The sequence below is a fragment of the Haliotis asinina genome, chromosome 3, assembly GCF_037392515.1.
Source record: "Haliotis asinina isolate JCU_RB_2024 chromosome 3, JCU_Hal_asi_v2, whole genome shotgun sequence".
Lineage (NCBI taxonomy): Eukaryota > Metazoa > Mollusca > Gastropoda > Lepetellida > Haliotidae > Haliotis > Haliotis asinina.
In genome coordinates, this window is record NC_090282.1 from 43,507,475 (window position 1) to 43,579,563 (window position 72,089).

The 72,089-nt window shown below is 39.9% G+C and overlaps 2 protein-coding genes across 2 annotated transcripts in view; one reads left to right on the forward strand and one right to left on the reverse strand.

The window, feature by feature from the left end:
* LOC137276856 (uncharacterized) overlaps positions 1 to 11,232 on the reverse strand; it is a 12,550-nt gene extending 1,318 nt beyond the window's left edge. Inside the window, exons 1-3 of the mRNA XM_067808502.1 lie at positions 11,153 to 11,232; positions 4,325 to 4,432; positions 1 to 822 (exon numbers count right to left, since the gene is read on the reverse strand). The exon at positions 1 to 822 is cut by the window's left edge and continues 1,318 nt beyond it. Of these exons, the coding sequence (XP_067664603.1) occupies positions 647 to 822; positions 4,325 to 4,432; positions 11,153 to 11,213 (345 nt within the window). The 5' untranslated portion in view covers positions 11,214 to 11,232 and the 3' untranslated portion in view covers positions 1 to 646. The remainder of the gene's footprint in view (positions 823 to 4,324; positions 4,433 to 11,152) is intronic.
* Positions 11,233 to 31,610: 20,378 nt separating this feature from the next.
* LOC137276859 (keratinocyte-associated protein 2-like) lies at positions 31,611 to 37,652 on the forward strand. The gene is made up of 5 exons (XM_067808506.1): positions 31,611 to 31,689; positions 32,853 to 33,007; positions 33,903 to 33,966; positions 34,972 to 35,038; positions 37,468 to 37,652. The coding sequence occupies exons 1-5, from the start codon at positions 31,686 to 31,688 to the stop codon at positions 37,571 to 37,573; spliced, it is 396 nt and encodes a 131-aa protein (XP_067664607.1). The 5' UTR covers positions 31,611 to 31,685; the 3' UTR covers positions 37,574 to 37,652.
* Positions 37,653 to 72,089: the final 34,437 nt, after the last annotated feature.

A 72,089-nucleotide genomic window follows, 5' to 3' on the forward strand; every position in this document is an offset into this window, starting at 1 on the left:
CTTCAAACATGGAATATAATCTGACAAAGGACAGTGGCATATCGTATGTACAGAACTTCACTGGCTCATGTTATACTTTGACAATTTATCTCGAGCTGAACTTGTACAATCTGACCCGAGCTACACTTTGGCAATCGACTTCGAGCTACACTTTTACATTCGGTCTCGAGCTACACATTTTACATCTGTCTTCGAGTTTACATGGCGTTTTAACAGAATTAATGCCTTAAAAGTTTCAACCACAATCAGCTGGGTTATACTCTTTTTTTCTCGGAATATGTACATCAGTATTCTATTTTAAGAAACACTTACAACAGTTGCCTCTAAGGACCTCACGACTAGGCCTGTGGTTGCGGTGATACAGGACAATTTGATAGTGTTCTTATCAATTAACGACATGTTAAATACATTTGATTATATATTTACCACTTTCAAATATGTTATATTTACATTGCTAAACAAAGACAGTGTTCTAATATTGAGTTTTCGATCAAGATCGATCATATGTTGATAATCTCCACATCATGATATATATGTCGAGAAGCGACACGTCCTTACCCTGGAGGACAATTATTTCGTCGTGGATTTGTCATAATGCTCCACAATTAAACTAAACCTTCCTGTAATATAAACACTTCTATAGCCATTAATGAAGCAAACGTTGCAGGGTGGAGAAGAGGGCGACAGCAACAATGGTGATGACGTCACAGTTCAAGATGGTGGCTGTATTTTGCGGACATAACGTTTGGCACTGAAAGTCTGATAGATCGACTTTACAAATGGCCTTCCAACCCTTCTTGTAGTTAGCGCACATCTTTTTATCTGCAAGGAAATATAAATATAGTTTTCAACATTATTTCTCCAGCTGTCAGAGAAGAGAGCTGTCACTCAGGGGACACAAACAAACTGGATACCAATAGAGGGACCAACAGCAAGCAAACTGCCTTCTCGGAGTTTAGCTGCTGCTTTTTAGGGCCGACTAGTTACGGGTTGCTAGAGAGTGGTTACCAGCAAGGAGGCACCTAAAGGGGCTGTCAGTAAATGGGCCACCACAAGCCACCAACCAATAAAGGGAAAACCAGCATAGGACCAAAAATAAGAAACATCCAACAGGGTCAATGGGGGATTTCCCTAAAATGACCAATAGTAAGAAGACTACCAGTAAAAGGGCCACCAGTAAGGAAACTACCAATAAAGGAATCACCAGTAAGGGAACTACCAGTAAAAGGATCACCAGAAAGGAGTCTACCATTTAAGGGTCACCAGTAAGGATACTACCAATAAAAAGTTCCAATAAGAAGAGTGCCAGTAAAGGGGTCACCAGTAAGGAGACAAACACGAAAAGGGTCACCAGTAAGGGGACTACCAATTAGAGGGACACCAGTACCAACACTACACGGAAAGGATTCCTCAGTACAATGTCCAAGAAAAGGACCAAAAGTAACATGACTACCAGTAAAAGGGCCACCAGTAACGAGAGTAAAATATAGGGTTCACTAGTACGAATACTACCAGGAAAAGGGACAACGGGAAGACAGGAAGACAGGGTGAGCATAAAAAGGGGATCCAACGGTAAGGGGCAGTCAGCAAATGGACTATGAGTCTATGACTCCTGTAAGAGGACATCAGTAAAAGAGCACAAGGAAAGGTGCCATAGGTGAATATAAGATGGGTAACCAGTGAGAAGCAAGATATGCGAGTTAACTGTGAGGAGCCACCTGTGGTATGCCGACAGTGAGGAGCCACCTGGGGGGATTACTATAGTGAGGAGCCATCTGGGAGGGACTACTAGTGAGGAGCCACCTAGGAGGAACTACTAGTAAGGAGCCACCTAGGAGGGACTACTAGTGAGGAGCCACCTAGGAGGGACTACTAGTGACTTGCCACCTTGGAGGGACGACTAGTGAGGAGCCACCTAGGAGGGACTTTTTCTTTTAAACATATTTATTCCAGAGAATGGATTGGGTACAAGTTATCCCAACTTAGTGAAACCCTCTCCTATATACAATGCTTACATGCATGAAGTGAAACAAACTATGTACCGGAATAGAAAGATATATACAAAAGGAGAATAAGCCATATAAAACAAATAATTATAGGGAATACATCATTTCCTTACATGAGTAACATTATATCCAATCACTGAACCTTTTAGATTTTAATATATATTTTTTTAACTTCTTTAAAAATCTGGATATTATCACGGTACGGAAGATCTGCACTGCCATTTAATAATAACTGTAGGTTTGCTGGTACTCTATTGCTACAAATTCTGTTAATGTTTTGAAACAGTTGTTGTCTGATATTAGAATATAAAGTACATTTCATAAAATAATGATGAGGGTTTTCACAGGTAAATTTACACTTACATTCAGAGCTCTCTGTAAGACCATTTCTGCAAAGATCATCATTTAATCTACTTTTTGAGTATCTTAGCTGGGTCTGAATAACGTTGAGTTTCCTATTACCAAATGAGAAATATCCTGGTGCGTTTGACATATGTGAGCTTATATGCGATTTAAAACTTTTAAGTGAGTCTGTTTCTCTAACATATAAGGGGAGATTATTCCAAATTTGTGAAGATGATGGAAAAAACGATTGACTGTAGAGACTTGTGCGGGAATAAGACAGGGAAAGATCACGAATGTCTCTAAGATTATAATTTGTCTTAGATTCAACAGTTTGAGGCAAAAGATCATAAAGGTAGGCTGGAGCCTTCTTGTTGTAGATGTCATAGAATAAAGACAGTTTTCGAAATGTTCTTCTCTCTTTTAACAATTGCCAACCTGTTTCACGTAACAAAGATTCTCTAGTGGCATACTTTGATAAACCAGTAACTATCCTCGCGGCCTCAAACTGAACTTTTTCTATTTTATAAGTTAAATCTACCGAACAACCATCCCACAATTCACAAGCATATTCAAGATGTGGTCTTATAAATACAACATAAATTTTGTTTAGAGTGTCTCTGTTTAACGTGAACTTTAATTTTCTCATTGATGAAACCATCAAGGACGTTTTCCTCACAATATTTTCAATATGAGCATTCCATTTACAATCAGAAGAAAGTATTACTCCGAGATGTTTGTGAGAGTTTTCGAATCGAACACATTGATTTTGAAATTCTAAATTCAGAATTGCTTTGTTAGTCTTAAGACTGAAAAGTAAAGCTTCTGTTTTGTTGGGATTGTATGTCACAAGCCAACGTTTTGCCCAACACGATGCAATTTCTAGATTTCTATTGAGTGTATCTTGCATAAGCCTGTGATTGATAGATGAAAATCCCATCGATGTATCATCGGCGAACAAGCGTGCAGCACAGTCTAGTTCATCGGCAATATCATTTACGTATACTATAAACAGAAAGGGGCCGACTATTAGGAGGGACTACTACTGGGGAACCACCTAGGAGGGACTACTAGCGAGGAGCCACCTAAGAGGGACTGCTAGTGAGGAGCCACCTCGGAGGGACTACTACTGAGGAGACACCAAGGAGGGACTGCTGGCGAGGAGCCACCTAGGAGGGACTACTAGTGAGGAGTCAACTATGGGGGACTACTAATGAGGAGCCACCTGTCTACGTGTCAGTGAGGATCAAGGTAGGGACAACTTACAGTGAAGGGCTATATAAGAAGGGCTACCCGTGGGATTCCACCTACGAAGAGCTACAGGCGATGGAGGCGCTATCTGTAATAAACTGTCATTCATGACCCACCTATCGAGAGCCTATCGATACTAGGGAGCTCAACAGGAGCGACAACAAGTGAAGAAACATCAGGAAGAACAAGTATAACTAATAGTTGGGATCCAAGCGAGGAACTAACAATAAGGACGCGATGTTAGTACAGAAGCCACTCCGAAGTGACATCCAGTAAATGGACAACCAGAAGGGGACCACTATCAAAGAGATATGGGGACTTCAAGGGAGGGAACTGCCAATAAGGGGCCACTAGTGGGTTACTAGTGAGATCTAGGATAACTGGTAAAGGGGCCATCGGTAAAGTACAAGTACAAGTACAAGTAAGACGCCCGTCTGTAACAGGGCCGTACCCAGTGTGAGTCAGTGAGTTTAGTTCTACACCGTGTTTAGGCAACATTCCAGTTATATCAGGACAGGGGACACCAGAAATGGGCTGGGGAATGTGGGGAATCGAACCTGTGATGTTCGACGTGACGAGAGAACGCCTTAACCACGAAGCTACCCCACCGCCCCCGGACAGAACTATGGGATCATCTATGGTGCATTAAAGGAATGCATAGAAGGGGAATCAAAAGACCTTAAATTCCCCTTTCGAAGTCTAGTACAAGTAACCAACAGACTTACTGTTTTCTTTACTGGGTACGCAAGCTGTACCCTCATTTTTTGGCTGGTATTTGTCTTTACATTTTTCATCCGGGGTTCCATACGGACATGACCGACAGATGCAGGAAACTGAAAAATTAGATACAGTAGACATGGGTTATGAGAACATTTCGCTCATACAATGAACAATGTCCGAAATAGAACACACTATCTGATCTCTCTCAGTGAATCATGACAGAAAATACTTAGGTTCATAAGACATTCAGACGTCAACTTTTCAACACGATACAGTTGAACAACTTTACCATCTCGCGGTTTCTAAAAACTCCTTTTGGTACTGCCCCTGTTTATGTAGTTGATATCAAATCATAAAATATCTACAGTATTGCACGGCCTTGATGAACCACCGTTTGGAACTGCACGTTTGCTACTGTTTTCAAATCAGATGCTGTTCAGAACGTTTGTCCGTTCTGAGTCTTGAACAGCCTCAAGCTTACATACTTCCTATCAACGGTTTGTTAATTGTGGACGGAGGCAGTATCGAACTGGGGTGACAGATGGGATTATAAAGAAACTGAATACACGACAATGGCAACGTATTCACGACTGTGGTGTGGGAGTGTATCACCAGGCATCGTTACCTCAATCATGTTGTTTTCCGCCGGACTCAATTGTATATAGATATATCACGGCAGCTACCATGTTATCTACTTGAAGTCAGACAGGACTTTGGGATGGTTGGGTATAGTCAGACTAACAAGTGAGACTTATTGTATTGACATCAATAGAATTGCGTTTCCACTTCAGGAACAGAAACATCAACAAGCCTGCAATGGATTCGGTTCTCATAAAAAGATCCTCTATTGATAATGGTGTGAGTGCAACTTGAAAATGAGTTATTATGCACCGAAACCATCGCATGAAAAAGTCCTCATTTAACTGTGAATCTACTTAACGGACCACTAAACTCAATTTTTTGGTACTGTTTTTATCACTGTTTATGAAAGACTTTTGGTTAGTCATAAACGAAACACCCAAACTTGTGGTTAATTAATACCAAGCGCTTAAAAGTTGCTAAAAAGCCGTCTGCTTCTCTCTTGCCCGCAAACGAAACCGCAGACAGGTTACGTAACTCCAGTAACGATTTCCAGTTAAATCTATAGAAAATGTGTAGGAAGCTCGTCATTTTGCTGATTTCTCGACGTCAACAAAGACATGCCAAATTGTTGTGTTGCCGTCAATTGTTCTTTGGGGTCGGGTGATGGTGTCACTATGCACAGATTTCCACCAGATTCAGTAGTTTGTGCTTAAATTGGTTGTTAGCGTGTGCAAAGTGAGCTTTGTGGAAGCCTGTGGTATATACTAAATCGGATGGTTCGCCCCCTACCACGCTTCCAGGATAGAAAATGGGAGTTCAAGTTTCATCGAGTTTATAAAATCAAGACTGCTTACTACACATTGCTGACCAAAAGGATTTTGCATGGATATAACGCTTTCTTCCTCGCAAACGAGGTTGTGGTCGAAGTGACAATATTATCGTAAGTAATATTATGTTGACCCCTTATATTGACCGATTCCAAGAGTGAAGTTGTTATGTTATAAGCAATGTCATGTAAAATCCTAATGTCCATCCAAAAATACATATTTTACTACCAGTAGAAAGTAATTACCCTTTTTGTAAGACAGGGCGCCACCATTTTTTAAAATCGTGAAGTCACGTGCTAAAGTCCGTTAGAATTATTGAGATTATGATTTGTTCTCATCAAGTTAGAAAATCAAAACTACATTTTACTGGTAGTTAAATATGTATTTGAATCATGGCCAAAAGGAGTTTGCATGACACAACTTTTAACATAAGGACTTCTTCCAAGGAAGCAAGGAGGGGGTCGAAGTGACATTTATATTGCAAGCAATGTTATATTGACCTCCACCTCACTTCCAAGGGTGAAATTGTTATGTTATAAGCAATGTCATGCAAAATCCTATTGTCCATCAATAAAATACATATTTTACTACCAGTAGAAAGTAATTGTCCTTTTGTAAGTCGGTGAAAACAAACTTAAATAGCATTCATCCCAAGACAGGTTGCCGCCATTTTTTAAAATGAAGTCAAATCCATTTGAATTAATGAGATTATTTATGGTTTGTTCTCATCAAGTTAGAAAATCAAAACTACATAAATATGTATTTGAATCAGTACCAAAGGGAGTTTGCATGACACAACCTGTAACATAACCTAAGCGAGGTCGGGGTCGAAGTGAAAATACTGCGCGATAGATTTCTTCACTTGCTAAGTTTAATTGGTTTGTAACGTTCACTCACCAGTATGTAAACACTTGTCAATATACGTCTTTATACGTGGTCTCATAATCCTAATTACTTTATAATCATACTTGTATGCATTTTGAAACTTAATAAAAAGAAGCGATCTGCGAATGTATAACAGGAATGTAATATGTAGACATTTCATACATGAAATCATAATTCGCACGCACGCCCTATTGTATGTCGTCTGCATCATTACACTTAACGACGAAAACGATGATTCTGTTGAAAGCTACGACAACTTATTAAAAACAAAAATGCAAATATTAAAATCAAAGTTATAGGAGCAATGTCAGGCTATTACCTTCTTCGAGGAATGAATCCATCAATATCAACAAAAACGAGTGATATATAATTCATCTACAGATTTCCCAAGTGATGTGTCTTTTAAGAGTCCAATATACGAAAACATGATGTATCGTTTCAGGCTTATCACATTGCTGTATAGTCTCATTGGTTACCCAAGATAGCACACCTGGCAACTAATTGCATTCTTTTTAAAAATTTATTTAGTTAACCAATAATGAACAATCAATGTATTGGCGGTTAAAGAAGGGTTTTGTTTTACAAAGAAACAGACACGACAGAGTGTATTCAGTATAGATTAGTAAATGTACATACATAAACACTACCTTCTGACAAATCCCCCATTTAAATCCCCATCAGCGTGTTATCGTTTAATCCTTTGATCGATCCAGACAAAAGAAATGCCAAATGGGGCCTTTGTCGGCTAATCTAAGTGGCGTTACCACTAATTATACCTGTTATAAATTTATTAACTGAACATCAAGTGAATGATGACAAATAACGTGTAGGTTTATACAACCTAACACGGATTACAAACAAGCGACACCAAGCGATTTTGACAGAATCGTCTATGAAAAAGGGTTGTAATTCGAAAACTAGGCAAAGTAGGAGACAAAACTAAATGATAGTAGATTGTGAGAACATATAGCTTTCATTTTTCACAACAGCTTTCGCGATTTCAGGTTTGTACAAACCTGTAAACGAAATAGTTTAACCCCTGAAATGTAGATGAATACTGCACAGACCCTCATTTCTATACCCACTATTACGTCACGGAGACGCGCCGCTCTGATTGGTTGACATTTCGTTTGCGGCGGAGAGTTGTGCACTGTTGACAAAAAGGTCGATTTAAGGTAATTAAAGATCGAAATGAGCAGTTTTAATGACGGGGTTTCATTTATAACGATGTCAGCAAATGATTTTGCATTTGTACCCTATTAGAGTATATGTGACCTTTAAGAAACTTCCTTTCCCGTGATCTAGGGAGAACCTTACACCATGGCGCAAGCCTGAGAGTGTACTAAATCCATTTTCTAACAGTTATCTACGTTGAAAGTGGGGCTAACCATGGGTGGGTAATTCAGTACTGGGAAGTGAGCAGTGAGCGAGAGCGTAATTGGCTGTATGGGTTAGTTTGTTTTAACGTCGCTCTGCACAGTCTACCACGGTGCTCGATGTACACGTGGTTTGTTGTTGATGGCACTGTGCAATGTTCAAGTTATATGACGGTGGTATGTAAATAGTCGAGTCTAAACCAAACAACTCAGTTACTGACACCATGACATCGATCGTCGCAAAGGGGATACAACTGCTAGCATCAACCAAGTCCTCGAGGCTGATCCCGTTAATCTAACATGGATTACTGAGGACAACCCCAACCTGGGATGGCATGGGTGGCGTGATCTGGGAAGAACACCAAAAATTATGCAGATCTTAGCCGACTGAAAGCCGACTTATGACATGTCAAAACAGGATTTTAGAGGATATTATATAGGATGCTAATTCATACGTCAAACATCCCATGTGTTGCTGCCACGAAAATAAACATTGTGGGTGGTAACATGTCCAGAGGAAACATTATTTTCGTATAAATTTATGAATAATACTCAACATTCACACGCTATAAAAAGTGTTACGCAATATGTGTGTTATTCTAGGCAGGTTTAGATTGCGCACGTATCGTGCTGGGCGGACGATAGTCTGTCTCGCTGTGGTATTAGTCAAAATGAACGATTGTCGTCATTTGTGATTAACACTGTGGTATTAGTCAAGATTAAAGATTATCGACACCTTGATTTACACTGTGGTGTTAGTCAAGATGAGCCATTATCGACATTTGTGATTAGCACTGTGCGTGGTGTTGCCCAAATGAACCATTATCGACATTTATGACTGACATTGTGGTATTGGTCTAGATGAACGATTATCAACATTTGTCAATAACACCATGGTGTCCAAGAAAGCCCATGCAAGTCTAGAAAGAGTGGCAAGTCTCTTAAAATGAAGAATGTGCCACGGCTCCTATTCATGATGTGTATTGTTTTTGTAACCGCGAACATTTTCTTCAGTAAAATGTTCATTTTAGAGTCTAGTTGTTAGTCTAAGTTACTCCAGCAGTTTCCACTTTCACTTCACCCCCTGAAGTACACCATCCCTGCTGACGCAAGAAGCGCTAACAACAGTGCCAGTGTGAGGCGTGTAACATAGATTGGCGAACGCCATGGCGTGGCTCACATACTCATTTGACCCAGACAGTTTAGATATTCACCGGCATATCAGATCTCCACGTTTCATGTCAACATCAAGGGCAAATTGTCAAAGCGTCCAACGTCGGATATTAAATTCTGAGAGAAGAAAACTTCTCTATCGCATGTAATCCAGTCCTCAGACAGAAAAGTCGGTATGCTGGACTGTTATCCTTGGTTTTAAATTGCGCGTCTTAGGGTACGGCGTAACAAAAATTAAAACATTCCAGGTGGCGTTTGAGAAGTTATTTATTAAATCTAGGTGTGCTGACACTGTTACTTATAAAGTATACAGACATATCTTTAGCTGTTGGTTTGCTAAAACTGTCAATAAATTAGCTTTCTTTAATCACTTAAGTGAATATATGTAAATATATGTAAGCACGGGGGATAACTGCTGTACTGCCAGGCATGAATATACCAGATGGCCATCATTATCTCCCATAGTTTTTGTACCGCGTGGCGTGTTCGATTTGTTGATACAGCTTAGACCCGGTTAACCAGAGAGCCCTCATCTGACCTTCAGAACAGAGGACGGCCATTCCATAAAACAAACACGTATGATTTTGTCAGTCGACGAAATACTTATTAAATGTCTGCTTCAAGCTAGTAATTGATGCATTCCACCATTCCCCAGTTCCCCAGATCAGAGCTTGTGCACGCACGTTCGTTAGACAAGCACAATCTGCTCGTTCACAAGATGGAATACAGCGATTTATCTTCCAAGGCACTATTAAGTGTTATCGCTGCTGTCGATGGGTCAATATCTGAGTGATCATTGTTCCGCTATATTAGGATCCGGAAATTGTTCTACTTTTCGGCCCGGAATTTCCAGTTATCAAATTGTGTCTATTATAACATGAACATTAAAAGCACGCAAGCACGCCCGTTATTACAGTATTGGGTTTGTGAAGTGAACCGCTAAAAGCAAGATTCCTTGGAAATGAAACGTTTTCCGTATTACTTGCTGTTTAGATCTTTCTGAATGATGATTTTATGGGTACTTATTCCATTTTTCGTTTGATAAATCGATCAGTCTTCATGTATAAAGTAATCCCGTCTCATTATGCAAATCGCGATTCTTATGTAATATATATTGCTGACAACAGCGATATCAGATAGTACAAAATTCTTATTAATTCAAGGTTTTAAAATCGTTCAGAAACTAATTCAATTTGGCATTAACAGAGTCTCTGAACGTATTTCGATTATTCATCCATCACGATTATCCCTGGTAATACACAAAAGAAGGCTATCTTTCAACTCACGCTGCCAGCCTATATATTCTCTGAATGTAGTACCATTAGAAAGTTGGCCTCAGGCCAGATTCGGTAACTATATTTATATCATGCGCGCTTGTCAATATCACCCCGACCATCATGCTTGTTTCTCCCGTTATTCTAATTCAGCTGCGCGAGAATTTATATGGAATATTATGCAAATCAGAATTGTCAATTTCAAACAGTACAGAAAGATTTTCTCGCTGAGCAGACAGTGTAATTGAATTGATTGGTGTTAATTAGCTCGTGAAATGCATGCAACGTAGCGGATACCCCTGCGACATGCTGAAAGAGAAATGTGTTGCAATGTACATCGAACATGTCAGAAACTATTCTCGTGTTAGGCGAGCTGCACGAGCGTCTGTTAAGAACATCCCTCTGAGCGGCGGGCATGTAAACAAACCGGCTTTCTGCTTAAAGGATCGTCAGAATGTCGGCATTTTCAAGGTCGATTCTTTTAGATGAATGAAACAATTAGCATATTAAAACATTACAAAGTTTAATACGTATTCTGGCACTGTCAACGCTTTTAATAAGATGCGCAGTAGAAACGGTGTTATAGCTCAGTGGAAAGTAGCCAAAGTGAACTGATTGGCACCGGTTAGGGTAGAAGTAAACAGAAGAAATAATTTACTGCTCCCTCTGTCCCCTCCTATCCCAGGTACTACCCGATTATTCCTAATTTTACTCACCTTGGTAAATTAGGGTGAAACAAAGAATCCCTGTGAGAGCAATCCTGCAGATAACTGCCATTTTGGCAGATGTGTAGCTGGGATGCGTGTATGCGATAGGGCTAAACGTCCGCCTCGCTGTGGCGCTGGATATTTTTCATTGGCAGGCTGTGCCGGACGTTGTTCCTGTTTGATTGAGAACTTGCTTGCTTTGGAGTTATTGCAGTGTTTACTGCGGTATGATATATCATATAGACTGATAAGAACCTGGACTGATCATTCAGTTGAATTGTTTACGGAAAATACTGAATTAAGACACAGGTTTTTCTGAACGGTTGTGCTCTCGGGTGATTCGGATTCAGTGGTTTCACAGGTTTGCTGGTGCTTTTGTGAGTGAGTGAGTGACTTGGATTTTTACGTGTCTAAACGACAGCACTGTGACTATATGTCCCAGTTCACCCAGCTGTGAGTAGGTACCCTGTAAGGATGGGAAAAGCCACCTCAACTCGGTGCGTTTAGTGGCTGCAAGAGTTTTATGGTACCAAATGAGTTCAGATTGACAATAGGATGTACCGTTGGGAATTGACAGCCAGTGATCGAGGGAAAAACAAAGCTCATGTTAGCAGCCGAGCTTATACAAATATCAGCATGATAATATCATGGAAAAGCAACACAGGATTTATTAAGGTATGAATGAAAGCTGGATGCAATAAAAGCGTACATCTTAGTGAACTGGCTACACCATACCTCCTCTCTCCTGTTGTTGTGTAAAATATTTTGTGAGAATAACCAGCTAGTGATAGCGATGGACAGTATCAACCGTTAGGCAGCACTAGAGGAATTGGCAGCGTGAGTGAGGTGGGTGTGACAACTCTCTGAACAGTATTTCAGCTATGTCACAGTGAAAGCCCATACATTGGTTCATATTCAAGGAGAACAGAAATTCGAATCCCAGATCATTGGTGTCTGGTGCGCCAAAGGGACGTAACTCTCGCGCCAAAGACATAGACATTTCCTTGGGGCAACATAATTCTATGTGACTTTGTGATGCTGCTATTAGAACGTCGATAAAGGAATGCAAATATATATTTTTTTCTGAGGACATAGCCGGGACATACAGTCACAAAAGAAACGCGCTGCGTTGGGATTACATACTGACAGGTCCAAAGTAAAATGTGAGGGTGGAAGGGTAAACGCCTTCTCCGTCCTTCTGTGTACATAGCTACTTATATGCAAGAGGGATTATCAGTTATTTTATTGTGTCAAGACTGTAAATATGATAAATTATTTCATAACAAATCAGTTTATTTCATGTTGGTTTGGCATAACGAACAGTTGGAAGATTAGACACAATGTCTATATGTCAGAGGCAGCCTTCAAACACTGATGTTTACGTGAACTATGTCTTTGCGTACCACAACGCAATCCGGAAATAGTTGCGTTCTCATCTCGGAAACAAAGAATACAAGAATAGCCTTGTCCACGATGAAGACGTCGTGAAATGTTGGAGTGCAGATTATGTTGTTGACAAGAATTACAATTCACAACACGGCGGCGACAACAGTGTTGACAAAACGACATCTCGGTGTATGCACAAGTTTTGTTTTCTCTAAACTCCCTGTCATTATGTAGCATCCTTATATTGCCAAGTTATCTAGAAGAGAAAGATATTTTTTGGATGCATTTTGGCAGCAAAATAATATTTCTTTTAACTTGAATGTATGCTGTCAAATCCCCTTATTTCTGTTTAACTGGAGACTGGTGTGCAAGGAGTACATCACTGGTTGTCCCAAGACGATGGGAAATTTAGTGCGTTAGTTTCAACGCTGGCCTCCCTCAACAGTGCTTTAATTGGTGGTATTTAGACTGGTCGTTCATGTTGAACAGTGATGCATTTAATAGAATTTATTTAACAGAAATCTGATGAAATCTACGGACACGAGTAGACGACAAAGCAATATATGCTGCAGGATCTGGTGTATATTATCATCATATGAAGCGCACCTCGACGCCATTACGTAGTTTTGTGTGTGATTTAGGTAAAGTCAAAACGCTCTTCCAGATACGAAACGATTTGTTCGCATTATTTTGGCCTTCGTTAGACACCAAAGAGACGCTTGAGTGGTTCGAGATACCGGTGAACAGGATGTGTTAAACCTTTTTGCGACCATCTGGTGACCTCACTCATTTTCACTATTGATGGTTCGATTAATTGAAAAAATCAAAGATTTGTCGCACTGACTACCGACCAAGGAATTGATCATGTTTTCCCATTACCGAAGACAAATTTTGGAACACGTGTTTACATCAACAATATTCTTCACATGGTTGGTCTTGCCTGTGTCAATTTACATTTCTCTGTGCACTAATACCTCGTTCCAAGTCTTGCATGACGTTATCTTAAAGACTTCTGGAATGTGCTCCGAACACACTAGTAATCCTTTAAAGATGTGAATTTGCAAATGCATCTTGTGCAATTTGGAAAAAAAACCCAAGTGCCTTATTTTTTCCTTGCTTTTTGTGTGCATTAACAAACATACCATGAATATTTGATAAATGACGCTGACCAATTATTTTCGATGATTGATCGGTTGTGCTGAACGAATCATCAATTATGAGACTTTAACCAATTTCCAAAAATAATTTTCAGTAATCCATTAACAAAGAGTAATGTCTGGAGTTGAGAAAGCAAAATCCCACCTACGATTCTGTTACAGATTTGTCTGATACATACTGGGTTTCTCTCTATGGAACAAATAGAAGTGTCGTTTAGGATTTCAGAGCATTGTTTAGAACGAGAAATCAACTAGATTAGCACATTTACACATAATAATTGTATTATCATACCGATCTGGCATAAAAGATTATCTCATCGAAATCGAAATTATAACTGTATGTAACTACTTTTCCTTTGAAAGACATTTTTAATGTACAAACCGTTTGCCGTTTTTCATAGCACAACTGCAGTGGAACCATTCCACCCGTGATGTTTTCGGATAGGAATATAGGTTCTCAGCAACCTTTATCTATGACCATACAAATGGATCGGGCGGTCAGACTTTGATCTTTATATGTTGTAGGTGTGAATCACCACTTGACGTCCTGATTCACATTCGTCATAAACCTGAAACCCTGCTTAGTGCGGCATAGAAGTACAAAAAGGCACAATTTCCCCAGAAAATGATACTTCAACGAGTGATTTCATATTTGTTCCACTTATATGAATATATCATGCTTTTATATAAACAATCAGCAAAGTCCTAAATTGAAAACAAATCCTCCTGGTCAGTCAGTATGTTCTAGTAGCAGCTGTGTCGGACTTTCATGTGTCGATTGATACGATAACAGAATTATTCTGAATTCCTAATAGAATGACGCTGTTTGTTACCAGAGAGAGCGATAATGCAAAATCGGAGAACCATTGTGTAATTATTGAATAATTTGCCTTTATGACTAAAAATGAAACTGGAAGTTTCAAGTACACCACTATAAATCATTAGGTAGTGCTTGAGAGACATATCGCATCGTGTCTGCTGAACTGTAGAAGTGGGATTTTCTTGTACATAGGAAAAAGTAATATTTGGCCCCTTTAGATTAACGTTTGTTTATTTGTTGCATCAGGCTACACAACGCTATTCTGTGTCTGTATGGTATGTGGTGTCTGCATAATGTTGTGTTGACCAGATAATCAGGTGACTGAAACCACAAGTATCGATCTACGCATGGACAGGATGACAAGCATCAACCAATTCGGGGAACCTCACTTCGCGATCTCGTTAATCTTGCCTTTTGACAAGTATGGGTTTCCTGTAGGCAATCCGCATCTACATCTGGATCAATGACCAATGTGGTAAAAGGACACTTTGAGAGCACAAAAGTTCAAATGCCACGCGTGCTTCATTAGGCGTTCACCTCATTTTGTTTGTTTGGATGGATAACTGCGTCCAGCTGAGGTCACTCAAGAGAGGTCGTGTCAGAACTCCTGTTATTTTTACATATCCCAAAGAACACCACATTCCGAAGTAACCTCGACTTAACCAAGCCAACACACCGCACAGATATGAATGGATTCGCTAGTCTGTATCACAGTCACTGAAGCACATATTTTGCCTACTGCCAAGTCTTCTCTGCAACGCTAAAACCTTAAATGAAGCAAGTCTAGATTTCAGGTCTTCCTGGGGCTCCTTTTCATTTAAAATGGGTTTACTTGTTAAATGGGTTTGTTTGTTACTATCACAATTATGTATATTCACAGACTAAGCATCAGTCTAAAAGTCACCGTTTCGTGTACACTTTTGATACTTATCTTGCACTGACATGTTCAAACCAGCCACGGGGCCCGTTTCAGTGCATTGCCTTACAGGGCATTTCTCCTGTACCCGGCAGAGTAACGAACGAACGAACGAACGAACGAACGAACGAACGAACAACTTTAGTTCAAATGCTACGATCGAGGCCGACTGCATTTGGCAGCTTGACTCCTGAGGGTTCTGTCTTGCCCCATATCAAAGCACATATAATACATGAGGCGTCTCCTTAAACAGGTAACACTGTCTGAAATATGCATCTTTTAATCCATTGGAATATGGGTACCCGATAGGAATAGATGATGAACGTTAATCTTCTGGACCTTCGTAGACAGTATGGGATGTATACTCCCTAGCGAGATGAGAATGAGAGTACAGCTAAGACTAATCCACTGACCGGGGTAAAAATGGTGCTGACACTTTGAGCATGCGTCAGCGTAGATCCTGAACCGCAAAACATACATATATTTTTCTACATATTTATCTTCTCCGACATTGATTTTGATGCAAACGAACTGTTAAGTATATTTTGTTTGGCTCATTCATTATATGACACGTAACAGACCAAGCGGCATCTACAGGTTGGCAGAGGTCAATGACGTTTTGTAAGCAGCCATGAATTGAGAGATAAATATAAGCAGACAAGCCCTCTGACCCAATCCATTTATAGATTATTTGGAGGTACAGTCCATCCTTGTTCACGTCCAGCTTGATGCGGCACTTTCGTCCATAATGATGTGTTTGTACGTCTTCATCAGCAGTCTGGAACTGGGAGTTAGAGTGGGCGTGTGAATATTAAGCAGCAGAGGAATCAGTCCTCTGGGATCAAAACAGCAGAGGAATCAGTCCTCTGGGATTAAACGTTATAGTTTGTTTTGATCTGGCATGTGCCACCCAAAGTTGGGTATTGCTGTACTGTGTACATGTATGTCTTCCACTTACATTCACAATCCTAAGAACTGTATTTTTCAGTGTGAGTCGCACATTCCGAATATTTGTGCCATTATTTAGGCTTCGTAGTTAATATTAAACTTTCTCAAATAAAGTACAAATGGTATTATAAGACTCACTATAATATACACATGGACAAAAGTTTCACAAACACCTATGATTTAACATTCATGCAGACCCGTTTGTTTTATATCATATTTATGTTTGTTTGTATTATTATTTGGACCCCCTCAGAGATGCCACATATTGATTATAAATATAAAAATGAACGACCTTACACGTCTACCCGTCATTAAGCAAATATATAGTTTCTTACATAACTATTCTTACAGCTCCATAACTTAAAAAATTAGTTGATTACGTTCAATACGTAAGCAGAAAATAGGACTTCCTCAAGTGACAACTGCTCAGTGATGGCAGAACTTTGGTTTGCGAAATGCTATCATGTCTTTGAGGATTATATTGCAGAGATGTTGATTGTCATCCATCGACTAAATGACGTTAAGGACCGTCAGCGTTCAGGTGGACAACCCTTGGGAACGATACAGCCCTTCTCTGAATCATATTTCATGCGTGTCTTCCATTACGTCGCTTCTCAACCAGATGACCCATCTCACTCCCGTCACCAGAGCACAAATAAACGTGACGAGCGTGGTGTCAAGGTCTACGTCACTGGAATTTGACGTCACGGGGAAGGCCCCACTTGTCAGTCGAAGCCGATCTGTTTTCCTCATGACCGGTGGCAGAGGTCGTTTTCAGAGTCACAGACATTGTATATGCACGACAGAATATCTTTGAGGAGGCACCGTTTCGTCGTGCTTCACAGATAGTGTTGAGGTGCCTCGGACATGGCTGTAACCTCGACCTTGTCGATCAGACAAAATATGGATGGATAACGGTACTTCACTGACATCCTAGACATGAGTGTTGTACCACATTCCGATTCATGGACAATAATATGGAAAGGTTAGTCCACACCTCCACACCTGTAGCAACCACAAGCGCCATGTTTACAGTCTGTGCAACACCTGTAGGTAAATGACTCATAAACAAATGCTTGCGAAATCAGAATCTGACAGCGTTCAGCAGCCATGTTGTATGTCCATGTAATTACGTGTGGCTTTTGATTACATAGGTCCACTTTGTCTGGGCGGCAACGAAATGAAACTAGGGGCCTCTCCCCCGAAAACACTTTCTTCCTGAGGATCATTTCCTCCTAACCTTTGGACTTCATGAAGTATGAGCATCCACCCCAAAATCCTATATTTGCCCCTGAAACACAACGAACCGTAACACTACGTGATTGTTGTGTTTGGGGGATCTTTCAGTTTTCTTGGAAGGTATAAGCGTTATCTGAAACTCCTGTGTAGTGTGAAGTGGATACGAAACTATTAGATATTGAATTATGTCTCACAACTGAAGACAATGCAGCAGTAATGTGACGCGAGCGTGGTTGGAGTATGGGAGATCCAACTAAAGTCACGTCACCCGAAGATAATCGAATGACTCTTTGTGACATAGCCTTTGAAGTTTATGGTATATGCGTGTCATGAATTGTTTTGAACCATACATTATACATAATATATGACGGACATGCCTTGACAGTTGCCAAACCGTATTTTACGCCAGATGGTAATTGAGAAATTATTCCGTGAACGTTGAAAAATCATTATGTGAGCTCGTGAAAATGTAATTTCCTTTTTCGCATTTGTTTCCTCTCCTGGGAAATGTATGCGTTTTGGAGTTGATAACAGTATGACTCAACGATGCCAAACTGAAACTGTTTCCGTTTTTGGTTGAACGATGCTGAAAAAGAAGCGTTATTACAAATCCTAGCACCTTCATGTCTTTGTCCTGGAACTTGACCTACATCTCGAGGTATTGATTAGGTGATTTTATCACATACAAACACAGACTGGCGATCTGTATGATAAATAGTTTATAATTGCGTTTCGAAAAATCGTCGTCACTCCAAAGAATATTATTCTTTGTTATGTCCTTTTTGATACAATATATGTCTTGTTCATATATTACGAAACTTGAGTCTACTGTTACCTCATCCTAACTGCTATGATACTAAGGATGGTCATTTCCTGTTGTAAACTGGTAATCACTGGACTATCCTAGAGCTTGTTCTTAAGCCAGAACACTCACCTATTTGATACATGAAAATGTTCTCGGCGATTGTAGCAAATGGGTCTTTATTGGAATCGCGATGTAATCAGAAGAAATACGGTGTGGTCTCTCGGGATCTACGTCAGTTTGAGAAAATCAATAGAAAAGATGTCATACACATATAAATGACCATTTTGTGGTCACATCACAGGGATCGTAATGCACCAATTAGATAAACGCCAATTATTACACATTATGTAAATACAAGTACAGTGCATTGCATGAGTATTTCTTAAATGTTTTTGTATGAGAAGAGAGAGAGAGAGAGAGAGAGAGAGAGAGAGAGAGAGAGAGTGTGTGTGTGTGTGTGTGTGTTACGTAAAGAGTGATGCGACATTATCAGGTCCGGTCACTCGAATCAGGTTATCTGGAATGGCTTCAACGAAGTATTACGAAGTCTCAAGTCTTGCAATACATCCCAGGAAGATTTGGGCTGGAACGGAGTGCGGGGCCGTGTTAAAGATAGCAGCCAGATTATTTAAGAAACCTTGTTTTTCACCAAGATACAGTGTGTGTAGTTGCGTAAATGGCATAAAATTAAAGTGGCCAAGTTCGGATCTGTAGTGCTTACCGCTGGGATAGGAAGATGCATTTTAATATAGACATCCGTTTGAGGTTTCGAGCAGAACGGCCCCTGTTTTAACCTCATGCATGAAACAAAGGCAGGGTAACAATATCTACCATCTATTAACGTCATGCCACCTGGGATCGAACCACCGACCCTCCCCTCTGCGGACGCTCTATCCACTGTACCACGGTATACCGTACGCCGGCAGTGGTCAGCAGAGTCACACAAAGTGGATCTGCTGCATTCTATTATTCGTCTCAACGATCAAGCCCTAACGTCGACTACAGCACGGTGCGGTTTGGTGCAGCTGTAACACTGCCAATTAAGATGTACGAGGCCCACTCACAATCTGGCAAACTATCCAGGAAATGATCGCAGCGGCAATATGAATGATCCGGAGTTGCCATAACGACTTCCGTTTATCTGTCTAGTCGACATGAAGACAGATGTATCCCCAATGCAGCCAGGATGGTAGTAGCGTCTCTACGACAATCACAGCGCGATTTGCTCCTGAGGCAAGACGTGCGACTGTTGTGGTGCGCTGTCGCCATCACTCGTCACTTGAGTTATGGATTTGCTTGTCAAGAAGGACACAAGTGGCTACGAATGAAGCTATGCGAGTGAATGAGTTGGCTGTACGTCGTTTATAGCATCATCCTAGCAATATCGTGGTTGGGGACCCAGGAAATGGACTTCACGTATTGTGCCCATGTGGGGAATCGAACCCGCGCTTTCGGCATGACGAGCGAACGCCGAAACCAGTGGACTACCCCATCGCCCCAAAGAAGCTAAGTGTCAGACCACAAAAGATGGATCCTCGCTATAAAGCATGTTATTGTGAAAAGTAACTTCCGACATTCTGTCTATGTTGCCAGACATTCAATCATCTGCTGTTTCCCCCATGACGGTAAATTGCACGATAACTATGATCAAAAACTCTTTAATGACAAACTCAGCAGATGATGTTTCTATGTCAAAGGTGGACCCGCACAAGTCTCTAATGTAAAAACCGATAGGTTAAATGATAATTTCTAAAAACATGATCAAAAATAAGGTTGACAAGCTTTTGGTTTAAGCATACAAGCAAGACACACACCCTGAGACAAACGATGTCTGTTCGGGACTGATATTATCGCGTGAAATGAAAGGAATTGGTTCCTAGCTTGTGCCTAGTCTGTCTCACAGACCCTGAACCACATTATTTTCCCGTCTTCCAAACCCTCTCTGCAGTGCTAAAGCCCTTAATTAAGCAAGTCTAGATTTCCTCAGGTTCTGAATCTCTGGTCTCCCTTTTCAGTTCATATGGGTTAGTGTGTTACTATCAAACTTATGTATATTCAGAGACAAAGGATTAGTCTAGCTTGTGCCGTTCAAATGACAATCAAACCAAAGCCAATTTTCGATCGATACTCACTCACACAAAAACGATGATTACGCCTGTGTATTTCCAAAATGTCTGCCTGGTCAGGCTACATGTACGTGATCTTTTTCTGTTCTTAAAAACTGCTACAAAACAACGTCTGATTGTGAGCTAGAGACGTGGATGACCATAGAGCAGAGCCCTGTTCCCCAAAGTTTGTCACCCTTAAAATATGTTTCCGTTAATTTTTCTGTAAAACTGGTGACTTTGATAATGCTAGGTACTTCTGTCGTGAATAACGTATGGCTGAATCCCGGTATGCTTGAAATCTTAGGAACGATAAATGAAGACCTTTAGCCCGCGCGGCGTGTACACCATTGAGTACGTTGAAAGCAGATAGAGATATTTCAGAAGAAACGTATTCTCTCGAGAATGAAAGCTATGCTGCGCGGATATGAGAAATTATTGATCTTCAGAAGTTAGTCTTAAAAAGCTGACAGATGGCATATGGGCTGCTCTTCGAAAGGTCGGCTCTGTATAGTCCACGATTTCCCGTGTGTTTTTTTGGTTGTAGTGTGTGTTGACTGAGTACGTATGAGTGTAAGGTGTCGACAGAGTGTGTCCTGACTGTAGCATGTGTTGACTGAGTGTGTATGTCTGTAGCGCATGTTGACTGAGTGTGTATTGCCTGTAGTATGTGTTGACTGAGTGTTTCCTGACTGTAGCATGTGCTGTGTCCTGACTGTAGCGTATGTTCACTGAGTGTATGTTGCCTGTAGTATGTGTTGACTGAGTGTTTTCTGACTGTATCGTGTGTTGACAGAGTGTGTCCTGACTGTAGCGTGTGTTGACTGAGTATGTCCTGACTGTAGCTAGCTTTGACTGTATCGTGTGTTGACAGAGAGTGTATTGACTGCAGTGTGTGTTGACTGATTGTGTAGTGACTGTAGCGTGTGTAGATAATAAGTACATAACCTTTACCACCTGTGTGTGCTATTTACCACCTGAAGAATCCATCAGACAAGTTGACTCTGCAGAATATTTTTGACGCTTTAATAATCATATACATTGATAGTATGACCCAGCCGTAACATTTATTTGTGGAGATTTCAATCATATCAAATGTGGAGATCTTGCTGACTATATCGAGGGCATCGACATTCCTCCACACACAGATTCTGTTGATCATAAAATGTCAATGCAAATGCCAGACTCTTTATTGATTTTTCTTTATGTGTCAATTTTTGTATGCTTAATGGCAGCAATAATGATGTGAACGGCTTTACTTTTATTGCGTCTAGAGGTTTATATGTGGTTGATTATTGCGTTTGTCTCTATGAAATGTTAAATAATTTTATAGGTTTTGGCATACAACGCCTAACTTCACTATTTCGGGAATTAGATATAGTGGGTTCACTAAATCCGAGTACCTTACTGGCAGTGGAGCATTCCTTTATTTCATGGAGTTTTGAGTTAAAATGTGCTATAGCAAAGTGTGAAGATCCAAATATAACTATCTCCTATGTTAAGTATGATAGATAAGGATAAGCAAGCTGAGGCCGACAGAATGAGGGAGCTCGAGGAGACGTCTATACAGCTGTGCACCACTGATTCCGCTTTTAACAAGTTTGCTGACCATGTTTTAAAGGCAATGCATTCTACACTTTCCGTTAGGACAATCAAGTACTGTCCGAATTCCAAGAAACGTCGGCGCGCCAAGGAATGGTGGAACGACTACTTGGACAATCTGTGGAGGGACTTGTCTGCAGCAGAGAAAAGGTGGTGTAAGTGTAAGGGTCCCGATAAGTGGCGCTACAAATCTGTGTATGTAACGAAAAGACGGTATTTCGATAAAAAAACGCGCAAACCTAAAAGTGAGTTTACTAAGAGCACTTTACAGGAACTTGATGATCTCTGTGTTGAAAGACACCCAGCAATTCTGGAAGAAAACAGGAAAAGTTGCTATTGGATAGGACAGGAAGAGGATTATACCGATGGGGGTGAAGTTAGGGGACGGATCTATCAGCACAGACACAGATGAAGTACTCGACGTCTGGAGTAAAGCCTACAAACACCTACTCAACTGCAATGAATCGCCAGATTTTAACCCGGCAGACTTAAGTGACACTGACAGCCCCCTTAATGACATTGTAGCCCTACAAGAAATCCACCAAGCATCACAAGGGAGAAGAATGGGAATCATCAAGATTTGACGGGTTACCACTGGATGTATTGAGAAATGAGAATGCAATCATGTACTTGTGTAATCTGTTTAACCATTGCCCCAAGAGTGGTACTGTACCAGAGTTCTGGGGTAGGAGTATCATCAGCCCTATATACCCAGTCAACCGCAAGTCATCTACTAGCGACCCGCGGGATCTTCTGTCATATGGGAGCATAATTCTTGCAAGCTCAACGTATAAACTTTATTGTGGAATTATAAACACTCGACTGACCAACTACTTTGAGGTAAATAATTTGCTGAGTGACTGCCAAAATGGTTTTCGGAGAGGGAGATCAACTACGGACCACTTATCAAATATCACAATTGATCATAGAAACCAGGATAAGTTGAAAGAGAGACACTTTTGTAACATTCATAGACTCTAAGAAGGTGTGACTGCATTGATCGGGAAATTGTATGGAAAAAAGGATGACTGATTTCAACATTAATGGACGTATCAGGGACGTTGTTTTATCTTTTTATCAAAATGTGACAAGTTGTGTACGTATTAACGGTTTTCACACAGATTTCTTTGCAGTTAATTGTGGACTCAAACAAGCCTGCCTCCTGTCTCCTGTATTGTTTAACATCTTTATAAACGACCTCACAGCTACAATGTGTGAACTAACATTAGGAGTTGTAATTGATGACATTCGGCTTGGAATATTAGCGTACGCTGATGATATTGTTATACTGGCTGAATCGGATGAAGAACCATCTATTATGCTTGACTTTCTGAATGTATAGTGTCGTACCAAATAAACGCTTCAAAATCCATTGTAATTAACTTTCAGAGTACAGGTAAAACAAGATCGGCCCATGTGTTCAAGTGTGGGGAGGATGTATTGGAAACTGTTGCTAGTGACAATTTCTCGGGGTTGTTACTGGACTATAAGCAAATGGCTAGAGCAACAGCAACTTCAGCGAGCAGAGCCCTTATATTTTGAAAGTCTCTACTGTCCTTTTACCGATGGTGTGGTACAACTCTCAACTATGCAGCCAGTATAGGGGGAACCACAAGGCACTCGTTCAGCATAAAGCAACACGCTTCTTTCTGGGCTTAAGTAAATTTGCTCCAAACAACGCCTCTAGAGGAGATATGGGAAGGGTGCCCACGGTTGTCCGGCAGTGAAACAGTGTTACAAGACAATATAATCGCCTACGCTATTTGGCGAATCACTGGGTTACACGCAGAATCTGGCTCTGGTCGTAGCGTTGGAGTACCCGCAACAAAAACAACTGGACGACAAGGGTTCATAGAAAGTTTACCAGTCTCAGTCTACAACACTACATCCCCCTGTAGAACAGATACTGTCCAAAGTTCGTTCTCCGTGAAGTATCCACGAAACTCTGCCAAGACTTCACTGAAACTGGACACGCGAGTTAGCAAGCCCACATGGACAAAGAGGGGCCTGTGGTAACATGTTACGCGACTGCAACACATTTAAACTTTCCTAGGAAACTTTCCTTGTCCATCCCCTTTTTAAGCTTTTTAGCTGCCAAACCCTGCAATTTTATTCTCGCTAGGGGAAGGAATTGCTTATATGTGCAGTAGTAATTTTGTTTATAACTGAATGCAAATTTTTGATAATTCATTACCCCCTTTTAACTACCTTTTAATCTTCTTGCTCTACTTTTTATTGTTAAGCCTTTACATTTCATGTGTGTTTTAGTCATGTGTATATACAGTAATTATTTTATGTCGCTCATAACTCTATTAGAGTGCCTCTTTACATATTTTACTGTCATTGTGTTTTTCTATGTGCATATTTTAACTATGTTATGTGATGAGATGTTAATAAACTATCTGTCTGCCTGTGTTGACTGAGGGTGTGTTTACTGAGTGCGTCTGGCTGTTACATGTGTTGACAGAGTGTGTATTGACTATTGCGTGTGTTGACTCAGTGTGTATGACTAGGGTGTGTTGGCTGAATGTGTTTTTGTTGTTACCTATGTTGAGAGTGTGTACTGAATGTTTCGTATGTAGAATGTTGGAATACTAACCACGTGATTGATGAGATAATTTAGTCCTAATTCAGTATGGGTATACATATGTCAAAGCGTTCATATATGGGTGGTGCGTCGACTGGGGATGAATTAGCTCATGATTGTGATGACTGGAGAATTAGTTCGGTATTAGATGAACATCACGTTGACTAAGAGAAAAGAATAGTTTAGTCGCTCAAACTTCTTTAGTTGGTTTCACAAGACATGACAAACAAGTATACATGAATGAGGTGAGCGGACTTCCGGCTCAACCCTAGGGCCTTTCCTGCGAGCGGCATAATCCTGCTCGCGGTCGTCCCTACAAAGACAGTCGGAATGCCGGACTCCATACTCATTTCACCTACAGTATAGATGTGAGCATACATATATATAGTTTTTAACAACAATAGACAGGCAAAGATTCAACAATGGACAGATAGAGAAACAATAGCTCTTCCTTCTGCAGTTGGTGTGATGACAGACACAGCCATGGGGGATGACCAATAAAGGCCATAAATGTCATATACAGTAATTAATGGAAGTGACAAAGAGGAACAAGGTAGCTCACTAGTTTGTGGTCTGTAGAAATATTTGGACATGGCTGTCCTGCAGTAGACACTATAACACATATATAGGTACGTGTACTTAGTGAGTTGAGTCAATGTGTGCAACAGCAGAGAGAACCACCTGAAACAGCAATACATATGAGAGTGACAACACTAGATCACACCTAACCATAGTTATCCATTTCAGCTCTACAATCCGGCACGCTGTCTAAATCGGATTATTTCTCCAGTCTCGTTGAGTGTCGGCTTAGACAGCTTCCATTGTCTTGTATTGCTCGTTACCACGTGTTTCAGTTTAAATAGATATACAAGGGGATTTTCACGCTGCACGACTAACCAGAACTGTGCAGATAGTCTACTCCACGTGTAACAAGCAGACAATTTACATGACAAACTGTGAACATTGCTACACCTCCCCAAAACATGGGTCAACATCGCACACAGCATGACTCAGTTTTCGCTGATTTCCAGAAGTAATGGACATCAATGACATATCAATAACATGTTAACACGGCTACCGATTAATTGAAACTTCATTTTGAGCGTCTATGTGCATTTTGTGGACATTGCAGGCATCGTAAAGTTCCCCCTTATGGGCCAGACATTTTAAATGCGATGTTTAACATGTAGGTTACAAGACCGGACGATGGATGAAGGTCAAATGTCATAACGTGGCATGAAATCAAACTAGCCCACAATAGCCTCGGTCCAGTTGAGTTAATACTCATTTAGGGATTCTGTACAAGTCTGACCGTATCGATCTGATATGAGACCTTTGTGTGAAACACGCATAATAAATACATAGATATCGATTCAGTCTATGGCTGTCGGCGAGTTGAATTATCTGGACAGAGGTATAAGAAGGGGCGGTTTTCAGCAAGGATAGAAATTAATAAATACTTGCAGCCTAAAGAAACAAATCGTTTGAAACGTTCAACGAAAACAAAGATTCCTTTCCTCCACGAAAACCCGTACTTTGTGTGTTAAATCAAAATTGGCAATTCATTTAACCATTTTTAGATTTTTAATGTTTGTACTAAGTATTACCCTCGGGTGACCTTCAACTCTTGGACATTGGAATATGGAAAATGGGATGGTAATTCATTCACCTATTTACGTCCCGGTGAGAATTTTCACACCTCTGTGAATCAAATTATTTGCATCCATTACCATTGCCAGGGCCTCACAATTTCGCTTGAGGCGAGAATGTGGACCTGATAAATTGTGTTATGGAGAGCAACATTTAAACGCACGCAAGCACGCAACGCGGCAAGCACTCACGCGTAATAAGAGCACGATTGTTTGATCTGAGGGAAATGCCAACACTTCCGTCACATAATGTACGAGACAGAGGACCCCAATCAAACATTCATAAAGGGTTTCTCTTACATCAGCTGAAATTAGATCAATCTTTCAAAAGAATTATTACTTTGGTTGATTCGGTTAGGTTCTGTTCGCTGCGAACATTATATTACATCAATGATTCGACATTCCCCCGCTGTTCTGATGAATCACAATCATGTTTCTGGTCCCGATATTCTAAAGTAGGACAATCTGTCGTTATTGATCCTAAAGTTTAACGGTCGCCATAACAAAATGACTTTTAGCTCGTGGTGATCCTATTCAAGGGATGAAACTGCAAGGGTTTTACGTGACCCTCCATATTTTTCAGGGGTTCTTTTCTGTTTTCTTGGTATACATGATAACACATTCGACCTTTCTTAAAGCTCATGTTTGTAATTATCCTATCGTCTTTACATTCTCCTTCTTCTTTGGTCAGCCTTCTGTGATTGTTTTGTTTTGTTTGTTTGTTTGGTTTTTTTTGTTGTTTTTGTTTTGTTTCGTTCTTTTTTTTGTTTGTTTTCGTTTTGTGTGTGTGCGTGTGTGTGTGCGTGTGTGTGTGTAAGGCGGACGGGGTGGGGTGGGGATATGTAGCCTAATAGTTAAAGCGTTGGCTCATCACGCCGAAGACCTCGGTTCGATTCCCCACATGTGCACGTTGTATGCAGCCCATTTCTGGTGTCCCCCGTCGTGATATTGCTGGAATATTGCAAAAAGCGGCGTAAAAATAAACACACTCACTCGCCTTCTACGGTCGTGTCGAGGCTGTATAATAACTCCCTCCAACTTCGTCACAAAGATGTTTCACTGACTTTGCACATCGAATCCATGAGCTTGGGGCATTGAGCTGCTGCATCTGCATCTGCATCTAGTTTATGCTCTGAACATTCAGAAACAAATGGTACTTGATATGTAGTAGAAAATCCAAGAGTAATCTTATAATATAATAGCTAATCTAACATAAACGATAGTTGGGTGTATGCTTTTCCTTCATGATATTATTTCTTGGACATGCTGTTAGAAGTCTTGTTCTCCATGCCAGTATTCTGGGAATGATCGACATTTCTCTATCAAATGAAAGAAAACCAGATTCCAAATATAATGAGGAGACAGGAACAGAAACGTACTTGCGCCAATCACTGTCAAATTACAAAGGCAAAAGGCGTTTGTAAACATGTCCTATCCACAGATCCTTGTGTTGTTTCATAAATATTTAACACCAATTGATGTGACGACTGTCAGAAAACTGCATTTCTGACATTCGAAATAACTGTTCAGTGGAAAATATTTCACCAACGACATAAAGGCCTTTTGCCCAAACACAGCTAAATCAATTAAGGTCTATGTCAATCATCTCAACAGAACGTTTTCTGCCCCCCAAATCTCGGGTCCATCCGAGTCCATCCGAGGTGTTATATTGTCCCCTTTATATCCGCGTGTTTCATACGTTCACGGACCAGCGACATCAAATGTATCAGCGTTGCGAGTCAGTATTACATTTTGGATGGTCATTCCGCTGATCCCTATGCAAAGCATTGAGCTGAATAGACATGCAGGCATGCCGTTCACAGATTATTGTACTCATGCAGTGACTTCAGCGATCGGTGTGTCGTAGTTTGTGATTCATGGCCTTCGGAAAAGGTTGTCCTTACGTCTTTTCTGTGGTCATGTCAGGATCAAGCACTCCTGGCCACAACTTGAGTATATGAAACTCAACTTACTTGGTCAATTCCATTGGTTTCTTCGTCTAATGTACTTGAATGAAGGGCTATCAGACCAAAGCCCAGGTGTACATTGTAACTTAATGTTCCTGGTATTGATTGAACTGTCGGCAATGAAGTAATTACAAAGTACATCCTTTGAAGTTTCCTCTGTGTGGGATTCGACGTTCTCACTAAGGAGATATACAAATCTCCTGAATTACTTGAAAACAGACAAGTAGATGCCTTCAAAGCCCATTCGACTGGAGCATGTTGCATACATAACTTTATATCTCAAGAGACTCTACGGTATATTATCATGAGCTGCTTTCATTGGGCGCTTCGTGTTCCTATGAGCAGGAGTTTGAATCCAAAGTTCGCCTTGATTATATTAAGCAATATCCCGGGTTTTTCGAAGTGGTAGCCTGTAAGTGGGCAGTGAACAATGATATACCGTGACAACACTGAACAGCTGAGCGAAAAAAGCCAAATGTAATGTTGTATGTGAAGGAACTGTACTGATATAATGACGCAAAGCCCGAAAACATCACATACAATGCGCATGGTGTTAAGAGTTGAACTATATGACATATACATGGATATAACAGATAGATATATCGACAAAATTTGATATGCAAAATAACTCGGTAGTGAACAATATGTAAAAAGATGAAAAACATGTCTGGTGTAAAATATGTTTCGACAAAAGAAGAAATTCAGGCATGAAACAGTTTACAGTTTACCGGGGGACACTATCCAGACAGTTCACTGTGACACACCACCGGGGGACACTGTCCAGACAGTCTACTGTGACACACTACCGACAGACACTGCCAGAGAGCCTACTGTGATACACCACCGGAGAACACTTTCCAGGCAGTTTTCTGTGAAACACCACCGGGGGACACTGTCCACACAGTCTACTGTGACAAACCACCAGGGGACACTTTCCAGACAGTCTACCGTGACACATCACCGGAGAACACTCTCCAGGCAGTTTACTGTGAAACACCACCGACAGACACTATTCAGACAGTCTACTGTGACACACTACCGACAGAAGCACAATATCGGGACACATCTGTAAAGCGGGAATGAGATAGTGTAGAATCACACACTACCAAGACGGGCTACTGCAAGTCACGTCTTATACTGTATGCCACAGAAACTTTATCAAATAATTTACTGACGTAGTTTGATGCTATAAATATCTGATTCCGTATTTCAGATAATGAGACCAGACATGGGGTATAAAACGGTGTAACTGCTGCACGATGTATCCCGTGGTTTAATCGACCTCTTCGTTCCGTCATTATAAAATGCCATCACTTATAGACAGTGTCTAAAATTGGCTTCTACATGCCAGGCACTGCCATATTGCTGGAAGTCTCCTTTATCTTGGAAAGCCTCGTTGTGTAGCTGGAAGACAAGTCGTTCTCAAGCTCGTGTACTGGATTGTTTTTGTCCATCTTTGTTAAACCATCGTGATAATCAGGCTCCGTGCAGTCCTGGTTTCGCATTGAATTCGTAATTGGGTCATTAACCTGATTCAAGACATACAGTTTGTACATAGGTAGGCCTTAAGGATTGAGGATTAAGCGTGGAAGATTGATTTAATATCTAAACATTCTGGGATACGATGAACCCTCACCCTAGATAAAGTGACAGATATACCCAGAAACAAAAAGAAATCTAAGGTTAAATTACTTCTTTTGTACAGTTTCGGGTCTCTAATAAAACAATCATTACATTGTTACATTTAGCATTTGCGGTATACCATAAGTATTACTTTATCTTAATATATATTACACATTACAATCAGACAGAACAACAGTAGTACGATGTTACAGATACAAATATCAAGTTTAAGATACAATATTCATTCGGAACATCACACATATAGATAACAGTATGTTTCAACCTAACCTCGGGGAGGGCAGGTGCTCCATGGTGAAGCACCAGTAAAGAGTATGTGCCTCCAATACCGAACAATATAATGGCACAACAGTATTACGCATCATTTATTCGACGCATGTACACACAAACTTTCTCACAGACACTTACGCAATTGCACGCAAACATATTTACCTAATAAAAGCACTACATCAGTACACAATACTAAACATAGCACAGATCTATGTTAAAAATAATTCATCAACTCATACAAGGCCTTGTATACTGAAATATTCATATACATGCTAATAAAATCATATTTAACTAGTTACCATAGTTACTACCGCCCACAATACAAACCAGTGTATCATGACATAAAATATACAATATCATTATATTAACAAATTCCATGTAATGTAGATGTTGCAAGATATTCTATATTAGAAATGTACAGGTAAACAGACAAACAAATAGTTAACTATACTAGTACCCATCCCAATAATGCTTGTCATTTTGTTAACAGGGCGGGGGTGACAACCATCATTGGCGTAAGTATAAAATAAAACATCACGCTCTAACCTCCTTATGGTTGGCTGATATGTTGTTTTACGCCGCACTCAGCAATATACCAGCGATCTGTATATAATCGAGTCTGGATCAGTCAACATAAGGAACAACATCATGAGCATCATTCAACGCATTTGGGGTACGACGATCCCGTTAATCATTGAAAACAATCCCTTTTTCTCAACGAATTAATATGCCCATTATGAAATCTATGTTTGTCCAGAAATCATATAATATGGTCAACACAATTAAATGACATAAGTAATCTCGCTGTCACTAAATATGGTTAGTTGTACATTTCAGTCTTAAGACACGGGTTACTACTGTTTTCATAACAACATACACATGTATAGAAGAATGACGATGTCGGATGATAACTAGAGTATCTCCCTCCTCATATCATACACCACTAATAGACTTTTCATGTGATATTGATACAGCATACATATCCAGACCCCTTAGTACATTGTGTTGACATAATTTAAATCAAAAGAAACACGGTGAGATTCTTTATTCATTCTATATTCTGTAAATAAGCATTAAATATAAGTGAGTCGAAATTATATATTCACACAATTATTTTGAACACTTATTTTCAAATGTAAATCATGCTATCAGACTCAAGAAACCCGTGTATTTAATAACTTCTATTCTCACAGTATTCGTTTCATGAAATATTGTAAGTTGTGCTAACTCTATACCTCATTGTATGTTATTTTTTTCTGTGTTTTGTTAATCCCCATTAAAATTCAGGTAGGATGTACATCCAAACACTTTGTGACTTTTCTTTGTGGGGGTACGAGAATACATACGACATTACGAGCCAATGATTACTCCCCTCGACCGGAAGTTGTCTAACACGCATGACCATAGTCAGTACCCACTCTTCTGCTATAAACACGTCAATCGGATAAACATGGGTAAGTGGTGATGTGTGTTAAACAAACCCATCAACATTAATGCAGCATGGAGAAGTATATTGTAGGAGTAGAAGGGGCGGATTGTCTTTCAGTACTTTCCTCTTGCAAAGGAATAAGACCTTGGACCTAACCATAAATAACGTGTCCACCTCGGTGTTCTCCTTGCCTGACTCATCGGGATGAGAAAAGGGTGCATACATGATTATAACGGTACTATTGTGTTTTCTTAGGTCGATTACTTCTTTCTCAGACCTTTAAGGATATCTTCAGTCACGAACATCTGAGCTTTACTAGCGTTGGACATCTACCGGTGTTGTGACGTGGACATCATATTGAGTTATCTCCCATCAGTTCCGGGATGCGGTGAAATTTATCGGATTGCCTATGCAATTGCTGCCTGAGCGTTCTTTGCTTAAGCAACAAGTCTAGAATAGAGACATACTGGGATTGTGTATTTTAAGGCATTTATTCGTCATAGGGATTTTACTAACGTTTCAACACCTAACTTGTACATGTACGTTGCGTCAACAAGTCGATACTTTCCTGCATTGTTGCAAACCTAGCTAGTCCAGCATATAACGAGACGACTTCGTACTGTACCCAGGGTTGCTCTATGTAGACCTTGGCTGGAATACTAGTTTATTCATATGAACTACAAACCTGCCATGTTTCTCGAATAAATAGTGGTCTTATAGTAATATGAAGTGTTCTTTCTATATATTTCGATGTTGCAATGATTCGTGTGCTATAACATTTCAAATTGCCAATCACTGTTGTTGTAAGTTAAGTATAATTTGCTGAAGGTGTGGCAGAATTTTGTTCAAGAGAGTCTACCAGTACTGAACTCCATGAACAGTAATGCCCCGAAACTACATAATGCTAATAAGGGGCCAGTCCATCACCATCCTTGAAACAAGTTAAGCACTGGCTACAAAAGGAATTATAATTTAAGTAAACCATGCAACTGCAAAATGGTAAACCAGCTTTCTACATTAAGACACCCTGTATCATGTTTATGATGTTCATTGTGAAAACAGCATATTGCTTTGATTTTTATGTCCTGATAGTGTATGCAAACTACCATTATGTTTTGAAATTCCAAATATTTCCTGATGAAGAGATATGTATTTTGTACATTAGTGACTCTTGGTCATTTCTTCCAGCTTTGTCAAGCAGACCATCGATGCTGATATCTGGCACCTTAGGTGTTCTGCTGTTTGCAGGCATGCAGATGTTCCGTCAACAGCTGGCATCAACAGAGTACTTCACAATCTTAGGTGGATTCCTGGGATCAGTGCTTTTCATCTTGGCACTTACTGTATCCTTGATTCTTGAAATGTATTTGGAGATAAACATGTATCGTCTGTATCAGCAAATATGCTGCATACGAGGTTTTTGTCATATTGTGATTACCTCTTGCTTATTCTTAAAACCTGTCCAATACAGAGATTATCTGTTTCATTAAACACAATGAATGTATTCTAATAGAACTCATCTTATCATAAAAGGTAGGTCCTATGGACATCTTGTACATCATGAATTTTTAAGCAAGCATCCTCTTTGATTTGCTGACATGAAATCTTGTAGTTATTCTGTCATATCTGGTTGATACATGTCTTAAAAATAATAAGTGCATTTGTAATATGCTGAATTCTACACAATGGAGAAGCATGCTGAAAGTTCTGCAATCGGGTTATTGTTACCCCAGATAACCCAAGAAGTCCTGGGAACTTTGAGAAGTCAAGCTGCCAGACAAAGTCACCCATCTGAACTCTGTCTGAGCCCACTGCTGCTGAATTCACCAGACAAAGTCACCCATCTGAACTCTGTCTGAGCCCACTGCTGCTGAATTCACCAGACAAAGTCACCCATCTGAACTCTGTCTGAGCCCACTGCTGCTGAATTCACCAGACAAAGTCACCCATCTGAACTCTGTCTGAGCCCACTGCTGCTGAATTCACCTTACTGTGACCTGAGCTCAATGCACAGGACCACACGCCTCCACAAAATTTCCTAGACCATGATTCTTTGTTTTGTGTACTGCATATCCATGGTGTTTTTCACCGAAACAGAAAACATGGATGATCCGCCTCTCTTCAGAATGTTCTCTCTCATCTAGCTGACACATGACTAAAGACTGTTCAATTCAACTTGCTCACCTTAGCAAACATTTACGAAATCAAGGTTTTTCATTTTCCTTAACCCATCTGCAGGCTGTAGGAAATTTTGAAGCTAGTACATTTGGGTATGGATTCCAAGCAAAACTTTTCCCTGAAGGTAAGTTCCCTATTGTCTGGTTACACCATGTTTTGTGGCAACAACTTCACTGACCATGTAAGCCCACTTTCCACCTCTGGCTAAAATGTTGTGGCTGGTACAAGTAATGTTCTTTTCTATGTTCCCCCTATTTCAGTATTTGCAAGTTAGATTACACCTCTCATCGCTTATATACTTCAAAACAACTGGCAGTGCCCAGTCTCTCCTGAATATTCAATTTACATTACACTATTGGCACAGCCTACTGTCCATATTGCACTACTAGTCATTTAAATCAGGACAGACTAGCTAATGGTGCAGTTTTCATGTGAATTTTGCATATTGTTTTGATGGATATACTTCTGCACCAACAACAGTAAGCAAATTTTGCTAGTTTGTGCTGCCATAGGAGCTTATGGAGCCATGAAGCCAATATAAACAGAGGATGTGAATGAAAATAGTGTTTCATCTTTTAGGATATCCTTTCTGTGACAGTCAATAATTTTCAGTGATGTCTCTCTGTTCCATGACAGAGGTACCTCTCTGACCACAAGGAACTCTGGAAGTAATCTAATTGATTCATCTTCTCCATTGTGAAAAAAGGATATCATACCTCTTGCGAAAGGCATAAGGTTCCTTCAGCAACTTGATAAAACATTAAATGATTAGGATAATACCTGTCAGCACCCAGTGGATAGTACACATTTCACAAATCCTACAATTGTGAAACTTGCTGGCATTTTGGAAACTGTACCACTGGCCATGATTGACAGTGGAGGTTACCATGAAGTGCCTGTTCCATCAAGTTTATGCAGTGTTTTAACAATCTAATTCAGAGAGAGTCGACATGATGCTGAGCTGGCTTGTTATGAAATGTGAAGATTGGCTTGTAGCCTTCCAAACTTCACTGTTTCACTATTTTCTCTCTTTCACTATTTTCACAATTTTGGTTTTCAATTAGGAGAAACAGATAGAGATCAAGTGACATGAACTAATAATGCGATTTGTATCTCCTTTTGTTCCCAGTTGTCGGCTGTCTTCTGTTGTCCATGTTTGCATCTGGCTTGATTCACCGTGTGTGTGTCACAACATGGTAAGTGAACTCGTAGTTACAAACACTTGAAAGCGTGAACAAAGTGCATCTATCTGCCCTGGATCACATACAAATCTTAAATGTTGAAACAAACTGAACATAAGCAGAGTGGCAGGGTTAATTGGATCACACCTTTTTGCATGGCCACTTTAAAAGACTTGAGTCTCAGCTGTGATTTTTCATGCCAGTTGATGTTTCTCATCCAAACATTGGTTTATTCCAAAAGATTTATCACTGATTAGAGGATTGGCAGTTTGCTGAGGCTTTCTTTATTATCTTGTGATTTGATGCCTGTTCAGATTTGCTCTCTTTAGTAGAAGCCATCAAGACCACATCCTCGATACCTCCAGAGTACAAATCTCCACTGTACCCTGGATGCATCAACAGCTGATGATTTTGTTACCTCCCTTTCATGGCTCCGTATTCTCACAGTAGCTAATCAGCTAACCCTTACAACCAAGCCTGCCAGTGTCCACAAAGATAGTGGCCGCAGTTGTTAAGGTTTGTTCGCAGTGCGACTCAGATTTTGGGGAAATCATTCAGACAAATTGATAGGTGTGAAACTTTTAAAAACTATGCATGATCTCCTACTACCTCTTTCAGTGTACATCTGTATCATTTATGTTGCAGAGTTTAATCTGTTAGGTTATTTAAAAAGGAAAATGTGAGTTGTGACTTCCCAGCGTAGACACCTGATCGGATAAAAAGCCAGCCTAGGGAGGTAATAAAATCATCGGGTTGAGTCATAGGTGCATCCAGGGTATAGTGGAGATTTTTGATTGATTGAAACATATTCTATTCAATTAAGAAACCGATTGGGAACACGTTATCCAACTTAGATAAGCCCTCTCCACATAGTTACAACAGTGTATTACAATAAAGTTCAACAAGAGGCAAACAAAGGGTAACGATATGTACAGACAGAGTTATTTAAATCGTTTTGTTATGGATGTAGATGTGTACAGGTGTAAAAGCATTCTGATTTTCACTGAGCGAGATACCTACACTGCCATTTAAATGAGATTAGAATGAGATCAGTAAGTGCTCTATAATTCATAATATTTTCTCAAGAAGTTGACACTTGTCCTCTTTAAATTTTACATAATGGACATTCAAGAAAATGATGAAAGGCATTTTCACAATTATGGCCACACTAAGTGCATCATTTTTAACCTGCAAGTTGTAACTTTTCTAATCTATTAGATTCTTCAATAGAACGCCTGGAGATATCAAGGATGTCAACACCAGGGATCATTACCTCCATAAAATATTAACTCCTTAAGACAGGATGCTAACTGCCAGATTTATCTCGTACATTGAATTCTTAATTCACTTTTAGAAAATCAAAAGTTAGTGAAATGAAATAAGTAGTTGATGTGGAAGTGTGCTCTATAGACATGATTCATTATATTTCTGGTGAGTTTATGAAACTTGACATGATGTAAGTACAAACTGCGTCTTATTCATGATCATTCTATTCCCGCAGAGGTTATTTGTCATATCTTCCTATGAACCTCTGTTCTAATATGGCCCTTCCTTGGTGCCAGTGATCTGGATTTGTGATTGCTTCCTATCAGATTTAGTTGTGAAGTCAGTGACTTTGTTTCAAAAGTGATCATTTATATAGCCTTAGTAATTTCTGTATGCTTTAGAAACTCTTCCCCATCGCGATGCAAAAATGTTTCTTTACACAGAAACAAGTCATGTAATGGCAGACCAATTGTGTCTCCTTCACCCTCATTGACAAGCTGGCCAATAATTGTCTTGTGTGTCACTTTGATACAAGTCACTGGCCGAGGAGGTATATTTGTGGCCCCACATTTGCTTGTATTAGTCAAGTTGGCTCTAAGCTGATTGGGACCCATGAAGGTCCGGGGTGGAATAGGCCTTCAGCAAACCATTCTTGCTTGTCATAAGAGGCAACTAACAGGATCAGTTGGTCAGACTCGCTGACTGGACACCCATTTGCACAGATCAATGCTCTTGCTGTTGATCACTGGATTGTCTGGTCCAGACTCAATTAGTTACAGACCACTGCCATATAGCTGTAATATTGCTGAATGTGGCATAAAACTAAACTTGCTCACAGCTCTGATTGGATAGAAAGAAGGGAGAAAATCCATATTGCAGTTTTTTGCTACTAGGGAACCAGGAAATATGGCTGTAGTCTGGTAGTGGAACAGAGGTTCGTAGTTAGACATGACAAGTAGCCTGTGTGAGAAGAAAATGATTTATGATGGCATATATGAACATATAATATAAGCATGATACTGAAATAGCCCTTTCATCCCCAAATCCACTGTGGAAACTAAATGTCTGCAGTTCCCCTCTCAACCTTCCCTCCAGATCCTGTCTCCTTGTTCCTTCCTCTCTTGCATTGTTTTCTCAGCATTTTAGGTCTTGCATTGTTGTTTGTTTTTGTGTTTCAGTTTCATCTTCTCAGTGATTGCTTTGTACTATATCAACAAAATATCCCAGGCGACATACGCTCCCCAGGTTTCAACAACAGTTACTCCAGCCAAGAAGAAGAAATAGATGTTATACAGGGAAAAGTTCACATTTGATAGTCATTTATCATATTATCACAACGATGGTAATAAACATGTTTATTAAAGATGGAGTCATGTTATTCCTGAAGTAAATATCTTTTGAATTTTAATTCATGACAAGTCTTATTGCCCAATGTGCTTGGATCAGTACTCCTGTCATCAGTCCCCAGTTTCCTTGTTCAACACTTCACCTTGATATCACTGGAATACAACATTCACACCCTTGCAGTTAAATAGGGCTAGGTGGGAGATTGAATGTTTGTCTAGTTATCTACTTTTGAAGGTTTTGATGGTCATAGTTTGATTGATTATATCACATGGTTGATACACTGACATTGTGCCACATTAACTGGGATTGGTGCTCATTCCATCAACCACTTGTTTGACTGTCCATGACTTGAACATTGATAAGCTGGAATATGATGACTATGGATGATGTTATGTCATGTTTTTACTTGCTTCTTCCTCTGTGGAGGGGATAGCTCTCAGTTGCTCTCAGCTTGAGTGAATGTTCCAGTTTCTCAGTGAGTGAATAGTAGAGCGTGTTAAAGCATGTAATGAAAATGTTGACCTAAAGATATCTTACAGACAACCAACAAATCTCACAAGAGTTACTGGCGAATGAACTGGACATCTTCCTTCCATTGCCTTTTACTCTTTTCCCCATCTCCACTCTTTCTCTTTATATTTCCACTTTCAATCATAGAAGTTATCCTTTGTTTGACCCATTTTTTATATATTATGTAAAGCAAATATACATTTCCACACACATAACTTGCATATCCATTGACAATATCTTTATCTGTATGTGAAATGGAAATATTTTGATTCACATAACAGCAGTGTAACACCTCAGTTTATATATGTACTTAGGTATCGGATATGTAACATCTGTCCCCATGCTTGAAAGAAATAAATAATATATTTTGACAATACTGAAAAAAGGACATGATGAATGTTTGATAAGTCTTGGTTCCAACAAGCTTCTGACACCAGTTGAAACCAACCACTCTCAGTGTTCATAAATCTCTCAAATGTTAACTAAACCAGGTGATTCAAAACCATGTGACTGCATCAACACTTCCAGGCAGGGACAGAAAATATGTGAGAACATCAGCCCCCTGGTTACAAAACGTTGGTCCTGTAAATACCAATATTATGCCTAATCTTTAATTTGCTAGGAATAGACTTTGCTGTACACTTGGATGTAATGGTGGGAAAAAAAAACTATAACAATAAGATACAAAACATATCAAATTTAATGAAAATCTGGTCATTCATGACATCAACTCCATTAGGAAGAAATACAACACTGAAATCACTTCTCTAGGTTGAACTGTAGAGTATAGTAAAGAGTATAGTTGATGAACTGCAAAGGAACTATTTTCAATTTATTTGAGGTGGAAGGACTGACAAAATAAAGAGAGAGAAAATGTACTGTGCTCAAAAAGATGGAGGAATTATAGTACCACATATCTTTAAAACAATCCAATTGCAAAAACTTTCTTGGATAAAAAGAATCTTGTTAAAAGACTCAAACCTACCAAATCTTTTTCTCATATAGCTCTGTCCACTACCTGTAAGTTTCTCAAATAAGAGAATATGCAGATAACATGAATAATCCTTTTTGGAGTGATGTACTTATGGCTTGGGCAGATTACACTGAAACCTTATTGGAACAATCACCATGTGTTGAGGAATTTCAGACATTTCCTTTGTGGTTCAACAACAAACTAATGATTGGTATTCAAACACCTTTCTATTCAGATTGGTACAAGGAAGGAGGAAGGTCAGTCAAAGAGCTACTAGATAATGATGGAAAATATTTGGATTTTAATGAATTTGTAACAAAATTTCAGATTTTGAATCAGATTGGAGAACCTACAACATTATTCCATTTAGATTTACACAGAGTACAGAATTAAGATGGTTCCAAATGAAAATTATTAACAATATCTTAGGCACAAACTGTTAACATAAAATAAAAGCCAGTGACTCATTCCTGTGTAGCTATTGTAAAATTTCCAATGAAACTATTTTACACCTTTTTGGGGACTGTAATTTGATAAATAGACTTTGGAAGAAAATTGAAGAGTGGCTCATGTCTGATGCTGGAATAAGAATTAAACTTGCCCCACAAATCATACTGTTTGGATTAAAGGAAAATCGAAATGATCCTTTCATATATAATTTTTCTTCTTACTAAACAAAAAAGCAAAAAATATGGAATATTACCAGATCAAAAGAAGAGTTTTAGAATCTGCTGCCAGTACTACTATGTTTCAAAATGTATTGCTTTTACAACTTGTTCATATGATGAGTTTACAAACTTTTGGTCATCACAGCATACTTTATTTGCCTAGTAATGTACTACCTGCTTTGGATATAGTCCATATCAAACACTGAACATAAGCAAAGACTGTAGAGCAATATACATGTATGTTTATGACATTAACACCATCACATACTGGTGAATACATGTCAGGGCTTGATTTAATGCTTTTTCACTTGCACTGGTGCAGCCTAATATTACCAAATGAACCTAGTTAATAGTCTAACTTGCACAAGGTGCAAGTCAAACTTTGAGAAATACATGAACAATAAGTCTAACATTATAAGCATACATATGTCAGCTCCTCCTTCTCCTACATTTTGAATAGTTATGGCACCAAAACAATCCTGTTCATAGACACTTCTCGGCTGTGACATTTCACCTAAACAGGGATCAGTTTTGTCTTGGTGTTGCTATGGTTTCATGGTAACTTTGTCAAGTTATATACACCAAAACCTCTGATGTTTTACACACTACTCTACAACTGGAGTTTTGGAATTTGGCTGGTGCAGCTGGGCTCTTGTCATAGGCTGCACCTGGTGCAAGTAGGATAGCATTCTTTGAATTCAACTCTGCATCCTCTCACAGATATTAAGATCATGCAATTGTTACCCACTGTTTTGTAGATTACAACATGTAACATGTAACCTGTACCTTGTAAAATTGTGCAAATAACCAAAACAACTTATGCCTAATCAAGTGCATGAGGCTGAAACACTACAAATGTGTTTTTTTTTTCTCAACCACTCGGGGTTCTAAGGGTTCTAACGCAGGAACATGTCATCAATGTATGTATTGTCACTGACGAGGTCTCAGCTCTCTATGAAAGGACAGTGCTTGGACCCCTTATAACACAATGAGGAGAACTTGAATAACCCACTAGCATATGGGAAGAGACTGCTCGGGCACACGTCAAGGCGGATATTGAGAAATGCCTTTGCAAATAGACTGCTAACAAAAGCATAATGTATATGGGTCTTTGTATTGCCAGAAAAGGACATGTTTTTTCAATTTTCTAAACTTGGAAAGTCCGAACAAAATATGTTTATATTAAAATAAAATCAGCGTCAGTTAAAGTGTAATGGTAGTCGAAGCGCCACTAAAATACCTGTTTCGGGTCGAGGAACTTTGGAAAAATGGAGCGCTTCGGTTGTCAAATTACGCAATTATCAATCAATTACCAAAATGCGGTGCCTCTACGGTGCGGGGGCGCAGTCTGTCTGAAGAGTTTGTAGAAATAACATTGCACTGGGTTTCTCCCGCCTGTTGCCAGTACCTTTCGGTGAGTTTTCTTTGTATGTTCTGCATGGCCGGTTGCCTATCTGACTGGCGGCTAGATCAGCTGTAGATCACCTAAAAACTGGTTAGCAGTTTCGTTATAATGTCGGCAGACATTGCTATAGCCAGCAGGATGATTAAACATGTACTAATAAACGCGGGTGTTAACACCCCCTGAAAATAGAGTACTGTTATCACCCGCCTGATATGAGAAGTTTATGTAGCGAGGCATTTTGAAAAATGACGTTGTTCGTCTCCGGTCTTGCGGTGTCACGATCGCCGCTCCCCTGCACCACCTATCTGGGTGAGTGAGTGAGTTTAGTTTTACGCTGCACTCAGCAATATTACAACTATATGGCGGCGGTCTGTAAATAATCGAGTCTGGACCAGACAACCCAGTGATCAACAACATGAGCATCGATCTGCGCAATTGGGAACCGATGACATGTGCCAACCAAGTCAGCAAGCCTGACCACCCGCTCCCGTTAGTCGCCTCTTACGACAAGCATAGTCGCCTTTTATGGCAAGCATGGGTTGCTGAAGGCCTATTCTACCCCGGGACCCTCACGGGTAACCACCTATCTGGACCCGCCTATGACCAGGTCATGTTCCTAGGCAATGCTTATGAAGTGATGCAGATTGTTACATTACATCATCTGAACAATGACTTGACGTGGGGATTCCATAATTTACATGACGAACGCGACCAGACTGAACAATCTATTTCTGATTATTGCAGCAATATAATCGCGATGGAATACATAATCAAAAGTATGACTGAAATTTGCCGGACCATATATATTGGGTCTTACCTTATTATTAGTGATGTTGGGGCGATCGGGTGTCCAAGCGGTTAAAGCGTTCGCTCTCCATGCTGACGACCCGGGTTCGACTCCCCACATGGGTGGAACCCATTTCTGGTGTCCCCGCCTTGATATTGCTGGAATATTGCTGAAATCAGTGTAAAGCAATACCCACTTACTATTAGTAGTACCCTATATCTGTATTTACGTGCACATTTGAAAAACACATTGATACATTAAACGTTCTGGTAGATAATCTGGTAAAGTTGGCAGGCAGTACGTTAGATGGATGTCAAAGTGCAAATCCCAGCCAGCTGTCACTACACACAGCATATGGCATTAGGACCACCACACAGACTTACATAACAGCATATTTACAAAGGGCAGTTACATCGTTTGCAGGCAATACTGGCATTCGTAAGTACTCGCCTCTTTCCGTGCCGGAAGGACACGAGTAGTTACGAATGGCAGTACTGGATGCAGATGATGCTTGATAACAGCGTCAACATCGCCTCTTTGGTGTTAAATGACATTTCTAAAACTCAGGAACAATCTATACGGGAATAAGAAGTTAACGAACACGAGACTAGAACGTAAAACACGTATTTTAGTATTTGGTCTCTCGTGTTTTATCTCAAATATTCAAGAAGCTCTCTGTTCGACCAACAGTACCTCTTCCGGTCAAATATAAACACCTATGGTGTTAATGCAAATACATCGCACATATATTCACGCCTTTGTTTAAACGAATGTACCAAAAAGCATTACTGAGAAAGTGAGAATTACTACAGTCTTCAATTACATACCTAATCCCATCCTCCGGGATAGCAAATTAATATATTTGGATTTTATTATAAAATATTTTGATCAAGCAGGGTAAAGCGCCTTTCCCCGTCTGATACCAATTTCGACTTATGTCCGTTAAGCCAGACAGAGGCAAAATATATAACAAACGCTAATCGTTTCTAAGATCTTTCCTTGACAAGTTGTATGGTTTGCATCGTCTTCCTCAGAGCAGATATACATCCTTTTCATTATAGAATTCGGAATAGATAGTCCCTTTTCCAATTTCCCCAAATGATCGAGCACCTAAAACCTGAGTCAGTGAAGGTTTTAGCTGTTCTGTCGCTAGGTTCCCGTAGCTCTCAATCTCGATCAGGGCAGCTGAAGCCAAATAACGGGACCTGAACAAGAATCATGTGAAATGTGTCGCACGTGCGTAGGACCGTCACCCCCAATCGTCTAATGAGAAATATGTTATGTCTGGTGAATACGGCATGCTAGGTGCTGCTCCGATCTCAGACCGTCTCGTCCGACATTCTTTATCGCCTCGCTGAAATTATTGTACGAAGCTAGATTTGGGGTTTGTCTTCAGAAACTCATTACGCGCAAGATCAGATACAGCTGCCTTAAACAAACCAGTTTTAGGACTACACTATTCTTCCTCTGCTGTGTTTACGGAAACGAGTATTGAATGTCAGCGTGACTCGAAAGTAACAATATTTTGTTATACATTTCGCCCCTTGGTGTTGTTCCTTGGTGAGGTCAATGGCGATATATGCTGCTTTCAAGGATAGTGAAGACAACATTTATGGCAATGTGGAAAAACGAGGACGTGTAAGAGTCATGACCATTTAGTCCTCACTAGGGTTGTGTTCAACGAAACGTGTCCTCTGTTATCGCAATAAAAGACGTAAACATGACCAACAATGATCAAGACGTAGATTATGACAACAACGATTGCGCCATTGACGACGTTGATGGTCATGATGATATTAATGGACAGGGGAGAAGCAAATTCTGTTACTAACTCATCTACATTCACATGCTTCATGTAGCCTGGCATGTGAAGCGTTCGAAGTGAGTGAATGAGTGGGATTTTATGTGGCTTTTATCAATATTCCTGGGCTTCACACATTGTACCCCATTTGGGGAATCGAACCCTGTTATTCGGTGTGACGAGCGAACGCTGTAACCACTAGGCCACTTCACAGTCCCTGAGGCGTTGGTCGCCACACCGAAGACCTTGATTACATCCCAGATATGGTTAGAATGTGTAAAGCTCATTTCTAATATGCCCTTGATGACTCAGTGTTAAAAGAGGCAAACAATATTCACTTACTGTAGCATTTGTAGTAGTGTACTTTATAACATCATATTTGCAACCCTCTAGGTGACAGCTCCCGAGGGCACTGCGTCTGATTCAATTCAGTCTTATGATAGCTCTGTTCTGCAAAGCCAAAAAGAGATGAACATGATCATATTAACACAGCTTTGTGATTTCTTTCTTTCGACTTATTTCTGGCATTGCAGAACCGGAAAAAGAAGCAAATGCTTTTCGCAGTAGGTAGTCCGTTTTTAATTTCCTGCTCTGTTAACTCAGAGTTCCAACCAAAATAAAATCACAGAACTCGTATATTCTTACGCGCAGAAACAAATACGTCTTTCGTAAATGAGATTTCAGAAAAAATGAATCTATTGTTTTGTACGGTCAGCTGTGATAAACTGCGGCAAAGGGTAATAACGAAATGTAATAACACTGTGGTAAATTATTACATTTTGTCGCAGTTATTACAGTTTAAGGGCGTTGTTACATTTTACACTGTAAAACTAGTCTGCATTACAGCACCAGCCGGGATATATCTCTAAGTTAACCATCATCGATCCAAAACGATGAGGCCAAACAGAACTTTAAGGTAACATGCAACATAAAAATCAAACATAATTGAAACAGAGCTATCACTTGTTCGTGATATTTAAAATCCATTACTGAATAAGATAAAACAACAAATATACAAAATTATAAGCGAATAATCGCAAATCAAAAGTGCAATATTTTGTACTTGGGTTTACCTGCCTCGAAACGAAGCAGCCATGATACCGAACCCAGTCAGAGCCGGTGGGTGAGCACTCAAGTGTAACGAAGCCTTTTCACTGGCCACTGGTTCATTTGCCGATACTATTAGCCGGCTCCTTGTTTATGACTTGTAAGCCCGATAATGTTAATTTCAAATTGGATTTTGGCAGTGATTGAACCTGTGTATTGCATATTGCCATCGACAGACAGGCAGGCAGGTATATAGGTGTCTATAGACCAAACATTGAGTCTGCTTATCACAATCAGCATGATTTTTTATGTAACAAGTAGATTATTTACTTGTTTGCGTACACAACCAGGATTAGACTACAGCTCACGACCTGATACTATTTCAGGCATACTGTTTCAAGGTCGGCGAAGCTATTCACTGAGCATGCGTTGTGAGCTCAGCGCAGCATAGGTGTTGAAACCACCTTTCCCACCAGCGCTGGGGAAAAAGTAGTGAATCGTTTGAACTCCGATTTCGCGGTCTTTTTTCGCGTTTATTTTCACCTTTATAGGTTGAATTGGCATTTTTGATGATTTGTTTCGGTAAGTCCATACCGAAAGGTATCAGAATCTGCAAAGAAGTGTTTTATGTTGCATGTGACCTTTAATGTAAACCTGATTCTTTCATGTTACTTTGGTTATTGTAGTGATATGAAGGAAGCGGTTGCATTGGAACTTCTTTTGGGTAGTATCAATTGCTCATGATATCAATCACCTTGTCTTCTATGTGTCTTCTGCCATACTTTAACTCAGACTGTAGCCATAGAGCTTGGTCTAGATTTTCGCAATTTACCACAGCTAACCGTGCAAAAGAATACATTCTGTTTTTTAAAATCTCATTCACGAAGCTCTCATAGCAAAGACAGTCGTATGGTCCACATATTAACATTAAATTAAGACTATCTTAACGCTAAGAGAACTTCGAAAATCTAGGCCCTGGGCATTACTTTGTACAAATCAACCACAGCGCGGCGAGTGTCGTAATTCTACCTTAAACTGTGGGAGTTACGGCAGCATTAACGCTACAACTGCTTTGTACAAGGACACCTAGGTCGCTAAGCTGAACGGGGAACTCAACTTCTCGTTTTCATTAATTTTCATTTCATTTTTTTCAATGAATGCACGTAGGTAGCAACGTATAATGTTTAAGCGTGTGTTACGTAAGAGTCAAACAGAGGGCAAGGCCCCACGTATGTGACATAATGTTTATGTGACATAATGTTTCACGCAAACACAATACCGTACACCGCAGACAAATGTCCATTTACGAACTATGGAGACACTAACGAAGCCCTTTGTATTCAGGATTGCTGAACTTTGCCTAGCGCTCATTGTATACTTAAGTGCCAATGGGCACGGTATACATTTTCAAGATGACAAAACAGAGTTTAACTGGATTCTAATCACGCGTGTTGGAGAGTGATACGTGTAGATTACGTTCGCAGCATGGGGCGCTTGTTCACTCCTGGCCACCTCGAGCAACGCAGTGAAAGCCCAGCCTAGAAACGGATAATTCAGCGCAAGGACATACTATTTAGCACCTGAGATAATCTGTGAGATAAGGATTACCGTTCGTATTTCCTGAATCTGATGCCAAGAATCAAATCACAACTCAAAGGAGATTATCTGAAACATCACCAGTCTGTACTTGATAGTACACATATATACTGTAAGGAGAACATATGTCAGTCAGGTCTCACGTTTCACGACGATATAACTCGGAGCCGCTGAAGGTATGTGTTTGTCTGTGTTTTAAGTATCTAAAGGTGCGATGATGTTGATGTTGATAATGAAAATAATAATGTCGTTAGGATGATGATGATGATGATGATGATGATGATGATGATGATGCTAAGCATTCCGGTAATATAAATAGTCTTCTTTGTCGAAGTCCCGTGGTCCCGTTTCACAAATCGATCGTATCGCTACCACTCTTGTAAAGCTATGCTAAACTATAGAAGTTACGACTGTCGTACTTTTATGACACAGTCTAATTAGCAGTGTGACCACCTGTATGATCGCCTTGAATTTAGTTCGAGGACAGACTTCTTACCGTTGTATGTTAATGTAACAGCGTTAAGGCAATATAGCAGTCACACTCGTTTATATAATAAAACGTCCAGAGTGCCGACTGTTGTCCCAGAAAGAGAAACCTCCTTTACTATTTGGTCCATTTATTTATTCAAGATTTAGTAACTGAAAATGGGAGAAGACAGTGCAATGAAAAAATATGTCTAGGTTAGGCGTAGATAAACAGAGCTTTAAAGATTCTTAAATCCCAAACAGAACAAGTCTTTATAATTCGCTCCTAAAGTTCATCCCTTCGGGAACACGATAATACGAACAACAACGTTGTTGTGGTCTAACTCAGTTGTCGAGCATTTGTATTATTGACGTAAAGTACACCGATTAAGCAGTCCTTGATTTAATTGTTTGAATTCTACAGCGGCGAAATCATCCGTGCATCTTGACGGATACTTGGCGTTGTCTGTGACCTTGCCGGACATCTGGCGTCATCTGTGACCTTGCCGAAGACTTAGCATCATTTGTGATCTTGTTTGGGTTGAATAGAAAATGCAGCTCCTGCTCTTCCATAAGGATATCATCTAGGCGCTATAACGAGGACTCTTTTTTCCTGTTGGGAGTCCAGTGGTACGGTAACATCTTTTGTCGTCAAATATATGTTTCCATGGCATTTTAAAGCTAGAAAAGAGAGCTTGCTGAAAAGATTGCGTAGTCTGTTTTTGTTTATGTAGTATATGTGGCTGCATTTGCTCCCTTCATGGTCCTATCTGTATTAACAACTACAATTCATAACACGTAGCTCTGATATGGATGTTACTTTGGTCACGTCGATATGAAAACGATTGCTGATTACGATAAGTGACGTAAGTCCTCGGGATAATCTTTTATCGAAGTTCCACAGTCCTTACGCTCATTGTTACTATCAGTTTCGTCAAGTCGGCTTTGTATGTGTACGAGTAGTAACAAATTGTGTTTGCGCTCTCACTTGAAAACACCAGTTCATGGGTTAGCATTAAAGGCTCTGCGTCTACATACGTCACAAGGGCATTGTTTTGAGGAACTGGACTAAAGCTTGGTCACCTGTAATATACTGGGCAAAATAAGTTAGGGATATTGGTATTTTGCTGATTGATATTTCATCAGTATGTCAATGAATAAATAATTCATTATTCATAATTTCAAACTTTACATATATCCCTAACTATTTGTGTCCAGTGTGTATAGTCTTGACAGAAATAAATAATCCCTTATAAACTGTAAAGTCCCACTGAGATCGGAATTTCAGAACCTGGGGAAATCTAGACTTTCTTCATGTAGGGCTTTAGCGTTGCAGAGAGGTAGGTAGTCAACAATTTGTTTTCTTTGGCAAAGCCAGTTTTGTCCATTTTTATCAACAGGGAATACATATTTTTCCCTCTCACATTCCCTGAACCACATTATTTTCTCCTCCGCCGAAGACCTCCTTCTATGCAAAAGCACTAAACAAAACATGTCTAGCTATTCAGATTCACATTCTGAACACCTCATATTGCTGGCCTTTCTTTTCTGTTTACATGGAGTTTGAAGTATATGACAAGATTTTCATACACTAAATACCTAACCGCATTGCGGCCTTGTGTCTTTGATTTAAATACTCTAAAATTACTGTACTATATATACATGCAAAATCTGATGTAGTCTCTTTACATCCCTGGTAAATGGGATCAGGCCTCTTCTCCCCTCCCGTGTCATGCCACGGAGGCAAAGAGTATTTGTAGTAGTTCCTTAAAGGATATGAGGGCATATGAGGGTTTATGGACCTGAGACTTCATACATTTAAAATTTGGTCAACGTTTATCTGTGATATTTCAGTTTTGGCATACATGTTTGATGCATTACGATACTGACGTTCCAAGGAAAGTACTCGCCTAGTACACTGCGACATTAACATGTTGTAAGGTGCACACTGCTGTGACAATCATACTCCAACACTAGATGGGTACTTTCTTTCATACGTTAATTGGTTGTTTGGTTTAATGGATTTAATGGTTCAATGGATTTAATGGAACCCCTAAATATGTGTTTTAATGGCACGTTTCAGTTTAAAACCTTTTTTCATTGCACCGGTAAATTTCTCAATGACCACTCTATAGAGTTCCAGACCACAGCAGTCTCTCTACCATAACACTTCTAGTGCAGTACGTGTTAATAATCGTTTGACACCATTCTTTCAAGTGTCAACGGGAATGAGGCAAGGCTGCACCCTGTCCACCACTCTACTCCCTCTCTACATCAATGACCTGGCGGAGGAGATTACCAGCCTTAATGGCGATGTAGATGAACTCTGTGTCTCCATACTGCTTTATGCAAACGATATAGTTCTACTAGCCCCAACCGAAGACAGACAACAGATGATGTAAGATGTGGTGATACGTTGGTGTTCTAGATGGCGTATGAGTATTAACACTTCAGACGGGTTAATAAACAAACCGTACTTAAGCTGGTGTAATGACGGTCACGTGACCACCCCTCCTAAAACTCGTTTCGACCTATCCATTTAGTAACTATTATTGAAAATATGTCGCCTATATGCCAAGCAACCAAATTCGTAATTAAAAGACTTATTATATGGTTTGGCTAATCGCAAAAGAATTCCAACATTGATCAGACTTGTTTTGGATATAAAAAGAGGTCAGTGATTTCCTAGGAGCACACGTGACCTGACAGTAAATGTTGAAACACCTCCTTGACTGATTACACATTCTGTCTCAAGGTAGGCCCTCTTGCACAACTCCCTCGTTATGTTATTTAACGTCATGACTGAAACGTTTCATTTCTGGATAGAAAGTGGCAATGTTATGTGTATCGTGTATTTGTATAATCATTGTCATGCAGAATATCTCAGTCGTAATTTGAATATTTAAGTGAACTAGATGTCTTTAGGTGTGCCTATACTGCACTCATGTATGGACACATTAGATGTGCTTCACATCGCTATTATGCTCATTTATTTCTGGATTATTTCTGAATAGACCGTGGCAATATTGTATATATGGTATATTTACATGAACATTGTCATGTGTTACGATTAATAATTTGCCGTGACAAAAGGTATATGGAATGCCCGGTGAGCCAGTAAATATAACACTGTCAAGTCTAAAATATTCAATATCATGTACTGACCAAAGATCAAGATACAATGATTCACAATAGAGGATTCTAGTATGATGCAACTGAGTCAAATATAAACTAATGGGTCACAAATATAATATCAGCTCAACAATTTAGGTGGAACGTTGGCAAAGATGCAGGTAGATGTAGATAGCCGAAAGATGACACAACTCCAGTATCCGCGCGTGTGTGTGTGCCGTCAACACAGCAACCAGCCTTATATATACACCGTCACTGATTCTTGAGCATTCAGGCGAAGTATAGAACCTTCGGGACCGGCCTTTTGTTTACTAGCAGTCAAAACACACACGAAAGGGAGGCAACTCTAAAGAGCTACCTTAAATACTATTACCATGATACGAAATGTGACCCATAATAACTTTCACTCAAAACTCTAAACAATGTGACCCAGTAATATCTATCACTTTATCAATAATAATACTAATTACAGAAAACACACTCTCGTAACACATTGCATGGTATCTCGTTACTTGAATATGTAAGGGAACTAGATGTGCTGTCATGGATTAGTTGTGCAAGTATTGCACTCATGAATAGACACATTTGATGTACTTTACATCACTATTATGCTGATGTAAATATTTTGTCCAGTGGTTCATTATCTGTGTGTTACATAACGACAGTTGACGCATAATTGTGATTTGTCTAATGTGTTAAAATTATTTGTATGAATGATTCTTCATCATAATTATTACTTTTTGTTAGGATGAAAAAAAACAACCAAGCTCTATCGTTTGAGATTCTGATTCCCCATCCACAATGTGTATATTAGATTACTGTTTATTATCTTTTATGTGTATGTACAGTGTATTGTTGAGTACAGCACACTTGATCTCGCAATATATGTTGGAACATCTCCTTCCACTGATCACTGATCTAAGGAATTTGACATTCTGTTCTGGAGTTTGGTTCCGAATCGCCAGCGCAAGGTTGTAGCCTAGCTGTTTTTAAATCGTTCATTCGTTACGCCGAACTCCCGGGGTCGATTCCCCACATGGGTGCAATGTCTGAGGTCCATTTCGTGTAACTCCGCCGCGAGATTGCTGGATTATTGCTAAATGCGGTGTAAAACTAAACTCACTCACTCACTTTTTAGCATGTCTGTAACACGTGCGGATTTATTATTTATTGTAGAAGACGGCAAACTGTTTTACCACCTTGTTCTTCGTGATGGTTACTCATTCTTCACTCGATACATCTTGAATGAAATAAAAACTTTACCCACCTATATGTGAATGGTATGTTATATGTGGACACAAAACTTTCACCTATATCTGATAAACCTGGTATTGTTTTTAACAAAGAAAGAGTCTTTTCTGAAGCAAGTTATCAACTGAAGCACTTTATGGAACAATTACGTAAACTATGTTTTTTAGGGACGTATATATGTGTTATCTGACGTATTGTAACATTTATGGTATTTAATATGCAAAACGATGTGGTCATGGTTGATAGCCTCCCGGGGGCGTTGTTGCTTACCAAAGACGAGTTCACCCGCTTAGTGTACATCATGTAACATCTTAATTATATAATTCTTTTTCTCGTTCCTGACCCGTGAAGATCTGAGTTAGAATTGGTCTTCGGTAACTGTGATCTGTAACTGGGACAGGTGGAAAGCAGAGTTGAGAGTCAAAAGCTGTTGGAAATCCTGACATTGATCCAAACGGCACTTACAAGACTCAGTATGATCTTACAAGACCTATACATGGATTGTCATGGAGCATACGTCATCTCATACCAAGGACCGTGAAGATCCGAATTAAAATTGGTCCTCGGTAACCCATGCTTCGGTAACCCAAGAGGCAACTAACAGAATCAGAGTCGCTGATCTGGTTGACACATGTCATCTAATCCTACTTGCCCAGATGGTGCTCATGCTGTTCATCACTGGATTCTCTGGTCCAGACTCGATTACTTGCAGACTACAATGATACAGATGAGTGCGACTTAAAATTAAACTCACTCACTCTTTTCCTGTAAAAAACTGGATAAGCGAGCATGTTTCGTCTCTACTGACGTCTTTTCTTTGTTTCAGGGCAGGAAGCAAGTCACTGCGTCGTGTCCTGACATTGATGTGTGATCTAATGGAGTCTAGTTGATGCTGAACACGATGACCTTTGACAGGCTATAATGGGATTGATCTAGATGACGCGAGGCACACCGTGATTTTTAATACACAGGATATCAAAGATATTGTTATCATCTGCTTGTGTGAAATTAATTAGGACACCGGGACCGAGAAAAAGCCGGTTTATTGGCATTAGTGAATGGACGCAGACCTGTTCCTTGCGGTAAGTTGGAATTTAATAACCCTACCTAGCGCAGAAGCCGCTGACAGGCAAATTGAATAAATTGTCATCGCTCAAGCAGGCGTTGTTTTCAAGCTTCACATCGAAAACCAGGAACTGTCACTATGGGAACGGTGGATTGTATTATTGCGCATGACTCTATGAAGTGCTGAAGAGTTTGTCGGGTCCACTCGCTGCACGAGGCTCTATTGGTGAAAACATTTCATTACCGTTCAGCACGCTGTTTCCCCAGCTTCAGTCGATTACTTCACGGAGCAGACGACAGACCACACGCGGACTCGGGAGCCGGAGCAGACGATCTCTCTCACTCTCCCTCCAAAATGATTCGAAACCATATACGCAAGAGTCACGATCCCAAAAGACGGGCGAGTTTGTGTTTATCCTCAGAACCGAACCCCATACTTAACGAGGGGGTGAGAAGAAGGGGGTCCCTCTTCACCCCAACGGGGCCTCTCCTGACTGTCCCTCCTGTAAGTGACCAGAGACGGAGCTCATTCCCGGGTATGGGTTCGGGATTTCCAGTGACAACAAATGGTGACATCACCCGGCGACGATCCTCGAGTGTCACTCCCGAGAAGACTGGTGGATTTACAGACATTAATGGTCAACCAAACTGCAGGTCACTGAAAGTTGTGGTGTCAACAATTGGATTATTTCTTCTGGCTGTCTTAGTTTATTCCTTCGTGAGACTTATCACATGAGAAGTGACACCAACCAACTCCAAGATGTTCTAAAACGGATACTTTCAAGGGACCAAACTGAAGATTGTGATCTATAATCAGCTGTATATAGTATTTTTGCACGTTTGCCTGTAAATACCAATATACCTATAACCATTTTGCCATGTAACGCAAAGACGTGAATCGTTCTCATGCAGGTGAACAGGTGGATGCTATTTATAGCTGAACGTCAGATGTACCTGGGACGTCAACACAAACCTGCGACCACTTTATTGGATGTGTGCATTTGCTTCATTCTTAATGGATGCTACTGTAATTGCAAAATTGCGAAAAAATAAATCTGCCGAGGTGGAGACGACGCTCGTCCCGATCAATAGAACAGTATCTTCTGAAGGAAACATGTTCGTTAGGTACCAAACTTCCACCATCCGAGAGACTGGAATGCCTCTATCGGAATCTCGTTTTCATGGAACCATTGTGATTGTTTTCAGTTCATGGGAAGTGGCTGTAATACGTAACTCTCACAACGGAAGAAGGATGGGTGGTGTGCATTTCAGGAGCCTCATTATCCTGCTCAGGATGGGTGATAGTGTTCAAGACAGAGATAACACGATGCGATTTTCACCCCGGCGTGACCCGCACGGACAACCTGTTCAGTTGTTATAACAGGTATCTGTAGGTATATAAATAGATGAACTTTGAACTCGCACGGGGCAGAATGGCAGGCAGACTGACCTATACCCAACAGCTGATCACAAGAAAATCGACCCATCTGTAATCGTTCCATTTAGTGTTAAATCACACGTATTTTCAAAACTCAAGCTCTCTTCAAAATTAGCCTCAGTTTTGAAGCATTTGGTTGAAGGTGATATATTGCCAGACAAAAGAAATTGTATACTTGAAAATTAGATCTGACCCAAGCGTTTAGATTGTAAAATTAGTTGTCACTTCGGTTCCAAAACATAATTATGACTCCAAAATAAATTAAAAATGGCCATTTCTAGTTTATTTCGGCCACCACCAGGTTTTGGTGTATAGTCCATTTTGTTTAGCAGTTTATATCTAGTATTAGTCTGAGCATCAGATTAAAGGTGTTTTGAAGTCGGAGGCTAATTTAGGAGAGAGAGCTTGTTAATCCAGACACGGCAACAGTAGAGTCTCCCAGAGTTCCTATTCATGATTCGTAGTATCTCCCTAATCTACGTCCTGGAGGTACGAACAGTAATTACCTTAAGGTGCAGTTTCTGGATTAACAGGGTCCGGGTTTAGAAAGTGTCGTTGTATACAATGTGTTATTCTCGTAAGTCATCTATTGGTATAAAATATACAAATGATAATAATCTAATACGTGTAAACCATTAAAATACATACTTTTTAGAAATCCAAATACTGGCTGATTTCGCTGTGTAGGTTTAAGGCATGATGCTACTCTCAACTGACATACATCCTGTTTCCCTGATTACACGCCATGCTCTTTTAGCATGTTGATGTGATTCATTATTACATGTCCCACACACCTGTCACACTGACTGACGTGGAATTATGCCAGTTGAAAGTATAATACATTGACTGTTTATGCGGGAAACTCGTACATATTTACAAATGCATTGGATAAAGTTTAAAACATACATCACTTGGTTGTAGAACCAGGGAACAGGCGACATGACACACGACAATGACGACTGCACACCTCGGAAGTATATACGATCAATAGTTCATTAACATTCACGTCCATTCTGACACTCACGTGTTCAAATAATTACCGTTGCATTCCCATGTGACATCAATCATCATATAACTGCTTGTGACATACCACACTGCATGCATTTCGCTCGTGAAAAGAATTAATGTGTTTGTACAAATATACCTTTGTGGGAACAGTGATTCGCAAAAGGCGTATTCCCTGTACAATGATACAGGACAGACTCTGTTTACATACTCATTCATGTAGGTTGACGTTCGTATTCTCCTCGAGTACACGTGCAGGTCAGATAGCGTGCTGGTTAAAGCGTTCGCTCGTCACGCCGAAGACCCGGAGACAAAGTGTGAAGCCCATTTCTTGTGGTCCCTACGTTGTAACACAGCATGAAGACATCCACGTACTTGCCTAACCTTCGAATGAATGAATTACGTACACTGTTAATAGAACAGCAACGTGACTCATTTAAAAAGACTGGTGGTAAAATACAACTGGGTATTTGTTATATGGCGAATCAGCGTAATAGATTATGATGTAAGCTATTGATGCTGACACGACGGACCGGCCGTACAACGACCGCGACACGGTGATATGGCAAAACGCATCAGGACCACACTGTAATAAGAGATGGGGCGACATAATTACAATTATCGAAAATTCCATCAAGACGACGCCATAATGAGAGACAGGGTGACGTAATTACAATTATTGAACATTCTCGTGTATTTCCAGGGGTTACTTTAAGTCATATAACGGTAAAAGTGCCGCGCTTGATCAATTATCGCAGTGAAATGTACACGGGAGAGATCAGATGTTACTGAAGAAAACAAGAACCTTTAGTCAAGAAGCATGTCTATATGTAGTGTATTTCATTGTAATCCTATAGGTAATCTGCGATCACGTTTTGTGGTTAATGCGCTCGTCCAGCTGATAGGGAAATATATGTCACTGAATTGTGTTCAACGTCGCGATTAGAATATTATATGAAATAGACTTCACGTTTCACTCATATAGGTAGTCGAACCCTGGTATTCCCACTAGGCGCCCCAGGCCATACAAAGAGACATACACGAAAGGCATTCGCACACCATATTATGTCAATATACCATATGTGTATATCGCGACAAAACGTGACACTAGTGAAAAGTAGTGACATAACTCGTTCCACATTCATAAGCAATCCTGGTTAATTTGCAATTCTGGCTGTATTGTGAGCATGCGTTTCTGAAACGTCATCAAACAGAGCCGATAGGCTTACTATGTGTTGGCGAAAAGGTTAGCTTATCCACGCTCCGTTGGTACCACCCGTCATATACAAATGGAAAATCTAGTCAACAAACCATCAGGAAAATAAAATTCAAAATAGGGAACTGACTTAGATGTCGTTGTTCTCATTGATGCGTCAAATTTCGAAATGTCCTCCACATGTCCATCCTCGATATCTCCAGGGTATACGCTCCGATAAATCTCCATTATACCCTGGGTGCATCTCCACTATACGTGTCCACCATGAAACTGTTTGAAAGTTTTACTGAGCAGAGTAAACAACTCAACACAACGTGATTGTGGAGCAAAATCTAATAAAATAGTATTCAGGTTATCCAGTTTAAGCACTTGAAATAGCTACCAGGCTTCTGCTATCGATGGTACTTGTATAGCTGTTTATGTTGAAGAGCAGTGTTTCTTATGAACGTTTCATTAATCCTCCGCTGTTTAGGAGGATATTGTTGGTTTAGGTAGGCATTGTTGACATCCACAGCAATCCTTTTTGTGTTTCTACGTGTCTTTCGAAGCTAGTTTTTCCATTAACCAAGTAGACTTGCAAGACACGAACAACATTACGCTTCACTTAACTGAATGTTGATGGCAGTAAGTGGAAAGGGAAAGTTTACTCTAATGACACATGTGACATACATGTAAATCAACGGACATTTTGTTGTGTGAAGACTGAGTGAGTGAGTTTAGTTTCACGCCGCAATCAGCAATATTCCAGCTAAATGGTATGTGATTAATCTATCTACGCAAATCGGATACGATGACACAGAGGTTGACAACTTGATCCCGTTACCATTGAGTAGTCAAGCATGGTTGACTGACGATCAAATCTGACCCGAACGTTCACGCATCAGGACACTATTGAAACATCAACATCGTAGTTAAAATAAACTAAAGGGATTCTGGTGTCTTTCAGCTGATGCACGGTCATCGTATGGCGTATTTCGTAGATAGATGCTCTTGATAACCATCACTGGATGGTCTGGTCTAGAGTGGATTATTTCCTGACCGCTGTTCTATAGCTCGAATCGTATTGATAATGTCGTTTAACAATATATGAACAAAGTTGATTTTGTCAGCGATACGATAGCACATACAAGAGTACCACACAAGTGACCTGGAAGTGATGTGAAAATATCTAGGTTTAATGAGGATAATCCTCTTACGTAAATTGACACGTCAACCGAAATACTGTTTAATCAACTTCTTTGATTACTGTGGACAGATCAAGACAGTCAACGTTGTCGAAAACTTTGATTGTGAGATTGTTAACCCGTTAATCCGGACAGTAACGGGCTTAACAAAGTTCCTGAAATATGGCTCAATATACCTTCATGAAGAAGTTCCAAGAACCGTGAGTCCACGGACTGACATAAGTCTGGACAAATCGGCTTTCATTGTATTATATCCACGCTACATGATGTAATTTCTTTTGCATGAGCTTGTGACAACGCGAACACCCGGTGTCACGACTATTTAGCGGTGGTTCATAGACGGTGGCTCACACCTTCGTTTGGAAGGCAGTTGTTATGGATATGGAAAACGGTTTGTGTCGATTTGAATGAATATTGTTATAGGGCCCGTAAGCACGTTACGGCACTTCGCAAGTGTTAATAAAGTTTAAAATTAAAATTTATTTGTAAATAACATTTTCTCATGAAGCAAGGAATTGGAATTCAGTGTAACCTGAGTTGTTTGTAGTGTCTGAATAAGCGCAAAAACACATAGCGGGTGTAACCAGTGAGCTAGATGCATTGTGTTTGTGGTCTCATCAAACAGTGGCAGTCCGTGATTTTTTAGTTAAGGTATGCTGCCTACACCTCACACTAAAATATAGAAATACGATGTTAATAAAGTTTAAAATTAAAATTCATTTGTAAATTACATTTTCTTATGAAGCAAGGAATTGGAATTCAGTGTAACCAGAGTTGTTTGTAGTGTCTATATTCACTTTCACACGAGAAAATTCGGATCGGCTGAAAAGTAGGTCATTGTCTGAATAGGTTAATGGGACTCATGTTTCGGTATGCAGGTGTGTGTTACGCGAACATTTGTTTTAATTTCATAAATGAAATGATATTCATTTCACTATGATTATAACGAACACAAAAGGACCATTAATCTTAGATCGTTACAACCGTTGTTCGTTATACCCATCCCGTCTGATATAGTAGGTGGCCGAGAAAACGTAAAGGTTCCTTGCTTCTGACACGCATGTTCGTTATAAACACTGCAAGTGAGTGAGTTTTAAACCGCTTTTAGCAATATTCCAGCAACATCATGACACTAGAAATCGGATTCACACATTGTACCCATGTGGAGAATCGAACTGGGTCTTCGGCGTGACAAGCGAACGCTTTAACCACTACACTACCCCATCGCCCCGTAGTTAAATATGCAATGAAACACCAGGCTGACGTATTGTTTGACTGGTGGCTAAGCGAGGTACAGTTCAGGTTATGTTAATGCTATAGCTAAGTGAAGGTATTTTCACCCGAAAATCAACAATTTCACTGAAAGACACACTTTGCCCTTCAAAGAACACGATATGAGAGTGAGTCAGAAAATATAACATTAAAGAAGGAAAAAACGTCGCTATATTTTTTCCAAAGAAATCGAAGAGAAAATTAATGATTAATGTATTGTTACCTTATCCAGCGCAATTTCTCATGGCATTATTACAGATACAGAGTAAAAGACGCATGCTAGTTTTCTGTGAAATGAACACTGATTGAAATACATGTCACGCCATCATCAAAGGCTTCATGACATGGATACATTCCATGTCAATGCATATTGTGATATTACATGTGACTTCAGATAATGGCAAATCAGAATTTGAAAAAGATTTAGTGACATGCATTGACATAGAAATTGATCACTCGCAGTTGAGGCACGAGGCAATATGGCCTGATTGACATCCCTGGTTGTCGATGTCATGTCAATATCACCAGATGTCACTCAAATGGACCATCGTGATGGACTGAGGCACATTGAACCCTTGCTTAACGATCTCTGTGTCACTCATTCCAGGTTACCCTTTGATATAATGGTCGAGAGATTTACATGATTATTTAAAATATTGCTACGTTTTCTGCTCTTGGACAGTTTTAAGGCAGTTATTGTGAGTGAGTATGGTTTTATGCCGCTTTTAGCAATATTCCATTAGTGTTACGAACGTGACGAACGAAAGATTTCACAACCTCACCGCCCGTCAGTTATTCATAACAGCAAACGGAAAGTAAGAGTATTAAATTTCCGGCTGTATTGCATATTGAATAGTGTTTGAATTTTCGTTGATGCTGTACAATCTTATCTCGTAACATTTTGAACGACTAAATGATTTTACAGTCATGTCTGCGGTCGCCTCGGGTTCCTAACTGAATTACTCTCTAAGTCCTTAAATTCTGACCAAGATGAACAAGTCGACGGGAACATATTTCATACTGCGACAATCAATAAACCATATTGCAATCGGTATGTTTTGGTTTGTAGGCTTCGCCCTCTATTTCATTATCATCCCAGGTTGCCACTATACAGTTATAAATAAAGCATTTCATGTTTCAAAAACTCGTTATATCAGTTTCTTGAGAACGTGTTTCAGATAATGTACTGGCAAGAGAACATATAGCCACAATTACTAACCTAATTACCTACTTGAGCGGGAATGTCCTCTAAACACATGTGATGAGCTGCTGACTCAGAGATAAACACAACCTCAAAATGGCACTAGTCTCTAGCGCCAATGTGCAGGTTATGGACTGAATGACAAAAATAGCAGAATCATTTCCTAGTCATAACACCCACACATGGTGCATGTACCAAGCCATAACACTGACGCATGGTGTCAAGCCAAAACACGGACGCATAATATCAAGTCATAACACTGACGCATGGTATTGAGCCATAACACTGACACTTGGTACAACGCCATAATACTGACACTTGGTACTGAGCCATAACAATGACACGTGGTACCAGGCCATAACACGGATACATGGTACCAAGCCTTAACACTATCACATGGTACCACGCCATAACACTGACACAGGGTACCGCGCCATAACACTGATACAGGGTACCAAGCTATAACACCGACACATGGCACTGATCCATAACACAGACATATGGTACTTAGCCATAAGACTGATACATGCTCCTAGGCATTGAGACTGACATGGGCCCACTGATCCATTACACAAGTACGTACTCTGAGATTGTCAAACTGGATCGCCGGAAGGTTCACACGTGAATTCTCTAAATCTGGCTTTCTACCGAACCGTACGAATTTAGTCCATTTCATTCCAGATACCCTCAAGATCAACACGTTTTATGATAAATGAGAGCCACAAGGGTTCCTTACGGCGTTTGTGTAGCATACTGCCAGTGACGATTGTGATTGTCACGTGAGAGTACATTGTGGCATGAACTCTGTGAATATTTAATGTTATGAACTAATCATGATTTAAAAACATAGAATATTGTAAAGTTTGTACATATTGTTATTTAAACAATCAATATAACCAAATGTCTATTTATATGCTGGGCTTATGTGAAATAAATGTTGCCGCAAGGCTATTTTAAAATGTCAAATTTATTGTTACATATGAATCATAGTCATTTACAGAAAGGTGTTCAGCTGGAATATCACCTATATTCTATCATGCAAACCTTCAATATTTCTCTCTCTGTTCCACATACCCTGTTTTTCAAGGAAGTAATCGATTCTTGCAACGAGGTAATAACACAGCAAGTCGATCAGTACAGACCGCACTGGGGACACAGAGCACCTGTCGAGTATTGCAGTTATCTCAGACAAGGGGTAATAAAGGTCTGACTTAATGGCGCCTCTGGTGTGAGAAATATCTCTTTGGTTAGGAGTTACATCATCATTTACACTCGTGTTTGAGGTAGATTTAGCTATTATGACGAAAACGCTCAGCTGATTCGCACCTTGAGGATTCGGGATTAGAACTGGTCCCATGAAAAGAAGGACATGGCGTTTAACTTTACTTCAACGAGTAAAATTTAATCATGGATCCTTAACGCTTCCACAGTTGTTATCACCCTAGCTGTATTTATTTTGAATATTATGATGAATTATGTTACTAAATACAAGCGAAGTCCTTGAGCATCCTCTCAAATCAGTGCTACTCTTTCTCATAAATGCTTTTGAAAGATTATTACTCGGAAATTCTAAGCAATCAAAATTTAACCTAAAAATACGGTGTACATCCATGTTAGATGATCGCCAAAGGTATAACTACAAAGGTATAACTACAAAGGTATAACTACAAAGGTATAACTACAAAGGTATAACTACAAAGGTATAACTACAAAGGTTATTCCATCGCGACGAGTTTCACACGATTATCCAATATGCGTTTTGAGCCCCACGTTTGCATGGTTTCTGTGACTTTTTTCAGCCTGCTAACCTTTTGCCTGCATTTGTAAAATTTGTTTGTTAAATGTTCAAGTGTCTACTTCATGATAAGTGACATATGTGAGACCTAGCTCCGGAACAAGCCAATATGATGGTCATGAAGCACGTGACCTCGGATAGCACGTGCAAGGGGTGGTGTGCCAGATTAACCATATCCACTTAGATTCAGTTGTGAGAAGGTCCTTATCGCTTTCTTGGAACATTATTAAACATGCGGATGTCTGGGTGTTGAATGTTCACGTGCAATGGACATGCGTCAGGTGGAATACTTCAGAATGCTGTTGTCTGAATGCACGTTTCTCAGTCTGTCATCAACAGATTATGAGCCGGATACCAACACACGTTAATTGCTCCTACGATTGGCACCAGGATAGATTACTCAAAACAATGACATGAAGAAATCGACTGCAAAATTCTTTTCCTCTATTTTCCCCCTTCCTCTGTTACGTTCGCCATGGTGATATTCCTGGAAAATAGCTAAAACGGCATAAAACCATATTCACTAACTACCACGTGATTTACCGACGTGCGCCAGTTCAAACTCAACTCTCAACCTACTCGATGCTACCCTCATTTGTGAGGGGAACATCGGGATCCCCTGTTCGTGACGAATTTGACCAGCACCTCTTTAACGATCTGGTGCGCTACTGTCTCATTACAACAACCATTATAACCCATCAGATTTGATCGCTTTCTCCCCAGCAGATACCATCACATCATCTCCATTTTCCAACGCCATAATGATAAGAAGATATGACTTGATAATTCTCACTATCCATTACCTTTCTGGCATGGTACATTATGCAATGCACAAGACATTATCTCCAATCGCTCATTAATGGTCGTCAGGATGGGTGACACTAAAAGAGCATCTTCGAAATGAAAAATAACTCTGAATACAAAATTGGGATTGGAACCAAGTTGCGTTAATAATGTACAAGCGGGTTCGATGGTGTTCAGTAATGGGAACTAGACTTTCAAGCGGTCTTTGAAATCTCACAATTTCTTTTCCTTTGGGTTGAATCTCTTATGCCATACTGAAACCTATACTTTGTTAATTAACTGTGCGTTGTTATATGAGAAAGACAAGGTGTGGCTAGGACCATATATGACATTCTAAACTTTCATGATTTATAGAAGTAGGAAAACGTCCAGACGTCATCCAGAGAGATAATATTTCAGCGTGAAGATTTTTAAGACATGGAAATAGAAGCGGCAAAACCGTTTCCACGTTCATAAAAATTTACAATGGTGAGTACATCAGAAAGCTCAATTACAGCTTCAAAGTGCACACACCACATATGTTAGAGTGAGTGAGTAAGGTTTGACGCCTCTGTGAGAAATATTCCAGCAATATCACAGCAGGGGACACCTACAATGGGCTTCAGACATTGTACCCATGTGGCGCATAGAACCCTGGGCTTCGTTGTCTGTAATCACAAGGGAACCCCACCGACCCCTTGTGTTAAACAAATATACGACTAGTATTTGAACATGAGCAAATCTTCGTCCCAGTCTTAATTTAGCTGAGTGTCTCTCTTTTGTTCATTTAGCCATGTTGTTTGTCTATTCGAGACCCAGAGGCTCACATATCATACTCAAAAGATAACAGTTTTTGTATAGAGTAAAATGTCTTTTTTCACTCAAGCTGCTTACTGGGAGCGTATATTCTATTAACCGAATTTGTTAAATAGCAGTCATCACAGAAAACATTCGCTTCTAAGTAGTGAATGAGTGAGTTTCAAGCCGCACTCAGCAATATTCCAGCTATATGGCGGCGGTCTGTAAATAATCGAGTCTGGACCAGGCAATCCAGTGATCAACTGCATGAGCATAGATCTGCGCAATTGGAACCGATGACAAGTGTCAATCAAGTCAGCGAGCCGAGCCTGAACAGCCGCTCTCGTTAGTCACCTCTTACGACACGCATGGTCGCATTTTATGGCAAGCATGGGTTGCTCAAGGCATATTCTACCCCAGAGAGAGAGAGAGAGAGAGAGAGAGAGATGGAGAGAGAGAGAGAAAGAGAGAGAGAGAGAGAATTACTATACCTACATGGATGGATTACTATACATACATGCACGAAATACTATACATGGATGAATTACTAAACATACACAGGTGAATTACTATACATACATGGGCATAGTCTTCACTACGGCATTGGAGCACAGCACTGGAGCAAGTCTACGACTAGGGCCACGACAGTATCACGTTTGTAGTTTTCGTTTTAGGACTCACAGTCAAGCATATTGTTAAACCTACCAAAAACACGAAGTGTTATGACGATATTGCCTGGAGTTACCAATTCAAGGGGGAATCAAAAGATGAACATCAACATTCTACTTTCTGTCCTTGTTATCGAGAGCATGTTTTTAACAGAACATTTCTTAATGAAGGTAATATTTCGGTTTGGAATTGATTTTTACTCCTTAAAACCAACTGAAAACGAAAAGAAGGCTGCAATATGGTTTTCGGTCGAAGAATCCACTTGCATCCACGAATCATCAGCTCTGGTGCACAACCGAATCTAGTGGCTTGTTTTGGATGTTTCAAGTCTCGGAGGTAAAACCAAGGCCATAACTGGCAGTAGTTTCGTGATCACTCGCGTGGGCTGCTGAAAGAACTGATAATACTGAACGCTTAAAAAGTTCCATCATTAATAACAAAGTTCTTATATTTGAAACCATCATTACAGAAAACATGTCAGTGTAACCAATTTTTATCATAATTGCTAAAATATATCTGTATTACCGTAAAACATATTTGCCAGCTATCAATGGTTGCAACATTCCAAAAGTTTGCTGCAGATATGGATATGAGATGAAACAATGACGGAGAGTTTCAACCGCCAACCGGTCTCATCTCTTAACTCTCCCCAGTCACAGACACTACTTCTTCTGGTAGTGTGAATTTCTTCTTTTACTGTCAACGTTAAATTACCGTGCTCAAAAAGACAAAAACAACAACAACAAAAAACCCCAGTTATTTCACCTGTTACAGATACGCAAATGAATTTCCACAACAGATAATCAAATTTACTGTTCAAATTACTTAAAGTGCTTTGAACAGCTGAACAGGAACGTTTTTTTCCATCAATCACATTCTCAGTGATCGGTAATTTTCCACAGACAGATTCTGTATGGATTGTAAGTCCCCGGACTCCCAGTTTCATGCATCAGACTATTCAACTGAAGAAGAAATTAATCCCAAGGTGCCGTTGGATTTCGAATTAATGTTTCCATTTTCAATCCAGAAATATTTTCGAAAATACTAAAAATAAGTCTAATTACTTTCAATGTAATGCCTCACTCGGCATGGAATCCAATAGCAGAAGCAACATTTCTAAAAAATTCTGACCGCGCGTTATTTCATTCTCCAATAACTCATTCATTGATTATATGGTGTGGTTTTAAATGCTCCCTGTACTAGGATTTAATGCTTTTCCATCCATTCCTGTCCAATGGTATGTTTACAATTGATTTTATTCATGTTACACCGTAAATATATCCGCAGTAATTTTTGTATTTAAAAAAGTGAATTGTTTGGAGAACTTCCCGGAAGTTTTTGTGCATGGATTGTGTCGGATTACTTTGCATTATGCATTATGCATGCAACATGTAAGACTAAGCATGAATATTATGTAAGAGCGGCAGGGAAGCCGAGTTGTTTTTTCGTTCGTGTAGGACAGACATTAATGAGCAGTTACTGATAAGTAAGAGACTAAGTATGGTCTTACACAGCTCTTAACAGTATTCAAGCAATATCACAGCGGATGACGCCAGGTGGTCTTCAGACGTTGTTCCCATGTGGGAGATCGAACCCAGGTCTTTGGCGTGACGAGCGAAAGCTGTAACCACTCTGTCCCACCGTCCCGAAGTTACCGGTAATGTCGATATAGATGACCAATATGGAGAAGAACGAGGTGACTCTGTCCAAATGTATGAGAATTCCGAGACAGCGAAGCCAACAAGGTTTGTCCATCATCTTTATATTGCCCTGGCAGACAAGTTGAAGGACATCGACATCTGTTAGAAAACAGTAAACTGAATATTTGTGTTCCCTTCTTTCTTCACCTTGAAATATATGGGGTTACATTCTGAGCAGAAGTAACAAATCATTCCCGACCTTGAACCGATGTTCCCGCACAACATACTCATCTTAAGAGACAGCAAATTGTAAAATTAAATCCTGCAGTCTGAAATGAATGTGGTATGATAGCTATCCCGTCGGTATGCGAGCCTTTACGTCTGCAAAACACCCCAAAACTATCTATGTTTTGAGATCTTAGAAAACACTTAATGTCATCGTTTGATTTAAACGTCATCTGCCACATTCTGACATCCGAAGTGCAAACCGTAGAGCTATGTGTCATTGGAGAACTGCTACACACTAAATACAAGCAATGTGACAGTTACTGTATTGGTCAATTGCTAAAACAGGAGATAACAGAATTTGGCCATTGCATGTTTCTTGTGTGGAATTGAGGATAATAGCCAGTTCTACCTCCATTTGATTGAGTGAGCGCGTGAACGATGTTTTAATAGCAGGCAGCAATTCCACGTCGACCGTTTGAAGCCAGGCTGGCTGTAAGTTCGTCTTACACACATTTGGATACTACCGTTTCAAATGACGCTTTCAAGTCTTTGATCCCTTAAATCAATATTCTGGCAGTGGGTGGTATTTTTAACGTGACATGCGTGTTAGTTATTTGTCGAAGCGATCATTACGGGAGTGTGATCGATAGCGGTATCATTGTTCCTCGCCTCACGCAAATTATCCGATTCTGGATCAGATGAACTGGTGATCTATAGTGTGAACGCCCATGACACACCCCTTTCTTCGTCTGTAACTGACACTGTACAACCAATCCTCATTGTCCACGCGAAATAGGAAACTGTTGGTCTGACGACGAAGTTCTAGTGAAACATCATTGAGTAAGTGAGTATCGTTTTACGCCGCTTTCAGCAATATTTCAGCAATATCACGGCGGGGCACACCATAAATTTGCTTCACACATTGTACCCATATTGGCAATCGAAAAGACATAGTGACGAGTGCTTAGGCTAGATAATAGTGTGTGCACTATGGGAACGTAACAGTTTATGAAATAAATTATCTTGTCTGAAGGTAGACCGAACGGTGTTAAAATATTGCATTCATTTTTCTTTCGCAAAATATTTTACCGTTATCCAATCGAAAACCCTATATGCAAGAATACAAAGTGCGCACTCATTCTTCATCAAGTTTACTTTGCACTTTACGGATGTTTAACAGGTGGCATGGTTGACATGTACGTTACCGTTATCTCATTTGATAACGTGTTTACAGGAATTTGCACGATCTCATAAATCACAAAATGCATTTCGCCATCCTCACTTTTCCGGTCACTTGAGATACCAGGCACAATGCACTTGTCATCAAACTGTAGGCATCAGGCACTACGCACTTGTCATTACACATAGGCATCATACACCACGCACTTGTCATCACACACATAGTACAACGCACTTGTCATTACACACAAGTATTAGGCACCATCAAACAGAAATTGTAAACATGGGCAATGTACCAATCGCCATGCACAAAACACAACGCATGAGTTTTAAGGCACCCCTACGTAGAGTGGTACCCTTACTTAAGCAAGACAAAACAGATTATCAGTTAGACTGGCCTGAGCATCGACACTGATATGTCACAATAAACGTGGGTTTCACTACAGTACCACGTCCCCCACCACATCCACCTTCATTACGTGAGAAATAACAAAAAAAACCTAATCAAAGCGGCGTTAAACCCAAATGAAAGCAGCATCCTCATCCTTCTCTCCTTTATCATCTTTTGCCGCCCACGCCTCCGCCTCGACATCGTTTAAAGAATATTTATCTGAGCAAGAACCAGATCTGTGGCAGAAAATACAAGCGGCCACTGCAGCAGGGAAAACACCATGCATGTTGAAAGCTGAGAGAAACCTTTGGTGGGCTACTTCAATATTCCTGTAACAAGACTGATGGTTCTACAGGCAGTAATGGACTGTGGCAACAATCGTTTCAAGTCACTTCCGTCCCACTGACTTTTGCGTGTCCGGTCAAGTTGGACATTGGCGATCGCTTCCACTGAATGTTTTATAAGCGATTCGACAACAACCCCTGGTGTGCTCCTTTTCTAGCACTGAGTCTTGTCGCTCTGTAGTGCTGAATGTTATCCAAGCGTACTCCTGTCTCGAAGGGGATAAATGTTTTTGCGTCCGTGTGCAGAGGCTTGGAAGTTTTGTTTCCACTGTCCATTAATTAGCCAAATGGGACGTTTTCACTCCAACTACAAATGAATAATTGAAGCGGAAGATCTTTTGGTGTAATACGACATCAAAAGAACGGTTACTGTGCACTGCTGTCTCAAAGTCAGAGATCAAGGCAGATGGTGCTGTGGTATTAAACTTTTATATCTGCTGTGAATTATTTGACACATTCTTTATTATCATATTAATCATTTTTAATACACAAACTTGTTTGTGTCAGTTATATCAAGACGTTTACCTTAATCAGTAGTGCACAAGTAGAAATGACTAAACGAATGTGTGTTAAAATTATGAAAAATATTCAAACGAAACCATTTGATATATTCACGACCTTCCGTTGGAATATTTTCCATATCCAACATCTATGAGTCTTGTGATCCATTTATTTCACACAGGACGTGATAACAGTATGGTCCATGACAGCAAATCAACCAGATTATAATGTAATGAAAACAAACGGGAAAGCGTTGTGACCATGAGTATCTCACGTACTCTGGTGTCTTGCATAAGTAAAGAGTGAAATGTTCAAGTGATAACTTTCTTTTCCAGTCTGTTTAAAAAATGGTGGATAGAACGCACTGTAGAATAAGTAGTGCTGAATGTTAAGAGCCTGGAACGACACAGACACGCCAATGCGCATGAGCACATATCAATGCCAAAATGACATGATGATACCGAATCTGACCATCCGATCCGCCTTAATCGACTCCAACGACAAGCTTCCGTTGCGGTGACCGCTTCATACAACAGCCCATTGTATATGTAAATCCGACACACATAGTTATTTATACTTGAAATACATAAGAATATATGACACTGAGAAATTGTTCCGGTCCCCAGCGAGTATTTGCAAGTCACACGTGGCTGCAGTTTCCCATTGCATTTTTGTCCGAAACTTTCAATATCCGTAACGGTCAACCATTTCAACAGCCCTGCTTTAGGTGTGGTAACTATGTCCCGTTATGCCATTCAGGTGAAATATTGGATGTGGGATTAACAGAATGTGCGATGACCCTGTGGGTTAACTAACCTGATGGTGGCAGTGACCAGTTGTGTTATGACAATACTGGGCCAGACCTTGGAGACATGTATCTATTCCCTGCATAGGAAACACGAATATCCATCTCACGCAAATATTCACGATTCCCTTCTTGAATAAATAAAATATTGATTTATTGTAACTCGACACTTTACTGTACTGAAGTTGTTGAATATTTGCCCATATTCTTGTGGAATATTAGACGTAGAGGCTGTGACAGGGAGGTAGCATAAGAAACCTCCCCAACTTCCAATCAATACTTTCACGTGCTTCCATTGTTCTAGCAGTCAGGGGGAGGATGTCGAGCTAAAATAACAATGCAAGGGTCTCGACATCGTAGACTTTACAAACAAGCAAAACATGTCAAAATTATGCACAGCACCACCAAGCGACAATGCAAGAATTCACCCACACGACATTGTGACCATGAGTTGCTTTGTTCGCTATAAAGAATATGTTTTTCGTTTACTTGAGTACAGTGCACAACCATGTGTACATACAAGAACCCATGAATCCGTTGGTACATGGCCAGATGGTGGCCACATGAATACGTGCAAACACCGAGTTGCGGGTACAGAAACGAGCAATAAACTTGGATAAAGGACTGTGACTATATATCCCAGTCTACCCAGTTGTAAATGGGTACCTCGTAATGATTGAAAAGCCACACCAATTTGGTGCATCTAAATGGTTGCAAGGGATGTGTGGTCCCCAGGGAGTTGACATTTAAAAATATAATGTGGCGTTGAGATTGACGTCCCATACCGAGGAGAAAACAGAGCGTCTTTGAGTAGCTGGGATGAGCTGGATACTGGCGCTATAAAAATATGATAAAATATCATATAGTACTTACATGTTATGATACGTTTGAACAGTGCTGACTGCAGTGAAAAACCACATATAACGCATACACATGTCAAACAGTCAAAAATGTATCCTTGGAATATTTTTATGATGACATGTTTGTTAACTCTCCAGGGGCTCGACTCGAAATATTGACAAGTCGGAAATGTGGTTTCAAAGCTAACACTTAGTTCCAATTTTGTGTGGACATGATTAACCATTCAACAACAAATGGATTTCCATTGGTCAGAAATTTGCTAAAGATGAAAATTCATTCCGTAAGACACATTACGACAGCTTAGCTTTATGGGATTGCACTAGCATATTTGAGTTTGACTCTCAGTATTTCTCCATGGATGCTAAGACATTCATCACACTGCTCATCTCACAACACATCCACATATAATGTTAACTTCGGTTAATCTAAACTGCAAATGAGTGTTACTTTTTGTACAATCTATTATACCTTATATCACCCCTAGAGAGTTTTGAAACAGGACTGCCGGGAGAGCAATACCCCTTTTCAATCACGCAGAACATAAGTTTCAAATATTTCAGAAAGGAATAACATTTATGAAAACATATCAACAGAATTCACGGCAGATGTTAATCGGATACACAAACGAGTACATGGAATAAAATAACATGTTTAGACAGAAACAAGCAGAAATGACATGTTAAGTAGCATATCCATGCATATACAAGACTGCAGTTTGCATATACTATATTCTCCTTCAGCAACTCATGCTTGTCGAAAGAGGCGACTAAAGGTATTTAAAGCTGAGTACTTCATATTTCTTACCTTTCTACTCTTATTGTTCAATAAAGTCTTGGATAGTGGCGTATTTCCAGATAGCTGGAATACTGATATGATAATCCCGTTATTTAAATCAGGGCCAAGAAATAACCCAAACATCTACAGAGGCATATCTCTCTTGAACTGCTGTGGGAAGGTTTTTACATGAATCATAGAAAAACGTTTAAGAATTTGGTTAGATATTAATGGACTTATTGCTGAATCTCATGCGGATGTTTAAGCGGGGTTTCGCCCAGAGTATTCAACTGCAGACCAAATATGTACTTTACAGGTCGTATGTACTAAATATCTGAGTAAGCACAAAGGTAGATTTTATTGTGCATTTATAGATTTTAAAAAGGCCTTTGACCTCGTTGACAGAAGAAAATTGTTATATTTCCTTGTAAAAATGGATGTCATGGTAAAATCTATATTGTTTTAAGAAACATGTATTCTTCCGTTAAAGCAGCGGTCAAAGTCGGTAATCATAAGACACCATCGTTCAGTACATCAGCTGGAGTTAAACAAGGTTGTATTCTAAGTCCTCTATTATTTATATTCTTTATCAATGAACTTGTGCACGAAATATATGAAGCCTGCAATTATGGTATATTTGTTAACCAGAGTATTGACGACCTAATGTTATTGTTATTTGCAGATGACGTTGTTATATTCTCTTTCTCCACTGTTGGTCTGCAAAGTCAATTAGATGTTTTATTTGAGTATTCTTCGAAATGGGGACTAAGTGTAAACATAAGCAAATAAAAAATCTTTGTCTTCAGAAATGGAGGTATACTTTCCAAGTATGAAAAATGGACTTATAATAATATAAATATTGAAACTGTGACTTCTTACAAGTACCTGGGTATTGTGTTTTCCTCAAGACTGATATGGACAAAAGCATGTGAAACTTTGGCAATGCAAGGACGGAAAGCAATGGAACCAGTGTTATCATTGTTAACTAGCAACAAACATATTGATTTTCAAACTGCATGCAAAATATTTGATTCCAAAATATCTCGTCACTGCCTCTGGGGGACTTCAAGATCCATTTCAGCCCCCAGTATGATGATGTCCAGGGTCTTGAGAGTAAAGATAATGAAGAGTTTAGTGTTTGAGTGAGTGAGTGAGTTTAGTTTTACGCCGCACTCAGCAATATTACAGCTATATGGCGGCGGTCTGTAAACAATCGAGTCTGGACCAGACAATCCAGTGATCAACAGTATGAGCATCGATCTGCGCAATTGGGAACCGATGACACACGTCAACCAAGTCAGCGAGCCTGACCACCCGATCCCGTTAGTCGCCTCTTACGACAAGCTGAGTCGCCTTTTATGGCAAGCATGGGTTGCTGAAGGCCTATTCTACCCCGGGACCTTCACGGGTCGTTTAGTGTTTGAAAGAGTTGATCTTAATATATATATATACTTGCCTATTCTCATATATGGGTCAGAAATCTGGGGTGTAAAATACCACGAAGTTATAGAAAAAGTGCAAACAAGCTTCTTCAAAAGATTTCTAGGAGTGGGCAAATATGCAGCAAACAAAGCTATTCTTGGAGAAACCGGACGATACTGTTTATTCATAACAACACAGATAAAAGTAATAAAATATTGGATCAAGTTATTAAGAATGAATGTTTCAC

Coding starts and splice junctions, on each gene's coding strand:
- LOC137276859 (XM_067808506.1), top strand. Junction 33,967..34,971: donor AGCAAAACTTTTCCCTGAAG/GTAAGTTCCCTA, acceptor TTTTGTTCCCAG/TTGTCGGCTGTCTTCTGTTG. Junction 35,039..37,467: donor CGTGTGTGTGTCACAACATG/GTAAGTGAACTC, acceptor TTTGTGTTTCAG/TTTCATCTTCTCAGTGATTG.